Source organism: Myripristis murdjan, chromosome 11, assembly GCF_902150065.1.
Source record: "Myripristis murdjan chromosome 11, fMyrMur1.1, whole genome shotgun sequence".
Lineage (NCBI taxonomy): Eukaryota > Metazoa > Chordata > Actinopteri > Holocentriformes > Holocentridae > Myripristis > Myripristis murdjan.
Window position 1 is genome coordinate 11,749,035 of NC_043990.1, and position 63,495 is coordinate 11,812,529.

At 41.9% G+C, this 63,495-nt stretch overlaps 1 protein-coding gene across 1 annotated transcript; it reads left to right on the forward strand.

The window, feature by feature from the left end:
- Positions 1-1,535: 1,535 nt before the first annotated feature.
- On the forward strand, positions 1,536-59,179 carry angpt1 (angiopoietin 1). The gene is made up of 9 exons (XM_030062857.1): positions 1,536-2,442; positions 26,604-26,759; positions 27,448-27,569; positions 28,891-29,123; positions 36,552-36,679; positions 38,182-38,283; positions 41,860-42,026; positions 53,742-53,872; positions 57,056-59,179. Exons 1-9 carry the CDS (start codon positions 2,011-2,013, stop codon positions 57,217-57,219), a joined length of 1,635 nt encoding a protein of 544 aa, XP_029918717.1. The 5' UTR covers positions 1,536-2,010; the 3' UTR covers positions 57,220-59,179.
- Positions 59,180-63,495: the final 4,316 nt, after the last annotated feature.

Here is a 63,495-nt window from a genome sequence, read left to right on the forward strand (position 1 = left end):
CCATATTTTAGGACCAAAAAGTCTGTCAACCAAAGACAAGCTTTCCGAGAAATGTTTGCACATGTTTTGTGTCTTGGGTAGGCTGGGTTATTCTGGGGTTTTGTTATCTTGGGTCTCCTCCATGCATTAATTCACACCACCCCTCTGCTCCCAGAGGGCCTAACTTTTTGTAGCCCCCTGCTTTCCCTGAATACACACACTTATTGAACAGGACTCAGGATCATGCAGACGTTTATGAGCTTCAGGGCATGCAAAGACAGACACATACCTACACATACACACCTACTGCAGACACATGTTGCTCAATGCACACATCGTGATGCATGCACACACACTGTCACACACAGATTTGGGTATTTTGGAGCAAAGCTGGGCAAAGCTGAAGCTCGGCCGTGAATCACCTATCTCTGTCTCCCTGAATCTGGAATGGACTGTCCCTACCAAAGACTTATCCCCCGACTAAGGGCTTTTCATTGCTGCGGTTCATCGCTCTGCTCCCTCTTCTGGCTGCTGATGAAGAGACATTCCTGCTGTATCTGCTCATTGTTGGATTTCACCTTTGTTTTCCTGAAAACACAACAGCGGAGAGACGTGTGTGGTGTGCGAGTGTGATTTAGAGATCCTGAATACAGATAAAAGAAAAAGTGAGTGTAACAGAGATGTAGTAGACTGAAGAACGAAGGAGACATAAATCTTCCTGTGGGAGCCTTTGCAGAACTACAGATTGTTAGCACTATTTCAGGGCTCGAGTGAGGGGAAATGACAAGAGATCCCATTTGATCAGAGAGTGTGTGAGCACTGGAGGCCACAGAATGAGAAATATTAATTGATTAAGCATAAATCATCAAGTTATTTGGTAGATTTCCTTTAGTTTCTTACCAAATAAGTAACTAAGTAACTGAATGAATGAATGAATGAATGAATAAAAAATTACATTAAATTAAAATTAAAATAATGTCTTTATAAACATCTCTCCTGCCTGCCCTGGTTTCTATTTGAAAACAAGTTCAAAGTGGCACAAAAAAAGAAAATGTAGACAAACTATGAAAACCTTAGAAATAGTTCTCCCTTGTGGCTACTTGTAGTGTAGACCTGAAATAGTTGTGCACAGGTTAGGGCTTTCTGTTTGGCGTGTGCAGATATTCGCACTGTGAAGGAACAGATAAATCATACACACACTCATGTAAGTACACAGATGCAGACAAAAGGGCAGGGCTGCCACACAAGTCTGCGGTCAGAGAGTCTGTAAACTGATCCTCGTAGTCGGAGCACATCCTCTGTGCTGGGGTCCCTTTCTGCCTGGCTTACACACACACACACACACACACACACACACACACACACACACACACACACACACACACACACACACACACATTCTGCTGCAAGCTCTGCAAGGGGCAGGCACAGAGTGTGCTTGAAGTTTGGAGCTGTTCCTCACTGAGCGTCTCTCTCTCTCCCTCTCTCTCCCTCTCTCTCTCTCACACACACATTCTCACTCTCACCAATCGTTCAGCCACAGAGCAGAGGAGGACGCGAAGGAAGGCAGGGACACCAGGGGAGGTCTGACGACACGATCCACACATACTGGGACTTATATTACATGCATAGGCTGACAGATCAATGCGAGCACGCCGTCTGCGCCTGGCTGTGATTTACTGGAGGAACGTCAAGACTTAGAGCCAGGTTGTCACCCTGCAACAGACGTGTGCAACTTTGCCCCGGCAGGAGGTTTGAAAACTTAAAGGAGCTCTGCAGCCAACAGCATGTGCCTATGTGTGATTGTAAGCGAGTGAAGAGAACAAGCTGACTATGCTCTGCAGTAGTTTTCCACACTGGAGGTCCAATGTGAGGATGGATGACACATGTTCCACGTCAACGGTGTTCCTCACCGTCTTCTGATCGTGGTACAAGGGAACCAACTGGCTCAAATACTGCACATACTGATCAACAGAGGAGGGGACACAGCACAAGGACTTTAATCACTTACAGCCTTTCCCCCAGGCTGCTATGATGTTGTGGTGCAAGTTCGGCTGCCACTTGCTCTCGTTGGCAGCCCTTCTGGTTATCGTGAGCTGCGGAGGAGGAGAGCAGAGGAAAGGAGCAGACAGCAGCGCCAGCAGCACAGGACAGGGCAGCACAGGTGGCAGCAGCAGCAGCAGCAGCAGCAGTAGTAGTAGTAGTAATAGCGGAGGAAGCAGTAGCAATTATAGTAGCAGACGTTACCATAAGATCCAGCAAGGCCAGTGCACCTACACGTTCATCTTACCTGAGGGAGAGGGCAGTGGAGGAGGCTCCTGCAGGGATGCAAAAGCCAGCAGCACCCAGTACAATGCCAACGCTCTCCAGAGAGACGCTCCTCCGCTCGAGGTGGACTTCTCCAACCAGAAGATCCAGCAGCTTGAGCACATTATGGAGAATTACACCCAGTGGCTGCAGAAGGTAAGGAGGGGCTTGGTGCAAAGTGGAAAATTGGCTTTACATGATGCAACTTCATGCATTTTAGCTGTTTTGGGGGTTCAGTTGGAGAAACAACCAGAGATTGAAAGAGCGCACTCAGTGGGGTGCAGATTTTCACCAGCCGTATCTCCACTTTTCTATTGGCTACCCTACTTGGGAGAGAGCTCTGTATCTGTATCTGATTCGCTTTATCACACACGCTACACCAGTTGTCTGGAACCTACGGCTTGCGAGTCATTTCTGGCTCTTTGCCAGAAGTCATATTGCTTTCAACAGAAACGGCATTTCAAAAAGAGTACAAATCAAAATAGCAAAATGCCAAATTACTACTAAGGTCTCTCTCTCTCTCTCTCTCTCTCTCTCTCTCTCTCTCTCTCTCTCTCTCTCTCTCTCTCTCTCTCTCTCTCTCTCTCTCTCTCTCTCTCTCTCTCTCTCTCTCTCTCTCTCTCTCTCTCTCTCTTACACCGGCTTGCCATGCCCCATCTCCTCTGTCTCAGTATCTATAGGCAGTTTTCCATCCACATCACCTGGTACGTTTACTCACAGGGACTACTTTTCATGAAACCAAAAGCTTCCTTCAGCCTGTTGTCAGCATTTCCACAGCGGTATATGAAACTGTGATTACAGTTGTAAATCATCAGGTTATTTAACATATTTTAATCCCTGCTCTGACACTTTTTTCAGTGTTTTTCTCCTATGAGTGCTGTCTGTGTTTTATTGACTTTGTTTGTTAGCAGTATGTTTTGTAAACTCGCCCAAAACACAACACACATCAGGGATGTGTCTTCACCTGCGACGATGGACACTATAATATAAAAAATAGACTGAAAGGCTCATGTGAAAGGAGAGAGAGGGAGAGAACAATCAAGGTCGAGCAAGCTTGAGAGTAAATGAAGTGAGGGAGCAGCATATTGTGACCCAGTCGTTTGCGAAGAGAGAGAGAGAGACAGAGACAGAGCAGCAGTGGTCAAGCGAGCTATACAGTGAATGAAGGGAGAGAGCAGAAGCGAGATCAAACGTGTTTCAGAGATTTTGAATCACCACTTCATCATCCAGTCATAAGTGTGCACAAAACAGTTTAGGGCTGACTGACCCAGAATGCCAGATTAGATGCAGACAGACACACACGGCCAAACACACGATCCCCTCCAGGCTGCCGTCTGGCGGAGATAAACATCATGAACTGAGGTCACTTCATCATTAGGAATGTTACATATGTATTTGTTGACAACAGTATCAGTTTTATATGTGACCTGCAACCAAATGGATGAAAGTTTGTGAAGCCAGCTTAGCAGGTGGTCCAGTTAACCAAAGAGGAATGGCCAGCTAAAAACACGGCATATTAAATACATTTGAAAGAAAAGCGGCGAAACACCATGCAAAAGTTTTCAATATGGGAAGCACAAGTTTGTCTGTGTTTGCTGATGAAATGTTCACGGTGGTTTAAAACTGTAGTGTTGTTTGATTGCTGCTGAAAAGCTGGTCTCTGCAGCGTGTCCATAATAACAGCAAGTGACTGGCAGAGTTTCTTTTGAAGTGGTCACACTGGGGTATGTTTACTGGGGTATTTGTCTATTGAGATATTTGTGTTTCCGTGGGTGTGTGGTCTCGGCAGAGCGTGTTGTGGCTTCACTAGATAACTTGTTTAGGTTTCTGAATGGAGCTCTAATACTCCAACGGAGAGAGCGGTGTTTGCTGTTATCTCACAGTCGACACATTGTGTTTGTTGAGGCAAAGTTTATGTGCTTTGTGATTGGAACGGTTTTCTGTGTGATTCTTACTCACCACTTTCGAAATTAAAATCGCCGGCAGAGAACGCTATCGCACAGTTGACATAAACGCCACTGATGGCATGAAAAACAAAAATAATTTGAAACAAATACCATAAAATCTGTTAAATGCAGTGGTATTCAGGGATTTGGATGCTCTCAAACACAGGAATGATGAATAATATGTATCAAAACTGGTTCAAGTGCAAATTTCATACGTCAGATTTTTGCGATTTTCATGTTTTAATTCTCTGTTCCTGTATGGGTTGAGAATATTTTGGTCTTGGGAAATATTTGTTTAACCATATATATATATATATATATATATATATATATGAAGTCAAAAATGCATTGGTGTTTAATCTGAAAAAAGCTCTGTATTCTTTTGAGGCTTTCACCAGACTGCAGCAAAATGCCAATTTGATGATCCAGAGGCCTAAAATACCATCACAATTTATATTAACTTTGCTCTGCTGTTACATAACTGTGTACATGAACTGCACAGAACTGGAAGTTGCTCAGCTGAATCGCTGGACTTCATTTGTATCATGTACACTCAGGCTCTCATCTGTCACGCAGTCACAGCTATTTTTTTTTTTTTTTGTCTTCTTTCTCTCCATTTTTCCCTGAGTAAACTTCCCTTTTTCTCCGAGTCTCTTTACAAATCCAGAGTAAATTCCACAGATGTCCGTTTGAGTTCCACAGACCGTCGGTCATAGAGCACTGGTAGTTATATGTCAGTCACCCCCGGCTCTCCAGTGGGCTGTCTCTTTAATGGCAGGAAGTCAGGGTGAGCCCCCAGAGACAGAGAGAGAAGGAAAAGACACACAGAAACAGAGAAAGCTCCCTTTATTTATTCATGTCAAGGACTGGTGTCTATAACTTTAGAGAACAAATACACATCTTCTCCCATGATCTACTGGCAAAAACGATGATCTACAACCTTTTTGATTCCCCTAAAACATAAAGACGTCCACAGAAAATGTGCAGTTTTTACGGTATTCATGTGAAACCATGAGAGGTTAAAATAACCTATCTCCAATTAAGCCTTTTATTGCCGTCAGTGAATGACGAATTTAAAATTTGTTTATAGAGCCACCGAGGTGTTTAGTGCATTAAAACATGTCTCTACTGCGATGTTAATGACTTGAGAATTGTGAAGCCATCAGTGATAGGACTTGGCAGCCGGATTGCTTTTCTAAGCTTTGAGACTCTGTGTCTCCAAAAAGAGCGAGACTATCTCTCTGAAATGAATACATGAATCAAATAAACAAACCTCTAACTTCGACATAAGCGGCTCTCCTGCTCCTCTGCTTTCCACAATATTGTCCCTCTCAACTTGGATTAGGGTGTCCAATCTGTGATTAATTGCTGAAACATAATGGTTTATTTGTGTCTGCAAAAAATTTAAAAAAAGACAAGTAGAAAAGGAAAGAGTTGGCGTAAGACGGCGCAAATAAATGCACACATAATACCTGATGGATTTGATGGATTACTGTGGAATTGGCGAATTAATTGACCTTAACTTCGTCAATACCCGTTAGCATGCTGAGCTTTCCGTTCATTAGCAATGAGCGTGTCCTTTTAAAACTGTTTTGGCAATGCCGCTGTGTGTGCCTGCTTTTCATTCGCTCTCACACTTTTCCCTCCTCAGGTTGGAGGAAATGCTCATTCCTCATCAATTAACCAGGCGCAGGTCATAGTACATTACAGCGAGATGTTGACTGAGTTGTGTAATTACAGGGGTGATGTGGGAGGCTGCACCACCTGTAAATTCGTCTCACGTTTTAAAACACAGAGCAGGCAAAAATTTGTACGAGCCCGAGTGAAATATTGCACGAGAGAAATTTAGGGCTTTCAGCACAGAATCTGTTTAATATCACCTTATTGGTAGACTGCGTAAAACACTGAGTTTATCTTACCTCAGCAGAGTAATTTATACAGGGCAGAGTTTAAGGTTCAAACTTTAAGAGGTGGTATAAGCTGAAAATTTCCCTCAGTTTTGCAGATTCACCTATACACAGTCGAGATAAGAAGGGGGTGAAAGTAGTGCATGATGGTGTGGAAAATGTGTACACTATTTTTCATTCAGTACCTGATCTATATGCTCGTCTAAATAATGGAATATAAACCTCAAAGTTGTATGAACACCAGCTCAGAATAGACGAGGGCCAGCTCAGTTGGTTTGATTCACCACTTTGAAAACCCTCGTGTTTCTGCACGGCTCCCAAAAGCGATCCATGTGTCAAGAAAGGCCAGGGGTGAAATAACACCGGCTTTATCTTTGCTCAGTGGACCTTATCCGTCTGTGATAGTACAAGTGATACTATGAAAACAGAACGGCAGCATTGGTAGACTGAAGGTTTGACTAATGAGACCTCTAGAATAACTTCTCCTCAGATGTAAAAATGGGAACATGTGAAAGCATCTGCCATCACCACTAATACCATCATGCTTCTTTCCTGACACTCTGGACTTCTCCGCTTGACCGCAGACATTCTTTGTCCGAAAGCAAATAGAATTTTTTTTTTTTTTTTTTTTTTTTAAAAAAAGAAAACCCAGTGACCGCCAGATTTATGTTTCAAAATGTGCGATGAACAGCATGACATTCAGCTTTCCTAATTGGATGCATATCTTTAAAAAGTAACACCACCGACAGCAACAAGTGGATAGATCAGCACTCAAAGGGTATTGGCAAAGGCATTTCAGAGGGGACACAGTGGTAATTCAGCCTAATTGCCGCACATGGGGGGGAACATAAGGAGGCAGTTAACATTTTTCATTGGACAGAAGATTAAGTGTCCGGGCCAGTGTATCTATCTTAATCATGGCAGCTCTTTACTGCTTGTCTAAGGGAAAGCTGTTCCTAATGTTGCCCCAACCAGTCTTGATGAAAGAGATGGACAAAGGATACCAGACCAGATACCACCTCAGTCCCTGGGTCCTCAGACCACTGTGGGGGGTAGAGAGAGAGAGAGAGAGAGAGAGAGAGAGAGAGAGGGAGAGGGAGAGTATATGGGCCCTGATAACATTCCTGACCAGTCAAAGGTGGCTTCTGTTTGTCTAAGAGTTATTTCAACAGCCAGCCTGCAACGAAGAGGACGAGGTTGCGTCAGATTTCGCAGCAGAAAACAAGCTATTTCACACATGCCTTCTCAAAGTGAAACTAGCATCAGCCCCTGTCTGGAAATGTGAGTCTGCAGAGACCTTACTTTAAAAAGATAAGAAAGTGAAACAGTTGAGTGCTTAAGGGAACCCTTCAATCAAAATACAAAAAAAAAAAGATGTAAATTTTACTTCCAAGTCAGTGCTTGTGTAATCTGTCCATCCAGGTTGTTTCTGTGTGATTTGGTGAGGTTTCCAGTCTTTCAGCACTCCATTACAATGGCGCTGGATGGCTATTTCTGTGTGGAGCTAAAATTTTCTTTATATTTAAATGTGAAAATGTGAAAAAGTTTTTCACATTCAAATTTTGACAAGTTGAGCTCCATAAAGCAATACCTATCCAGTCCTGTGGTATTAGGATGAGGGGAGAGAGGGAAGATCATTGCAGACTAGAAACCTCGCCAAATCACACAGACTCTATCTTGGGCTAAGTCAAGGTGAACTGTTCCTATCAATGGTTTTTGGATGGGATACTCGACTTTAACGCCTTGTGACTGTGAGGCATGTACTGTATATCTTGCTATGTGTTTTGAAGATATCATTTGCACCCCTGTAATATTTCAAGGACAATGCAAATTTGGCAACGAGACAAATTCTGCAAGCCAAATTTTGTTTCTGCCCTAGGGAGTGAAAGTCATACATCGTCTCATTTCCCCTCCCAGTGACAGTAGAAAGTGGTTCAGGGCAGCGTTTCTTGAGAAGGAAGGCCTGTGCCAAACTAAGCTGTCGGACAAGGGGAGGGGGGAAAAGCTATCGGCAGTGTCTTATCCCTGTGAAATTCCCATCATTCTGCCTCTCACTGAACAGGACGGCGCTGATCAGAATAAACTCTGGTTTAAAGGACGCACTGACATGTGGACAGTAACTTTTTCCTTACCATAATGGGAAATTCATTTGGAAAAGGATGAATATGTTTCTCTTCTTAATGCTATCAGAGGGCCACACAGCATGCCTAGAGAGCCAAGGAAAGACCAGTCTATTTTAGGGGTGACTTCCTCTATCAGTTTATTTTCACTGATAACGTGGGCCAAAACTAACAACTGGATGATGCAGAGAAGCTAGGAGACGCTCAGAGGAATAAAAACCTCTTCCTCCCTAACCCCAAAACCCGTACAAGGAACCATGGAAACTGCAGAGGGCCAGCGTAATAACGGCCCCCAGAAAAGTTGTCTTTGCCTTACTTGCACTGCCAGTGAAAGTGAAAAGGAAACAGAGCTTTGGGCTAAGCCTGTCAAGGGAGTAGGGGAAAACATTATGGCAATGCCACAGTATTTCCACCTGGATGTGAAAATGGAGCCCAGCAACGTTATTGATTGGCAGGAAAAGGGACATTTAGTAGTTTTGTCACAGTCAACATGGCAAGTCACTTTGTTTTTGAGACCATTTTTTTCCAGAAATCGTATTTTACAGCGGTCATGAGCCCCAATCTTGCTGGAGGTTCTGATATTGGGCAGAAAGGCCCTCCTATAACTAACCGTAAATGTCACAGTGCTTGTGCTCTGTCTAGTTTCTATTATTGAGGGGTATCACACATGCATTTGGCTTCATTTCCTTCGCTCACTTTAGTGAATCCGTCGCCAGTCAGTACAGGATTTATTTAGCTTTAATTGCAAGGTTATTTTTACCTCTGGCTAAATGCTTGAGGCATTTATTACATCCCTCCTGAAAACGCTGTTGCTTGCTTGTAGCTTGGCACCCACCGTTGTATCTGTGGAGTAAAATGAGAATTTCCAGTGATAGATTTGTGTTTCCATGTGCCCCCAAGTATATTCACCACTGTAATGGCTCTAATTTTTCTTCATTTAGTTACCGGGGTTGTAATAAATGTGAACGTTCTGCAGCATGTCACTCAGGTGAAATCAACTGCTTTACCATTCGCCAGTGGAACTGATATTTAGATATTTTAGTCTACTGTGGCGTTCAAACATTTTCTTGTAAAAATGCTGAAACCATACCAATGCTTTTTAAAAGGAAAGAAAGAACATAAATAATATTGTTTTGGGCAGGCGAGTGGAAGTCATTAGCACTGTGTGTGTAACTTACGGCCTGAAGCGTTGCCAAAAGCACAGGGTTCACGGCTGTATCTCTGCCACTGCCTCTCTCTGCTCTGGCTGAGTGATTATGACCAAAATTTAAGATAGTAATAGCTCAGACAAGGTGAAACATTAGACAGTATCGTCAGTCTGATTGCACAGTCAGTGGGCCAGTAAGATGGCGTTATCGCAATCTATTGCAACAAATCATGAGTTTGAAATTATTCGCAGGCAGAACGAGCCGTTATCTTTGTTGTATTTGTGTTTTATAATCACTCTTGATAAGCGGAGCAGTTGATAAATTTAAGTTGCCCTTTTCTGCTGCTATTCTTCCAAATGTCAGATTGGTTTAAGTTTTGCACCATAAACCAAGGTTTAGTGAAGGTCAAGGAGAGCTGAAACATCACTTTCATTGGAGAAAAAAAAACTGAATTTGAGAATCCCACTCCCACAAAATGGATTCCACGGGACTTCTACTGCATGAATTTACATAAACGTGTCGGTCACTCTTTTACAGCTGCTTTCCATCCAAGAACAGATAGCGCTGAGAAAACATGCACGTCTTGCACTGCTGATTCTGGCAAGGAGTGGGACCGAGAGAAAAGAGGAATACATTGTTAAGTTTTTATATCCTCTGTGATTTTATGTTAACAAGCTCTTCAAGTTGAAATTGCTGTTTGATTCCCGCAAATTCTGTTGGAGAACTCTTGCATCTGACAAGTATTAATCCCAAAGTTGAAGCGTGACTCTGTGAAGTGGAGGGAAATTCTTGAGGCATCCTCACATTTTGCCTCAGAGTCCTCTCCTCTCCCCACTGTGTCTCTCCAGCTCTCCCCGACAGATGTTGCGCTGTGAGTGGATGCCTTTGTCTATCAACGCTGGAGAGCTTTCTGGAGGTTCCAGAGGACACAACCGTTTCACCTTATCTGGAGCTCGGCCTCTTTTTTTTTCTTGGGCTCACGGAGTGTTCCCATGATTGCAAATCGAAGAAACAACAGAATCACAATCAGATGGCTGAAAGAGATGCAGGGAATCAAAGAATAATGGGCTGGCAAAATGTGGAAAACCGATCAGAGGAGGGAAATGAAAGCGAACAGAAAGAAAGGGAGAGACGGGGAGACAGAGAGCGAGATACTGGGTGAAAGATAAACAGTTTAACTCCCTCACAGCGTGGGTTAGATAGATCTTGAAATGACTAATGGTTCGCTTCATTGTTTTTGTTTTGTTCTCGTGGTGGTGATGGGATATGAGCCACTTGTGCTTTAAGCCTCCGTGTCACATCCAGGAATTACCTCACTTATTTATTTAGTCCTTTTTCCCCCCCTCTTTGGTGTGGGTGAGAGCTGAGAGAGTAGGGTTGCTGGGTGAAACATTAGTTTTTTTGAAGGCCATATCTTGTGATGCATTAACTTGCAATTTCAGACACACATTTTTTTTTATGGCAGACAGTCTGGAGCTGTGCAGAATGACAGGCCAATTGCAGCCTTTCCCTGTGCAGTGGGTGGTTTGTGCTCTAGTGCAATGTGTTACGGGTCCTGGTTTGGTGGTTTAGCGCTGTGATGCGATGTGTGACACCTCGTTTAGCCACATGCACAGTTCAGACATAAACCCACAGACACACATGCTCGCACACACGCGGCCACAAATGTTCACATATGCCTTAAAAACACACAGACACACTCGCGACCCTGTTCGGAGCTGTGTTTGCTTCGTCTGGGACCCGCGCCAGGCTTCTCACATTCCACACAATACCAGGGCAAGAGCTGGCACTGCCGACTGCAGATGCGATGGTGGAGACATAGATACATTAGAGTGGCTGACCCCCTGCCATGCCTCTCCCTCTGTTTGTCAGAAAACATCACGCCACTACATACAGTACAGGTCAAAAGTCCACATTAGTCCACACAGTAATCCATATAACCCATCTCTGTCACCACACAGAACTGCTGATCATCACTTTGGCCCCGGTTACATTTATAGCGGAGCCACTGAGGGAACTAAAATGTTTCTTTCTAATGATTTATTTTTACCAACTGCACATTCTTATTTTTTAGCAACAACCTCAGGGAGTAGGAGCCCCCCCCCTCCTCTGGATTTTGGACCCTTATGCTGACGGTGCAACAAGGTTGTCATTGCCAATATTTCCAGTAATCACTACATAGACAGAGGAGTGAAGTTTTAGGCCTTCACTTAATCCCTGAAGAATCCCAAACCGCTCACCAAGGCAAACTTTGGTAAGACGACGGAGGCTGTACATACTTTCAGCCCTGGTTTGCTTGAGTTATGGTGCACATCAGCTTTAAGATTATTACTTGATTATTGTTTAGGTACAGATACATCCCCAACACTACCAAAATTTTTGCTGCAACATAGGACTTTGAAGAAAACACCGAAAATGAATTTGATCGGTGTGATTTTTGGTGCAGTTGTTTTGGTCCATATCCAGGTTCCCATCATTCATACTAAATATATGAATGCACCCATAAACCCATTCATATGGCATGTTTTGATGAAGATTATTCTGGCCAAAGTAAATGTAAAAACTGCATAACACTTAAGTTTTCTTGCCCGTTCTTAATGTTCCTCTTTAACTCTATGGGCTGCTGCTCTGTGGAAAAATGTAGCTGCAGCCGTTATGGAGAACCACCTTATGCTGCGTCTGCATCAAAGTTTTCCAAGTATTTCCTCTTGGGATCTGAGCGTCTTACTGTTAACACGCTTCAATAACTTAAGCATTGGGACTTTTATGATGAGTGCATCATTATGAGGCATTGAATTATGTTGTCATTATTTCCATTATTCATATTACAGTCCTCTGCTGTAAAAATGATGAACATAAATGGTATTTTTTTTCATAATAATAACTGCACCTACTTTGTTGGAGCACCTGGATGCCATGACAATGGATTGTTCTTGCTGTCATGTCTTCCCAAAAGTTAAAGAGTGCATCCCAGTGGGCGTCACACTGATCCTAGCATACAGAGACCTAACAGGAACTCCCTCATAGATCTGTTGAATGAATGTGCTTTTTGGTTTAGGTTTACAACCAAAATATAAATGGCCACAAATGGCTCCTAATGTTTGTTTAAATGGACATGTTTGCAGTGATGCAGAGATAGAGAGGGTAATCCTCTAGAAGCCTGAGCGTGTGCATGTGTGGTTTGAGCCTGTATCTTATGCACATTCATTCGTGCATATGTGTGCGCATGAGTGTGTTTGACGTACACAAGTCCATTACATGGGTCTGTGTTTGTCTGTGTTTGGATGAGAGGACCTTCAGGTTAACTGATGGTCTGTAAGGGATCCAGAGGGATATGCCTCTCTGGACCTGCACTGTCATAAGGTGAAGCCGAGACATAATGCAAGCTGCCAGAGCACTCACATTTTCTCAATAACTGTCAAACAGCGCTCCCATGATGACCAGCCATTATGAATGATCATGTACACATCTTGAGGACATTAGTGATATGCTATTATGTGTCCTATGTCCATTTTCTGGCCTTGACATTCCAGAGGCCCTAGGAATACTATATTATGCATGAGCCATGTTTCTTGAATTTTTTTCAAAGAGAGATGAATTTCAAACCAAATTTTGCAGTAATAACCTTTGATGTTAAATTTACTACCATATGGCACAGTTTCCACGGACCATAAAGATTAAAATATACAGTGTAACTGGAACAAAAAAGAAAAACAGAGGGCTAAAAAAAAAAAAAAAAAAAAAACATGCAGTATGTCAAAAAAAAATTCAAAAGAAGGTGCTCTTTGGTTTGGAGTGTGCAGCTGAATGGAAAAAACAGGGAGCTCTTCTTTGAAAAAACACTTGTCCAAGCCTTTATTTTCCAGGCTCATGTAGAGATATTTAAAAACAGTTACAATGCTCCAGCGTAGTTCAGCATTGGCCTTCAAATAATTCAGCTTCAAATAATTCATGTTCATGTCAGGGGCGGACTTAATGATTTTGGGGCCTAAGGCACACACAGGCATGGGGCCCTCCACATCTTTTTTGTCTCCCCCTTGTCAATCCTTATTTATCTAAACAGACCAAGACCTATTTGTAACTTCTTTTCCTCAGCAGTCCTTATACGGTTGATATGAAAAGTACAGCAATGATGCTCAGCACTCATTGTGCCAGATTTACAAAAAGAGACCTCAGAGGCCTCTTTGACCTGGATTTTGTGTCGCCTGTGGGTGCTGCCAATTTAGCACTCTCTACTAAGAACTGGTATGAAAATGAACATCGCCAAAAATAACCATGTGAATGGCAGTATGTAAATGCCCACTACTTATATTTTGAAACACATGCATAATTTTCAGCCGGTTCGATCAGTTGAACATGTGTACATCCCCTGCTTCATGACGAGGAAACTGACAGGATAAATACAATAAACAAAATTTTACAGCGCCATGGAGAGTAAAAACTGTGTTCTCGTTGATGAATGTTTAATATGTTTATGCCAATGATAGATCTGATGCCAAAACAGGTAGATGGCTCATGCACAAAGCTGTGAGGACTTCCCTTTTTTGATTGTGAGCCATCAAACTGTTTTGACTCTAATCTGACACCCCCATGATTCAGTGCAGTCAGTCCACTCCCCAGGATTTTTGCAGCTAGATCCCGTTCAAATGCTTGTTAAATAAGATGTGCTTGACGTGGTGGTTGTCCAGGTCCAGGCGACAGAGGCTTTCTGAGAGTGGGCGGTGGTGGTTGAACTGGTGATGGTTGTGTTGTACAGAAAATAATAGATCTTTGTAATATATTGATCAATTGAAAGTGAGGGGTTCAAACTGAATTTGAGTGGGCAGCTTTTGCACCGTGGTGGGGCCGCCTGAAACGACTGCTTATTTATAACATTACGAGGTGTTGGTAACTGGGGGCCTAAGGCAGTTGCAGACCTTTGCCTAATGGTGAAGTCCACATGTGGTTCATGTTCATGTTCGGTTCATGTTGAACATAAATTACGTGAAGCTCCCTGATAACAGCTAATGCCAAAATGCACTGGAGTATTCTAAGTGTTTTTAAATATCTCTACATGAGCCCATAAAATGAAGGCTTTTTACAATTGTTTTGCAAAAAAAAAGGTTAAATGTGTCAGTTATTGCATATCTGACACATGAGCACAAACTTTTTAGTAAGAATAACCCAGTGGCAGTGAAATAACTACTTCCCACAGAGATGAGGCCATGTTTTTTTTTTTACTCTGAGAAACACAGGACCCAAACAAAACAAGATTGTAGGATTGTTTGTGTTTGGTCCTCATAAGACAGGAGTACTAATGTGTGTTTTAGAAATATGGGTCATATTGTATGATTCTAACTTTGCAGAAATGCCTCCTCGGAGTTCGATGATATTTCCCTGCGCTGTCTGGGCACAGTGATCCTGCTTTGGTTGCAATAGTTTTGATCATTTGATCCCTCTTCTGCTTGTCACTGTGTGTATACACACTTCTTGTGCACTCCAGCTTGAGAAAAGCAAAAATAAACAGAGACCCGGGCACATGAAAGGCCACGGTTTGTACACTTAGTGCACTGTGTATCGTCCATGTATACATGCTCTTCCTCTTCTTCTTCCTCTTCTTCTCCTTCCTCTTTTTCTCCTCTGTCTTAATTGCAGTGGTGTGGATGACAACTGAGAAAAACAAAAAGTAATTTAATTCCAATCTCTGTTGTACCTCTGATATGAGCCTATCCTGCTCAAAGAGTAAGCCAAGAGCCTCTTAAACTATCCAAGTTGGGAGGCAAAATGAGTCACAGACATGTTTTGATTCCTGTGTAAGAAATATTGTTTTAATAACATGTTTTGATGTCGAGAAAACTCTTAAGATTCAAACCCAGCTTGTTGTATCCTTGCAGATTCAGAAGCAACAGAAATATAGCCTGTTGCTAATTATCCGATAAAGAAAGCAGTGTGCAATCTTGATGAATTGTGGTGTCAGATTGCCATGCTTACTTGCAACTTGCATTTTATCAATGTAATATTACTACTTATCTGTCTGGTAGCTACTTCACTGAACCATACTGAAACACACAGAGACCAGAGGCAGCCATGAATGTGTTTTTATTGCACCTTTTCCAAAAAGAGCTGTAAGGCAGCAAGCAACAGGCAATAAAGGCAATGAAAGATGCGCATTATCAGCATTGTCATCCATCTTCAACCGAAGGGCTGAACAGCAGCATGTTTCCAGTGTAGCAGCAATACAATAACAGTTATGGATGAGGTGCATGTTATCATTAACAGGCTGATGCAGCTAGAAATTGAAACTTTTCATCCTGCTGATCTCTTCTGTTTTGGACACCGGTTCAGAATTAGTCAGTGGAAATGCGGGTACATACACATATACAGATACACACCCAGCACAAACACACATGCACCTACACCTACACACAAACAGAAACACAGAGCATCGCGTTCTGCTGGAGATGTGTGCTCCAGCTCACTGCTTTCAGCATCTTTCTTCACCGCAACCACAGGCCCTAGACAAAGAAACAGAATTGGACGCACATGACTGTTACCACATGAGCCCTGTATGATGATTTTGGGGTAGTCTGCAGGCACCCTCATCTGAAACCATTTCATTTGATGGGAAATAGACAATGCAAAAACACACTCTGTGGGGGTTGAATATTGTTCTACAGTATAACATTAGCTCTTTTGGGTCAACTGAATAACATTACCGGATTGAAAAAAAAAAAAAAAAAACATTTGACTAAAATAAATTTCTTGTAGCTGTTTATAGCACATGAACATGTGGATAGTATAGCCTGAGACAGACCTTTAGCTGCCAGTGAAATTAAATAACTTCATGTATTAAAGGTGCCATGTGCAGGATAGACGGGATAGATTAATGTGGAATAACCGCAAAATTTAATGAGTAAGTCTCCATGGTTCTTATCATTGGTGTGATAATGACAACCCTTAAGACTTAACCACCATAAAAACCCATGCAGTAAGCACAATCTATATGGTTTGTATTGTTTTTGCCTGATTTTTGCCTGATTCACTGATACATTGCCTGTTTATTCCATGTTTTTTGTCAGTTGACTTTCATTGGTCTTTACCCCAACTGACCCTCAGTTTTGCATTGTGAACCTTTAGATAATCATTTCAATATGTTGAATTAATGTGTGAACTTACCCCTTCGTTGTTGCTGTGAGCTGTGCACACCACAAAAGGGACAAATCCACCTGCGAATGCCCAGAGGTCTGCTATGTGACAGCGGAGGTGCCAATAAAGTTACTCATTTGGTTCCCTGAGGACGGCTGCCAGTATGAGTCCATTAACAACAGTAGAATCCTTTATACAATGCAGATTCTACTTCATTGTATTTCTATGGCCCTAAAGTGCTCTGACAACCGCTGTCAGCACCGCAAGTGCCCCACCCAACAAGAGAAATATCCTGGATGATACATCGCCCAGTGTGTGTCAGCCACAAGCAGCAGTCGGAGAGTGGGAGATGAGACGCGAGGTTGGACGTAATATAATCTGGACCTCATGTAACAGCCTCGGTCTGTCTTTGATGAGATATCCAGAGCAAAGGTTGTCTGAAGGAAGAGAGTGAGGGAGAGGGGGGGGGGGAGTGAAAGCGAAAGAGAAAAAGAGAGAGAGAGAGAGAGATTAGGAGAAACAGTGATAGAGAAATGAAAGGCCTGGGTCGGGGTTGACTGTGGACATTTCTGCGTGGTGAGTGTAACCCTGGATGGCTGCAGGGAAGGTTTATAAACTCTGGAGTCCTCGCTTAATGGGATGTTAGGATGAAAGATAAACACGAACATGACGTTGAAGGAAACGACCCCTGTCATTAAATGCCCATTCATTTTGATTAGAAGAGGCACCCGGCGTGATAGATAGTGGTGCTGGCACATACGGTGGAACGCTGGATGTAGTGCTTTATGTCAAAGAGGATTCAATTTTCCCCTTTGCCTGGTTAGGAGGCTTAGCATGGAGCGCATGCACCAGTGTTCCTGCAATGGCCCGAATTGAAGCAAACCACGTCTTTTTTCATTTATTCCTGCAGCTTTTTGCAGAGGAAACCCCTGCTAAGCTACTTAGATGATACCCACGAATGCCATGTGAAATATTTGAAGCAGGGTTTGTGGTGTTCCTGTGAGCTTCAGGAATAGGGCAGACCGACACAGCTTGGGCCAGTGACATAAGTTAGTCATCATCAGACGCATTCCTGCCTGGATGTATCCCTGAGGAAACATTCCCGCGTTGGAAAAACGTGCGTCACAACAACTTGGTCTGATTCCCTGTCAGGCTGCCCCTCTGCTGGTGTGCACGGCGAGGCTCAGAGGTCAGGGTGAACAAGCAGGTCTGAGTTTGTTTGGTTGTTTGGGTTTTGTTCCGCATTCCCATGTCTTGGGTGAATGCGAGTACTTCCTCTCCCATACGTCCAGATACGCATAATTAATTGGAGTAATTTTAGGGCCCACTTTGACATTAAAGAGCCCCATTGTAACTGGAGGATTTGTGAAAATATACACTCATACACAATCTCTTCTGCGCTCTATTTATTTTCACTTATCATAGATAGTAATCACGTGACTGATGTGCGATAGTGATCTGTGCATCTGCTTGAGGCATGAGTCAAACAGAGGAAAGGAAACAGGACAGAGGAGAAATGTGGCTGTCATTATAATGTCTTATGCTTCACGCTTCTGCTTTGTCTGAACCATCTGCCATTTCGTTTTCATTTTCACTTTCTTCCCTTTACTCTAAAGAGGAAAAACGTCTCTAAAAACCATGTTAACAATGATTTGAGGTAGGTACGCTGCCACTGGAGTCTTGTCTTATAACCAAATTATCCTTGTCTCGACCAACTCGGAAAATTCATTTCCAGAATGAGTTTTGATTGTAATAACAAGCAAACGTCCTCATCACTGTACCCTTACCAATAAAAGAAAAGCAAACATTTCTGTTGGATGGGCTCAAGGCTTCTTCAGAGAACTAAAGAGCTGAAGTTCAAGGCAAAGGCTTTTCTTCATCGCGTTTTTTTTTTTTTTTTTTAAAGCGGAGTTCATGTTTTTCAAAGCACAGTGTCAAATGTTAGTTTCCCCTTTTCTTTCCTGAACTAGATCTGACTGAAAAGATGAATTGGCTTTCATGTTACATATTACAGACATGCCGAAGACGTTGTCCAATTCATCTTGGTGTGCTGTAAATAGAGGCTCTCAGTTAATCGTGGAGGACATGTCTTGTAGACATAACACTGTCACAGTCCTTGATTTAAAAAGTCTTCTCCAGCTATACATAGCTTGATAATTTCGTCAGTGGTAGTACATTAGTGTAGATAAAAGGGAAAGCCAAAGGTAGGTGAAATTAGAGTCTGAAAAAATGTGCGTTTTTTTTTTTTTTTTTTTTTTTTTTTTTTTTTTGTCATGTTAATGCATGTGAGATACTGCATGAGGATGATTTTCCCAAAAGAAAGTAAGAGCATTCTGGCAGCGGTACACCCAGTCACCATCTCCGCTCTGTTCTCAGGGATTTTATATTTTTGGATTCTTGACCTTGTCCTAATAAACTTTTAAATCCCAAATTTGACTCAAGCTGAGCCACATCTCTGCCAACTTGTGCATTTCAAAAAATATGATTTAGTGCCAATTTCATATTATTATAAAATATTTTTTTTGGTTGGCTCAGACATTTTTTGAAAATGAAGCATAGCTGTTTTTATAGTGGTTTTCCTTTTTGCAACATTAAGTTAATAATCCATAGTAAACTTATTAGTCATTTTGACAATGTCACAAATCAAATTTTTACATATTTTCCACATTGTTTCCACATGTTCCTGCAAATTGTCACTTATTTGTATAATGCCTTTCTTTGCATTTCACAATGACATAGATGGCACTGAAGTATGCTTGACAAAAATGAATATGGAAATCAGTTTGGCATTAGAAAGCAATAGAAAGTGAGAGAGATAATGTTTACTCTAATATTTTCGGATTGTTTCATTCAAAGCACTGTTGTCAAAATGTTATGATAGAAAACCTTTGACGGATGAAAAGTGGCCTGCCTCTGGTCCCGCCAAATGACTTTGGGCACCTCACGCTGACCGCTACGATTTAGCCAAAGGATTTATACTGAGAGATGGCCGGTTTGGTTTCAAGCTGTGTGCACGAGGTTCATTTTGTCCTTGGAAATGCTAAACTAAATCGTAATTGAAATCAACACAATAGCATCCTGACAGAGACACAAAGGGGAGAGAAAAGAGAGAGGCAGAGAAGAAGGAGTGAGGAGAAAGTGCATGCAACAAGAGACAGGAGAAAGAGAGAGAGAGAGAGAAATAGGGAGCAGTGGATGCTGGCAGCAGAGGGGCTGTTTGTAGGATGGCAGTCAGTCTCTGTGGCCGAGTGGAGCCTTGGAATCAACAGCATTCAGCTTCAGACTAACAGCGATGAGGCAGGCAGAGTCCCAGTCTGGACCACCCACATCACCCCAGACCCCTGTTCCAACCACCTATTGCTCCTATTGATCAATCCCCCATTTCAGAGTCGGATCTAAGCTGGTATTTTTATTCACTAAGGCACGCGGGGGGTCTGTTTGTCTCTGTTTTTCTCAGTCACACAGAATTATTCAGTCTGTCCCTGTGCCAGTTTCTCCGTCTCTTTCTCGCTCTCAGACTCTCTCTCTCTTTCTGATGACATTGTATGTAAGGAGAGAGAGAGAAAAAAAAATGTGGCAGCGATTGAGTAAACGCCTGGATGTTGTCCACGAGGGCCAAAGGTCACGGAGGTCACATGTGAGTTCAGAGAGAGTTGTTACTCACCTAATCTTGACAGAGTTTAAGGCGGAGAGTCTTAAAACTGTTTCAAGGTAGATCTCAGTGTAAACACGCCGGTGGCTGCTCGAGGCGGCCTTCTGAGATGCAGAGGTTGCTAGAGGTGTAAACGATTCATTCATTGCATCGATAATAAACTCTGCCAAGTCAGCTGCATCAATCTGTAAGAACAAAAAAAGAAAAAATTGCTCTGATTTTGGCCTGAATTGATATGAAATACTTTAAATAGATCCATCTGTAATTCTAAAAAAAAAATCTTTTGTCTGATTTTTCTCTCCACATCTCATAAGACAAAGGATAGTCTTACATTACTGCACGTTTGTTTTGTTTATTTTACATGCTTATTTTGATGGATGGATGGATATTTCAGTGGATGGAAGATTTGGCAAAAAGTGCTGAATTCAATCATTTTTTCAAAAGTGAAAATCTCTCTTAAATTGATTTGTCAACCAGTGAACTGGGAAACTAATTGAATTCCTAGGCCAAAGATTCACACCCTTAGAGGCTGGCCGTCTACAACGCACCAGGCTGGGGAGAGACAGCGCAGTGAATCACGGCAGCACCTCTTAGTCTTGAAACGCCAGCAGAGTGAATTATAGGCCAGGTTTCAGAGAAGTGTATCAAAGTCACCCCTCACTGTCAGTCGGCGATAAGGAGGCGTAAGTATATTCACTGGCATCGGTCCCAAGGTGGCCTGTGATTATATAGGGAGGTGCTGATGGGGCGTGGGGGAGGGGGAGGGTGACAGCCCCTCTGCTGTTGTCCATTAAAGTGGTCTGAAATGATTCCAGGCCTGAGCGCAAGGATAAGCATCCCAGAAACCAGACCACCCCCCCACCATCACCACCATCACCATCACTCCCCCTCCGCACACACACACACACACACACATATAACCAGAGATAAGCAGAGATGTGACAGGGCTCCTGTAGTAAGTGTTTTATACAGACCAGGCCCAGTGTTTTGTAACTCTCCCAGTGTCTCTCAGCACCACCGCTGCTGCTGTTTAGAAAAGATCAAGACCCCCTTTTGGGATGGAAGTTGCTCTAAATGGGAAATGTCAGAAAAGTGGTAAACACGTGTAGTAATCTGTAACAATAATAGCAGGGAGTATCATCTTGAGGGATTATCCTGTTCTTGGCTCTCAAGCGTTGGCAATTTAGCAGCTCTGCCACGAAAGTGTATAGAATATGTTTGTCAGGGATCTGCGCTGATGGATTTCATACCTTTATTGTTGTGATACTTTCATGAAAATATGCACACATGGGTCATTTAGCGATCGAAACGCTTTCGCTTTTAAAGTGATAAACAGTCGCTTTGCTCTTGGAGCTGCAGCTACATCCTTTATGTGGAGCCACTTCAGTCGGTTTTGTCCTAGACAGCCCAAAGCGGGTTTTACATTTAACAGCTGATTGTAACTCACTAGGTAGCACCCATAAACCGTCCGAAACAGACAAGCCTGCACATGCCGTGATGGTGACATTCACAGGGTGCATTTAACATAGCTGGGGGATCAGGATGTCAGACAGCATCATTAGCAGAAGCACAGGCCGTCTGCGTGAAGCCAGGCTGTGCCAAACACAGCACCTTAAACCTTTATGCCTCGGTGTAAAATAGCAGTTAGGGAAACATAAAGTTCTGTTTATGTGAGTCTCACTTAGCAAATGGTGATTATGTAAAACCAGAGGTAAGATTTAGTAGTTCTTAAAGCAGAGCCTAGTGTTACTGCACCTTGTGGTAAATCTATTTTGTCACCTCTAAAATCCAGAGTAATTTTGGATTTTCACGGAAAGTGGTGTCACGTTTGAATTCTTGTCTATTTTCAAACTATGACACAAGGCTCTCTTTTTGCTAAGGGGTTTAGTGACATTGACTGAAGACATAAATCAGTGTTTGCTGTTGTCATAATGAACTTGTACCACCCATGTCCCAAAACTATACTTAAAGATGCAGTTTAAAGATAATGTGACATGTTAACATCTGAAATCCTGTTCTGAGTTATCTGTATAATCTGTGTAATATGCCACGTAGTTAGGAGGTCAAGCTCAACTCTATAGTCAAAGGTGACCTTCACTTATTTAGTTGACCCCTAGTCGGTGGGCTCAGCATGGACACTGACCAAACACTACAGCTCCTACTAAGCCAAGCTGTCCAAATGCCTTCCCGTCCAAATTCCTGTCCGTGAGGGGAATTTAATATCTATCAGACAAAATTAGCCCTTGGTTCAGTCATTTCATTGGCTCAAAGCTTTTTGTCTGTATCTTTCGACAAAAAAAAAAGGCAGTACCACCTACTAAGATTTCATTTGTTGCAGTCTTACTAAAAATGGATAGGCCGTATTCCTCAGTCTGGTCAAATGTCAGAGAAAATCAGTCTCTGGCGTAAGTGCCTCAAATCTGAGAGGAAAAAAAAAGAAAAGAGCACCACAACCTTTGCATGCACATTATGCACTCATATTTATTTCACCATCTCAATCTCATTCCCAAATGACACAAATGCCTAACCATTTGCATTTCAATACTGGCAGGGAAAGACACTGTTGCTTTCTCTGCCTGCAGTAGTTCTGTTGGTGCTCACTGACTGGAAAAGCCCAGCATTTAAGTGGAGTGGAGGTTTAGAAACCATTTAAATAACCTGACACCCACATAGACCTATTTTACTGCTTCCCAAGTGGTGCTTTTACATGATTGGGCGTGTTTGTGTAATCTTGTTTCTCCTTGGTACTTTCCGTTTATGACCCCCACCAGATCCAGGCATGAGTCAGCCACATTCCCTGGGAGACGAGCCATGAAGTGAGCACTGGGCTTAAGTTTCGGTCCGCCATCTGTCCCTTCATTACTTTTTTTTTTTTTTTCTCAAGGTGACTTACAAGGTGCAAAGCATATCAAAGTCCTTGCAGAGTGCACGAGTTAGTCCCTAGCAGATTAGCCAACTGTAGAGCGAGATTGTTAGCTGCACTGAAAAAGCGGGCAGAGACTAATGTAAAGTTTGATTTACAAAGCAGTCACCATCAGTCCTGACATATAAATTAAAAATTTGAACCCAGACCTAAAAGAAGATGTTAAAAAACATTAAACCATTTACTGAACACTGAGATTTTGCATTTCTACATGAACTGAAAACCATTTCCAAACACAGTCATATTCTATGGTTCATTATCAGCAGGGGTAATCCATCATTGCTTGGGCTTTGTGGACTCCAGACTCCCTGTTTTCTCTCCAATTTCTTGGGACGGACCATTGGAGATTTTGTGGAAAGAGACACTTATATCAGCCTGATGTAGTCCACAGTTAGGGGAAACTGTATTATATCTGAAATCCGGCCCAAAAAAATGTTATATTTCACTTTAATATCAATGCCAAGAAAGGATATTACATTGAAAAGCTAATTCAACTTGGCAGACTTGTGCTAATGGCTGAGAGCTGGCTGTTTCAGCTGAAGAGAAAAAGGTTCCATCTCTGCTTTGACTGTTTTATTATCTATCCAGCCCTGGTTTGATTGAAATGTTGAAATCCGGCCATTCTTTATACAGGCAAGCAATGGCCTATGGCAATTCCCTTTTCGCTGCAAGTGCATGCTTTACCATAAATATTACAAAGATTTCACTCCGCCAGCGATTCCCAGATTGCTGCATCAACTGTTGCGATCTCAGCAATGCATATAGATTTTGCCATTAATTTTAGATCCTATGTTCTCACTACTTTTGATAGAAAGCAAGCATCTTTTTTGTCCTTTTTATTATGATATTTTGCTTTGCCAAGCACTTAGTTTGCTTTTACAGTATATGAACCATACACTCCGTATAAATCTCTCTCTGTGCGCTTTCTCTTAACTGTTCACTGCATAAAACTTGACCTGGAAGTGTTCCAATAATACAATTTCTCAATGGAATATTGAACATATTTACTACATTATGGTCTTGGTTATCCTACCAACCCATTGCTCCCCTGTGTAATGCATCACAAGGTATAGCAGGACCATAAAAACCTAGTTGTGACCTATATGTGATATAAGAGCAGTATTGTGTGGGAGTATGTGTGTTTGCTTTAATGTCAGCGTAGTCTGTGTGTATGCATGCATGTGCGTTATCTTCAGTCGGGCCTGAGGTCGTCCATATGCAAGTCAAACAGTCACAGCTCAAGCCAAAACCCACAGGAATACACATGCGAAGGTCCCTTTGTCTGTGCTGTCAAGCCGGGTATTGCCGGACTTTAGGCCTAACGCGATAATGGGAACAATCTGTACCTTCAGAAGTGAGATACTTGTGTTGTCACCAATTGCTTGCACTCTAAGTGTCTTTGACTCACTGCAAAATATTTTCCTTCACAGACCAGTGAGTGCAGTGTAGCTTGGCTTTCTTCAGTGGGTGAGCAGCTTGATTTGTTCCACAGTCAGAGAATGGGACCATTAAATGGTTACTGAGAAAGGACATCAGGACAGCTGAGTCTTTTGACACCAATCTGTTGTGACTGATGCATTCCTAAAAAAAAAAAAAAAAAAAAAGATCTGCTGGTGAGCCAAAGTAAATTAGAGCAAACAGAGAGAAACAAAGTGGTTAAGCCCCCCCACTAGCTGAGCATCAAATCCCCTTACCAAGCAACACAATCAACAAATCACTTCAACTCCACTCTTTTCCAGTGGAAACTTGGCAAATGCGCAGGCAGTCAGTCAAGTTTTTCGACTGAGAAAGAGGGCAGAAACAGATTTTTTTTTTTTTTTTTTTTTTTTTTGCCATCATTAGCCATCAGCAGTCAATGCAATTCACATGTTTCCTTTTTTTTTTCTACAAATGGCGTTTTGTTTCATGAACAATAGATCCGTCTGGCAAATGGAAAATAGGCAAGACATCGATTGCACTCATTCATAGCTTCAGAGTTTTCTAGAATTTTAATATAAAAGACTGCAGGAGTAGAAAAAACATGAACAACACTGGAGTTTAATGGTTGACTCAGAGCTCATTTAATTTAAATGCCACTTAATTAGCTTGTAACATCTAATTTTAACTTGTTCACATAAAAACTAAGCAAAGAATACTTTATTTGCCTGTTCGAAAGTGTGTGGCTCTCTCCCTCTCTATTTTTATACCTGTCCAAATCATTAAAAATACCAGAGGTTACAGGACTGTCCACTCTCTTTTGAGAGGAATGAAAAACTCCTATGTTAAGGTCATGTACAGTGTGAAATAAATTAAGAGAACATCACAAGGCACTCCAAACACAATACATTCTGGTCCACACAGTTAATCCATATGAACAATCTTATCTAACTTGTCCTTTGTCTTGTCATTTATTTGGGTTTGGAGATAAAGATGAAAGACTTCTTTCAAGACTAGCTTCAGTGAATATCTGTTCATCTCTGCTTCCTCCGTCCCCAGCTAACCACCTACATCTGGCCTGGCCAAAAGCGACTATAAAGTCATTCTTCACTCGGGTCAAATATATTTGACCCTATTTTTGGATGTAAGGAACTCTTTGAAACGTGTGAGATGTTGATTAAAGAAACTGATCAGAGAATGTGGCCTATTAATCAGGGTATATGTCCTTAGTTTTTGATGTCCTGCAGGGCTCATTTTGTGTTTGAAAGGTGTACCGTCTTCATGGGAAATGTGCATTATGCTGTTAAATAATGTCATGCACTGCCCAGATTTTGTATTGTCTTTACTATGCCTGTGGAATTTGCAAAGTCTGTGAATCCTATGCTTACTTCCCCCAGTTTTGAATGGGGACACATCCATTTCCACTTAATGACTGCACATGACAGTGAGGGACAAGATTTGTGACTGGGAAGATTTAAATCAATGGAGACAGTGAGGGCTATGAGATTTGCATGTTATTATCATCAGTGTCCTCAGTCCATATATTTCTTAAAAGGAGAAAGCCATTCAATTTTAAAATATGTCTTTCTGCACCTTTTGGGGAGTGCTGTAATGATAGGCAAAAATTTTGACTCGGTTCCAGAGCCAGAATTGCCAGGCTCAGCTGGGACAGGTGGCATGAACAGCTTACATACCTTGAATACTAATTCTGAATGCCTCCTTTTCAGTGCAATGTCATGTCAATGGCAGTTTGAATCAAAGACATGCACTTGGCACTTGAAAGCAAACCGAGAGTTTATTTTAGTGTCTCCATCTGAAGGAGCCAAATAATTATGGAGCACTATTGTCTTGTAAACGAAACATAAACATGCAATTGTGTCTCACAAAGATCCACAAATATTTTCTGCTTTGTGAGCATTTTCAATTTAAATTAGACATCACTGGGGTACAAATGTCCACATGGGCTGTTTATAGACCGTGACATGGCAACTCTTTGATACCCTCATTACCCTTCTTTCTTGTTTGCACTTTTGCAAATGTCTGTCTCCATCTGAGTGTCATCCCTCTTTGTTTTGGGCAGATTGAGAACTACATCAAAGAGAGTATGAAAACAGAAATGGTTCAGCTGCAGCAGAGTGCCGTCCACAACCACACGGCAGCCATGCTGGAAATGGGCACCAACCTCCTCTCTCAGACAGCTGAGCAGACGCGCAAGCTGACCGACGTTGAGACGCAGGTAACAACACACTCATCATACTCAAATAGACACACACACACTCATGCAGGCTTTCTGCCTCTCTCTCACTTTCTCTTTCTCACACGCAAAAACACACACAGATTCTCATGCACAGCCACACTGAGTGGATGCAGCTCATGCACCATTAACACCGCTATCCCACTTCCACAATGGTTTCAGGGAACTGGCCAAAGACAATATGGATGCTGTAAAATAGCCTCTTTAAACGATGTGGCTTTGGTTTCCTCTTTTGTTTATGGAAGAGTTTGAGAAGGAGGTGCGGGAGGTGAAGTTAGTGGAGGGCAACTTTCGCTTATGCACTACAAAGAGAACTGTTTGCAAAGACAAAATGATTCCCTACCATAACACAGCTGAATGTCCTCTAAGTATTACCATGTGTTGAGGGAATACTCACAGAGTGAAAACATTATCTTCTGAGGCTGATGGTTTCTATGTATCCCAGGATGTTTTGCTGTAACACCTTTACGCACACATGATGCCTTTAAGAAAGCCTAATTCCACTCTGTGACAGGTGTTGATGCAGATGTGTGTGACGTTATTCGACATTATCACAGCCAGCGCAGTGTGTTTGAAGGCAGATTGGCCTTATTGTGTAACAATGGCGTACTTAACCATATGATCCTTGTATTCTGTAACTGTATATCTGTGTATTTGTTCCTTGGAACAGGTTCTAAATCAGACATCCCGGCTTGAGATCCAACTGCTGGAAAACTCTCTCTCCACAAACAAGTTGGAGAAACAGCTAATGATCCAGACCAATGAGATCAGCAAGCTCCATGACAAGAACGGGTAAACAGTGCAAGCAAACAAAACCACACAAGGCAGCTACCATCTATACTGCAAAAAAAAAAAAATGGATTAAGATTGACTATAGGAAATAATAATAACACAGCCACCGGGACTTTTTTGGTCTGTGCACAAGATCGTATCCCTCCAGCTACTACTTGGAGGGAATGGGTAAATAAAAACATAAGCAGGCTACTAGCACTGATTTCCACACAGTCTGTCCATCTTCCAGAAAACTATTCCACTGTATACACAACTTCATAATAAGAGGTTCATATCCTCTGTCATGCAAATAGGTCTGGAGCACATGAGGCCATGATTTCCAAGCTGGGCTGTTACACTTTAAGCATAGTTGCAAAACAAGGAATTACAATGTGGCTTTTGGATGTATTCTCATGCCTCCTAATCTTGTTCTTTAGAGTGATTGGTCCGGTGGGATTGTCTCAGATGATGTTGTGTTTAAAAGGGCTTGGGCCACATTGCTCACTGCAGGCCATTGCATCCATAGAGACTCCTTGCAATCACTATGAAAAAAATGAACAGTATTTGAGTAAGTAGTCTCTGGTGAATCTGACTTTCGAGTTATTCTTGAGGCTTATAGAGAAAGATTGCTATGGGCAATTGCCTTAAAGCTTGAGCAATTATGAAATTATTCATATCCCATTTGTACATGTTGTTTTGTTTTTTCTTTTTCCTTTACCAGAGCTCTGACAGAAGGGAAGATTTTATTAGTTAATGAATTTGATGTCAGCCTGTATCACCTTTCAGATATTAGACTGTACAAACCGTAAAACATGGATACTGTGAGAGCTTTTTATTCAAACCATGGATGAATCTGATGAATCTGTAAAGTATATGTTGAAGCGTGTGTTTATTTTGTGTGCAAAACGCATAGCAACCAGCACTTCTGACATAATTATTTGCATTTCTATCCTGTAGACTTCAGTTCCTGTGTTTGTGTTCCCATATTACTCACTAGGATAGAAACAGTTTTACAAATGAAGGAAGCACATCTCCACAGTTTGTAATTATTTGCACTATCCTTCACAAAATAACTGCAGGAGGCTAATGTCAAGGGTGGAGGATTTTATTAATTATTCTTTTATCCACTGTTCATTATGGATATAATGTAGGAGGAAGTTTACATAATCAAACATTCATCGCTAACATCATTTTAAAATTGTAAAACAATATCTCGTCCATTCAAATCCCATGAAAACAGTCTGCAACCTCACTCCTGAGGTTTCAGAGGCCCTGAAGGATAATAATAATTACTCACCATTCTCCATAACAAGCGTTTCCTGACCTTTGTCCTCTCCCTCAGCCTCCTGGAGCAGAAGATGTTGGAGATGGAGGTGCGACACCGTGAGGAGCTGGAGACACTGAAGCAGGAGAAGGGGAGCCTCCAGGCCCTGGTGGGGCGGCAGAGCGGGGTGATCAGGGAGCTCGAAGCCCAGCTGAGCCGGGCCACAGGGAACAGCACGGCCCTGCAAAGACAGCAGCAGGAGATGATGGATACTGTCCACAACCTGCTCAACCTCTGCTCCAAAGATGGAGGTTGGTTAACCACAATCAAAGCCATGATATCTAAAAATGTTGAGAGGTTTTAAACTTTTTCAGGCTCCACAAAATCTCCATAGTTTTATGTGCAACAAAACAAAAAGGGCTATTCTTTGGGATGCAAAGTCAAATCAAATCAAATTTTATTGGTAACGTACAATATCATACACAGTACAACATACAGTGACATACTTGTTGTATCCATCTCCGATATAGTGCAAAATGACATTAAAGTAAGAAAAGTGTCAACTGTGACATAAATTTAATCAAATTATGTGCAAGTGGAATTATGTTTAATTCATCTGTGCAAACTGTATGCAATGAAAATGTCCACGAATGACATTATTGCAGCAGCTGAGTGTGAAGAGCTACTGTCAATATTAACAGTATTATTGCCATCAATAAGAATGAGATGATTAAATGTCCCAACGTGACATAATTGCAACTAAGGTCTTAAACAGTAGCCATTACTCAAGAGCACAGTCCGGCCATGTGCACAGTGCTCCAGAGATGAAAAGAGGAAGAATCAGTTACAAGTTGAATGTATAACTAAGTGTTAAGCCAATTCTACAGGGCAGCACATCACCAAAAAAATAATCTCTGGAAGACTCATTTCATCTCATCTGATTTTATAGTTACAATCGCATCTATTTTACCGTCCTTGAGAAACTGCTTTCCTCCATGCTGAGAGAAACAGGGATGCTCACGGCCTCTGTTTCATTGTTTAACCTCTGTTTCATTGAGGACAGCATAAAGAAAGAAATGTGTTTCCTATTGTAACCCGGCGCAGTGCTCCTCATTGAGAAATTTGGTCCGTCTTATAACCCAGAAGGGCTCTCTTTCAACAGTAATTGCTTATCAACCAATAAAAGTCTGTGCTTACTACATCACCAAAATGTAAAACAGCCACGATTTCCGAGTAATAGACTCTTTATTGCTCTGTGTCTCCCCAGTCTGATCATATGAGACTAGGGATTTCCCTTTTGGCCCTACGTTTGACCCAGGCAGCAATGCGACCCTCCAATTCGGTCAAATGCAGTGAACTCATTACCCCCGCCTCGGCAGCTTAAACCCCATAACACCCCAAACCCACTTGATCCCAACGTTGCCCTCAAATCCCGTTGGTCACAGGAGATTTCACAGTAATGTCTGCATTGGGGATTGGTTGCTTGGATAGCGCTGGAGGAACTTTAGCTACCCCATTTTCATGCGCAGCATTTCCTGCAGGGACGCCGCCAGACCCCACATTGCTTCCTGAGGTTCCTCACCGTCAGACAGGAAACAACAAGGGGCATGAACGCATATGACACACATGAGTGGATAAGTGCTGCACATGATTAACACATGCTTTGAATTAATCGTGCCTTTCCCTTTGTAATTTCAATGTGCCGTGCAAAAAAGGCCGCAGGCAGTCTGTTTTAGAAGTCCATCCCTGTCATTAGTATTTGCGAGCGTACAGTGCAATTCATTTCCAGAGGTCTTTGGAGACTGTTGAGTTTCAAGTGTGTCCCCATGCGAAACTTTTGGCCAGCTGTTTTATTGGATTTGTAGTCTGTCGTGGTTGATTTTCCTCGCTGCAAATAAAGCCTTTAGGGCCGTTACCCACTTTTCATTTTGTCGCCTTGTCAGCCGTGTTATCTCCCTGCCATTTCCGGTGTCAGTGGGGTCAGTGGAGCAGGGCATCACAGCCGGTCCGCCTGCCTGTGATTGGTGGCGGCCTTAACGAGAGGTGCTCGCAATGAAACGTGGCCGCTGCTGCTCCGTGGTTGGTCTCTTCCCCCTCCACGGTGGCACTGAGGGTCGAGCCGGGCGTGCAGGTCAGAGGTCTCCCCTTTCCTCACCCCAGCCCGAATAAGTCAAACTGTAATAGGTCTTCGGGGATGCCCTGTCCAAAGGAGGTGAAGAAGTAGGTAGATCTCACCAATCATCTGAAGCATTGCCCCAATTCTCAACAACATGCAAAACAGAGAAGCTCCGGAGCTAAGTTTACTATTTGTTATTCAGGGGAGGGGTTTCTCTTTTTTTTTTGTTTTGTTTGTTTCTGTGAGAAATGGATTTGTGTTTTCATTTGAGGGAAGGGTTAGTGTTTCGTGCCATCGAGTGGCGTCTGCTTGTGTTAGGCTTTGTTTTGAAAACTGAGCCCCAGCATTTCCTTTAACCCTCCTGTTATCCTCAAATCCACTAAGTTTTTTTTTTTTTTTTTTTTTTTTTTTTTTTTTTGGTCTTTGGGGTTAATTTCACCCCAGCAATTTAAACCCCCAGAAAATGATTATACTGTTACTAAAATTGTAACCCCACACACAGACACACACACTCACAAACACACACACACACAAACTCCTTATACATCACATTTCTTGTGGGAATTATATTGCCCCCTCCCCAGTGTCATGTGAACCATCTTTCATTCTCACACTCCTACAGGCTACAGGTTATGTTAGGTTAGGACCCTGAAGCAGAGGGAAGTTTCTGGATTATAAATTATAAACTGCATTATATTTCCCTCATTATCATCCAAAACAGCCAAAACAAGTGTGTGTAAAATGTTGATATTTCTGATGTGTTATACAGCTAAAGGAGCCTTGGGTCAAACAGACTGAAAACATATCACCATGTTAATTTTATGTTTACCGACTTGTCCCCATGAAATTAGGAAAAGTTAAATATGAAGTGAAGCAAAAAAGAAAAAAAAAAAAAAAAAAAAAAAAAGATGTCATTTAAATATTGAATAAGGTCGAACTGGAACAAGGATTACATGGAATAATTAATGAAGAGTAAACAGGATATATGCTATGCATGGAAGGATTATTCATAATATCATTACATTGATACTGTCTGGATATTATTAACTACAACTATCTTATTCCAGATGAAAGATCTGTGACTTGACTTTTAAATGGCTTTTGACACAGTTGAGCATGGTTTTCTGTTCAGTAATAGAATTTGTTGGGCTTGGCAACAATTTTTTGAACGCAGTCTGTCTGGTGGTTTCTAGATGATGAATTAATACAACAAGGAGAACCAAGTTTTTCTCAAGTTGAGCTGTTCCACAAGGAATGACATTAACGGATTGTGACTGAACAAGTGTAATCGGGCGTATTTGGTCATAACAGTTTAAAAGTTGCGAAATTCACCCACAGAACCAATGAGTTGTTTAACAAAGACAAGATCATGACTAAAAAGAATATGTGTAAAAATTAATTTCCCTTTACATGTTACATACTTGTTATTCCAAACTGTGCGAGTAAGTGTGGAGAGAAATCACTTAATTTTCACTTAAGATCACTTAAGATTTCACAGAATCACTTAAGATTCCAAATTTGAAGCAATTGTCTGTGAAAAGACTTGGATTGGAATTTCCCAACATCAAAAAATGGCACTGAAGTTGAAATTCTGTGAATCTTTTCATGTGTTTATTTTGGCGGCATCAGTGTAAATTAGCCGTATGTGAACATAAACCAGGCATCCCCATTCATCCGGGACGTATTACTTTAGAGATCGGTCATGGTCTGTTGGGGAATGGCAATTTTTGCATCATAATTTTCATTTTCACTGAACAAAAATATTGAGTTGGTGCTTTAAAATGTTTAATCACCTGTGTTGCTGTATTGGGGAGACAGATACTTAGAAAAGGGAGTTTAAACACTAAATCTCTAAAAAAAAAAAAAACATTCAGTATTGTACAGTATAAAGGCCCGCAAATGCCTTCTCGTCTAATTAAGGTCTGAAATGTCATTTCCACCACTGCAGAGCAAACTGAGAGGCCCACAGAGTCATTTTTGCGGTGGCCAGATGCAGCTATGGAGCTCTTGTTTAGGCTGTCGTCATTACCTAAACCTTATTTGAGCGCAATGAGCCACAGCACTTATTAGCAGCAATTGACCTCAGCTTTGGAGCACAAAATTTCTGGCTGCTAAATATGATTTTCTTTTACAGTGTTCTATTATCCCACTAAATGAATGGCATCCATCATTTTTACAGCTGGCATAGTCGAGGGTCTGAAGGGAATGGGATTATTTCAGAGTTCCTTTCAAAACCTCAAAAAGGAATTTAGTGCAGCGTGTCCTGCCCCCAACAATACTGCATTGTAAAAGCCTTTGCTAAAAGTCACTTTATGATCCAAAAACAATCAGCTTTTTAAGCCTGTCATGCTCAATTTTTTATGCTTCACTGACTGGCAGAAGGATTTGACACCTAATGTTGCAAAGACACTGCGCAGTGTGTTTCTGCATGTTGTTATTGCCAGCCATCTCAATGGCCTTTTGCCAAAATCTAGTCTATATCTCTCACCTCGCGCTTCACAGAGGGAACAAGACTATTATGTATGCAACGGTTCAGAGTACTGTAAAATGTGTTTTAGTGAGGGAAAACAAAATTTGCATACTTGCAGACCCTTTGTTGGTTGTGGGAGCAAACATTTGCTTTCAAATGTCAAAGGTAGATTTGATTTTGAGCTTTTTTTTTATAGCTGTCCTGAGATGGCATCACTACAGAAACAAGGAAAACAGAATCATCATTCTGTTTAACCACACGTCACTCCTCTATACATATGCAACATGAAACTTGCAAGAATCATCTTTGAAATCGTCTGCTCTTCACTGAGCCGTGTCTATTTTAAGATTTGAAGGGTTATTTTATTGTGTGAATATAACATGAATCTTGTGCTATGACTTGTCACACATCAGCTGCAAACTTTCACACAGCTCCCACCGTCCTCTTCACATATTTAGCAACGTCAACATGTTGCTGCCATATATCCGCCATGGGATGAATTTGTATTGTTTCAAGGCGCTTTACATTTGTCATATGAATAGACCACAGCAAGTCATTGGTCCCTGTAGGCAGTCACTTCAATCCTTAGTGGTATTTTCTGACTGAATATGTTCACATGGGAGTAGTGAGCTCTTTGACAGCCCGTTTGACTCCATTTCTCAGTCTGCTTAGGTCTAGAATCTGGGCTCATTTGGCAAGGGTACTGATTTATGCAAACACCCCAGCCCTATTGGTCTTTTCACATGAACCCCCTACTGAATACGAGTCCCAACTGAACCACCAAATATTTGTCTGTAAATAAATATTAGGACATAAATAATATTTGTAGAGCTAGGCAGCAAGCTGTTCAAGGGAGCCACTCCTATATTGGAGCATCCAAATCTCCAGGCAGATAGTCTTCAATGGGAGATTTCCACGGTGATTGTGAAATAATTGCTCATACAGTAAAAGATCGATTACGAGACAGTTCCCCATTGACCCTGATCTCCCTGGCCTTTACAATATGCCCCGCTCTCTGCCTGCTTGAGGTAAATTACCGCTTGAAAGAACTGTCCTTTGTTGTGTTAGAGTCCGCGGCGCGAGGGCCCACTCTGTCAACCTGTCACAGCGGGAGATTCTTGTCACTGACACTCAATACTTTGTCAAAATGGCCGAAGACAGCACACCCAAACGAGCGCTGTTTCCACTGAAAAGTGCTAGAATCAGCGGGGAGGATATCAAAGCGAGAGCTAAGCGCCGCTGACACATTTCTCTTTTTCATTGACATCTTCTTCGCCTCAACCATCCCTACAATAAAAACAACGGTGTGAAAACTGAGATGAACTCCTCGTATGAGAGCAGAGAGGGAAAGAGTGAGAGGAGAGGGGGGAAAAAAAGGAAAATCGGAAGGAATTTCCACCGATATAACAAGGGCTTGGTGGGTAAATATAAACCACTTGTTATAACAGGAACTTGAAATTTATAGCTTGTAGTATTTTGTCCTTAGCCCCTTGCTTGGTTTCAAAATAGTGCCGCCATAATTATCTACAGATGGAAATGAGCACAGCTGCCTCTTTGAAAAGCTCTGTCAGAGTCTGAGGCCTTCTCCCAGAGTGAAAGATCATCCAGTTGATGAACTGCTGTTCTCTTACTAATAAGTTAGTCACCCTCAGATTTTATCTAGCAGTTACGGGATATCCACAGTGAGACCTCGCCGATCAGCTTCTGCCTCAGTTTCCTAGCACATTTTCTCCTCTGAGACATGAAGATCTGAGTTTCAACAAATGGACTTGTAAGAGATTTGATATTGGAAAAAAAACATCTACCAAAAAAAAAAAAGGTACAGTTCATGATTTCATACGATACTGTGAAATATGATTCCCCTCTGTCGAACTGACACGAGAGGGTGTGGCAAGTCTAACAGTTTCTAACGTCATAAAGTTTGTCTATTCTTGTAATCACAAACAACAAAACTCTTAGTTTGACTTGATAGAGATACACTCATCTCGTGGTCCATTTTCTCTTTGTGCTCCTCACAAAAGGACAAAATGTACTTATGGAGATTCATAGGTGATAAAATTAAAGCGACACCTGTTGTGCATTATATTTTTGTGCCTCATTAGCGCTTGCCACTCAGTCGATTGTCATAGTTTTAACAACATATCACGGTTTACACATCATGTACATCTACCAGACGGTATGTCAACTCTGGTCTTAAAGGAGCAAACTGCTCGTTTTCACGTTTCCTCACCAGTCTTGATCATATCTGTCCTTCATAAATAATAGTTTCATAAGTGTGTGGAGAATATGCTTTGGTAGCTTAGAAGTCAAGGCTAACCCTCACTTCAAAAAAACTCAAAAATTGCACTGTGAAACTTGAAAGCCGCTGCACCAAGGTAATTCCTCCATGGCATGTGAATACGTTTTGAGCACATATTTTTTGCTGAAACACTGTAACTCAAACTAAAATGTGTGCTCTTGAAAGGAGTTCATTTAATTTCATAGACTTTTACCCTTTATGTCTATTTTTCTCACCAGTTTAAGCCAATAAAGTTCAGTTTTGATTCACTCCAGCATTAGGCACACATAATGCACAATCAAGCATGTCCTTTCTCCCCACCCTCATGCCTTCCTGGCCTCGCCCAAAGATGATGGATAGAAAGGAGCTGAGGCTCTGACCTGTCCAATCAAGCCTACGTCAATGTGTTTGTTCAAACTTGTTACTGAGCCCAGTGAAGTGACTAACTCCGTAGGTCTTACGTGGTCATGAGTAACAAGTGGATCCAAAAACCTCTTCCAGCCTTCAATACTGTGTGAATGAATTTTAAGTGGTTATAATGAAGCATAACTATTATTATGGTAAAAATACATGCTGGCCAAGCATTCATTAAATTAAATTACATATGTGTAGGAAGTTTCACAAAGCAGTTTTTCCATACTTTTTGAAAACGAAGTGGCAGTGAACTGGGGTATAAGTTAGCCTTGATGTCCAACAGACCTCTGCAACCCAGATCTCAAATGACAGATACAATCATGATGGTTTCTTGATTGTTGACTAGAAGTAAAAATAGGCCAGTTCTGGACCCGTAACCTCTCTTATAAATAGCAGCTTTCACAGTATGTACTCTAAAGAATAAATAAACCTCATGTCCATCATTTGTTGTGTGCCCACAGTGGTGCCAAACAGTACAAAGACGGCGGATGAAGAAAAGAAGTTTCGCGATTGTGCCGACCTCTACCAGGCTGGCCTCCGCAAGAACGGCGTCTACACCATCCACATCAGCCCCCAGGAGACCAAAAAGGTGGGAAGCCGCAACGTTTTGCAGCCAGCAGCTCACCACAATGTGAAAATATCTGCCTTTTCATCACTTCTAGGCAGCTCTTTGATGGCCGGTTTATAGGGTTTAGCTTGTTTTCTTTGAGATGGAGCGAGACCTCAACTCTGTCCAGCGAAGCCGAAGACACCGAGCCACCAGTGGACGTCAGCCAGGGAAGGTTGTGAACGATGAGTACTGGCTGCTTCAGGAATAATGAAAGCTGAAAATACACTTGGCAGCTTGGCAGCCAGCTGAGTGCAGGAGTTTATAGGCGGGAGAGGAGGGGGGTGAAACAGGTGTTCACTACCTCAACAGGGAGCCGAGCGGGATGGTGACGTGGGTGCATCCATATGTGTGTATGTGTGTGTGTATGTTCTTAACCTCTACACAAGTTCTGACTGAGGGGAGTGACAATTTTATATGGGAGGAGGATGGCTGCGGGGTTTGCGGGTGTCTCTGTGTGTGTGTCTGTTCACTAGGGGTATATGAGTTCACGCTTTTCACAGTTTGATTTGCACTTTGGTTTTTAGGCCTCGCTCAGTTTGGTTCGGTTTTCAACACATAGCAGCAATTCAACACTAAAAATGTTGAATGGGGACTTTTCCACAAGCCCTTATATGCGGCTTATGGAAAAGTCGTTTTTTAGGCTTCACTTTATCATGAATTCATTGGGAAGCTGTTTGCTACCCTCTCTTTTTATTTTGCATTCTGCTAAAAAAAAAAAAAAATCATGACATACAAGAACTATTGCCGTAAAAAAGAAAAAAAAAATCACTGTTCACTACACTGTTGATCAACTGAGGATGCAGAATTTTGGTGCATTACTGTGATATCCCCAGTTTTTTTCCACACAAATAGTGTCCACCGAGTCCTCAAACTTAGGAAACAGTGAAACAGTCTAATTTCTGGTTGAGACAGAGAAAGTGGTTCTGTCAGGGTACTTCCTTAATTACACTCAGGCTGTGTTGCTGTGTGTTCAGCTGCGTGGGCCGGCTGAGGTGAGAGACCCTCTCGGCTCCACCCCGGGGTCTCCTCCTCAAAACAAAGAGCAGCACCGCAGACAGAGCCGCGGTCCTCCGTTATCAGCTTACACACACCGAGGTCCAAGGTTAAGGGCCACGTTACACCCAGGTGTCCGCTGGTATTCGACCGGCCGGGGGACCCCTCCTCCCCCTCTTTGATGTGCAGAGACGAGGCGCTCTGATGAGGAACATCTCCGGGGAGTTGGTGAGGGATAAGGAGACACTGATTAAGTTTGAGGAGGAAGCAGATACTTCACATTCCCGACGATGATTCATCACGAGGGCTGGGAAGAAGGAGTGTTCTGGAGCTGAGCTGTGTCTGACTTGCCGACCCATTGTTTGTCAATACAACTGAGAATCATCCTGAATGTTGAACTGATCGTTTCACCCTAGGGTAAATTACGCCTTCTAAATTATATGTCCCACTTTCTCTCTCTTTCTCTCTCTGTCTTTCTCATGTTGTAGGTCTACTGCAACATGGAAACAGCCGGCGGTGGGTGGACAGTCATCCAACGCAGAGAAGACGGCAGCGTCGACTTCCAGAGAACGTGGAAGGAGTACAAGATGGTGAGCCGTGAGAAATACACAACCGCCAGTGCACATATGCACACCCAGACTCCCACCCAACATGCAGACACGGATCTGTATCCATTAAACACAAGATGATAACGATGGCCCTTCAAACACCAGACAATGAGACGAGACACACACACAAAAAAAAAACGAGAGCAAAACACTCATCCATATCCATTAAATGCAAATTACGAAACCATGCGATGAGAAAAACATCCTGTTACAAAAATACACTTCCACAGTTGGATTGTGACAAATAGGGTGCGCTTTCTGGCCTAGATTTAACAGGCTGCGAACAGAGAGGCAGGATTTGCTGCTCCAAGACCATTTGGAACACTTTGACCAGATGTCATTCCTCCCCGGCTATAGCTTCCCCATCGTTTCGCATTAGCAACGCTAGCCAGCTTGTCTGGGACTTGCACCCTTCCTCAGCCAAGGCCACAGTTTCGTAGTGTTGTTTTTCCTCTTTTCCAACAGGAAGTCATTACCTAAATCTGAAAACAACATATTTGTTTAGTCTCTAGTGCTGCGCCAGGTGTTGGAGAGAACATCATCTGTTTGTCATCAAGCAGAAATCTGTGCGTATTTGCACTGGGGGTCTTAACGTATTCTACCAAAGCCCTGTTTATAGAGCGAATTGGATTTATTAGTGCTTGCTTTTTGCATTGCTGCCGCTGGATGAATGAACTGTGTGTGATTTTCACTAAATGTGTTGTTTTCAGATGAACTGTGTACAATCCAAACCCTCTAATCTGGTTTCTATTGCAAATTGCAGCATTTTTCCTTTCGTCTGCTTTATGGAAAAGGATTTCAAACACTTTGTGACAAATAAAACCAGGGAATTCCCAAGCGGGATCAAAAGGAAGCAAATAACTACTGGTGATGTTGACTTTTCATTATTGCTTTTTGCTGTTTAAAACATGTCATCAAATGATTTAACTGCTTTATATGAATTCAGTAATAGGCGATGTTAGAAACATATTATGCATTATCATTAGGAGGCTTGAACCTGACAAGTTATTGCAACCAATACAGCAACTGTTTCTTAAAACATATTAAAGAAAATAGCCCTTCGTCATCAATGGAAAAAAAGGTGAAAAAAGCAGTGGTTTTTTTTCACCAAACTGAACACTGGAGAAGGGGAGATATGCCTGGCAATGATCTGAACTCTACTGAGTGTACGCTTCTAGTTGTCCGTCTTTTTATTTCTTGTGTCTTTGTAGCTTGAGTATAGTATTAATTTACTGTTATATATTCTTTAGTGCTTTTAGTTACGAGAGTTAACCTGGTGATTTGTTGTGATACCATTTAAGGTTTACTGTGGAAGCAGACAAAGGGGTTTATCTCTCATCTTCAACTTCTAACGTCTTTACAGAATTGATTAGCAGCCCTGATTGTAAAACACCTGGTTATTATAGCACTTTGACGGTTGGCTTTGTTATTGAAACTCATCTGTTCTCATGTCAAAGCCTAGACAGGGGTCAGACTCTGGTCGGTTCAGCTGATCAGTATCTCATTGTAAAAGGACGCTCATTATCTACTGGTGCAAAGCTTTGAGAGGCTGAAAGTGTAGTGAGAGTATAGGAGGATAAAACAGAGGAAGAAAAAGACAGCAGAAGAGGAAGCAAAATAGAGTGAAACCCAAACAGGTAACACCACTGAGACAAACATGGAAACCTTTCAGCTTCAGGCGGCTGGACCGAATACAGAGCACAGGCCGGGCTATTCGGGGAAAGGGTGCCCTCACGGATTGGCAGACGTTGCTGATAAAACAACCGAGTATTACCGTTCCTGCACCACCTCTTCCCCTGACTGGAATTGATTGATAGTGTTTTATTGTGTTATTAATTTCCATGCAGTTGGTCTCCACGGGCTTGTGCTCACAGATTTAATACTCTTGAAGGATTTGTAAATCTTTCAGTCAAAGCTGCGCAGCCTATGGAGCTGTTGGTTTTTTTGTGGGAGGATGGAGAGTATTTTGGCAGCAGAAGCATACTCCACATATTAAATTGCGATTCTATATGGCCATCCAGCGTTCATAATTACATTACCAGGGCTGAATTCTGTGCCACAGGAGACACCATGCAAATGATATTCGCAATCCACCACTCCATCGTGCGCTTTGTGTTGTGAAAATAAAGCTCATATTAAACCTTAGCTGTAAATTCCCGTGTATCTTTGTAGGTGCAAGACATCGTGTGATTTATAGTGCCATGCAAAGGGTGAACACCTAAAAATGTTCAACATACAAAAAAAAAAAAAGATATTGAGCAACTGTTACTGAAATACAAACCGTGCGTTCTGTCCAACAATATGACTACCCATCTCATCGTCTTTTCTGAGCTGAGAGATGTAAGATGGGGTTTGCGTGCGAGGGAACGCAGCGTACCAGAACGGCACAAAGGGAAACCGCTGACGGAGTTTGACTCCGGGCCTGTTCTCCAGCTAGGGTGGTTGGGGTGAGCCCCGGTCACAGGAGGAGGCGTTGGACAGAGCAGAGAGGCGGTATAGAAGGGAATATCTCGTCAGGACTGAGATCAATTTAGTGACCGAGAACGAACGAGAGGGAAAGAAAGATTGCTGTAATGGGCCCCAGTCACTTTCTCTTCCACCCACACAGCAGGACATGCCTCAGGCCAGAGGAATGCCCCATATTTACTTTCCCCCCTTCCCTTTTTTTTAATCACCACACACACCACACAGCAAATACTGCCTTGTCCCTCACTTTGCCTCCTTAGCTCCCTCCTCCTCCTCCTCCCTTCTTTCCCAACTCGTCAATCTTTAATGGAGAGGTCCAGACTATCCCGTCAGAGCTGTAATGTCATCCTGCTTCATGATATTCCCCTCTGCAATCCACCACTCTTGCCGCTGTCAGAAGCAGTTTGCCTGTGACCAGCGGCCACTCCGATCAAATACATACGTTGCAATTATTCGAATGATGCAAGTGGGCATGTGCGCTATTGTGTGAGTGTGCATGCATGCGGTCTTTATTCTGGAATGAGTCTTATATGTAGTAATAATAATGAGCTTAACATGTGTGACATGGGTAGAAGAGGGGAATGGAAAAGGTGTGTGTGTGTGTGTCTATTTCAGCTGGTACCAATTTACGCGTTTTTATAAATAGGTAAGAATATCCATGTGCAGCATTAAGCCAAAAGTGTGCTCAACCTGCATAATATGCTTTAATGTATAACGTGTCATTTGATTAATGTGGCTTTTTCACTACAGTCTGGAGAAACAGAAAAAAAAAAGGTCTTACGAATAGACAAACCAAACGATCTATGCAGGGACATGTCTCGCGGTGGGTAATCATAATCACATTTTTCACCATCAACAGCTTTTGTGATCTCCATAGTCATATAAAATGGATTCATCATCATCGACGAAAACAAATTTATTAGAAAATTCCTTCGTCCATTCCAGAGACCTCTCGTGTTGAGATTTAATCTTTCCAGGAAACAAGAGGAGATAGTGAGGAATGATCTTCTATCCTGTGATTTACAAACTGGATTCTCAGTGGTATTTCAGCGCTGATTACTCTGGCTTTGTGTTTTTGTTCTTTCACCACAGGGCTTTGGGACCGTGTCGGCAGAGCATTGGTTAGGGAATGAGTACGTCTACCTGTTGACCAGCCAGAGGCAGTACGCCCTGCGTGTAGAGCTGACCGACTGGGATGGACACCAGGCCTTCTCACTCTACGACCGCTTCCATATCGGCAGTGAGAAACACAACTACAGGTAACACAAATGACGAGAACGACTAGACAAAGGGGCAGAAAATGGCTTTTCGTGCCAAGGATTATTTCCCATGCAAAGACCTCACACAATGGTGAAATAAAAAAAAATCATTTCAATGTGTTCTTCATGACAGTTTTGCACAGTGGCTGGGAAGAACAAGAAAGAAACCTTGAGGACTGGATCAGTTTTTGCAGAATTCATCCAAAGTTTGAACTGTAGTCAGCCACATATTTGCGCCACGTGTTGATATTGCGCTAATGTAAAATGTATTTCAGGCTTAAAGAAGAATACATGAATGAATTTGCTTTTTTTTTTTTAAATCTTTTTTTCTTACCAATCACGAGGATATCAGCAGACAGATTTGTGTGAGGAAGGAAGGACGAAGGAGAGAAAGAAAAAGTTACAGTGAAATAATGGCTCTGACACGTTGACCATTACAACATTTGCATTGAGAAACAACAAAAATTGGAAAGTCTCCGCGTGAAGAAATGAATATGTCAGTGGAAGGGCAGGAAAGCAAATTTCAAAAACTGTTCAGCTTTCGAACATGGCCAGCCACTGCGAGCGTTCCAGACACTTCAGTCCTGTTATGTAAATCCGTGGCAAGATTTCCTCTCATTGCGAATTCCTTCCAACCCAAACGTATCGCTTGTCATCGTCTCGTCTCCGCAAACTTTCCTCTGACTGACACTTTGTCCTCGCATGTAGAAGGGGTGAAGTTTTCTGTTTTCTTTTCGAGGGGGTTAATGATAACAGGCCTCAAACTATGGCAGATGCTTGGAGTCCTCAGATGTGGAAAACTACTGGAAATTCCAGCGAGTTCCAAGCAATCACTGGCTTGAGAAGGAGATGGCCTGACAACTCCAATTTCGCAGTTTTCGCAGGATTTCCAGTCCCCTCTGATAAGAAGTCCCTTTAGTCTCGAAATGCCCTCTTTTAAACTTTCAGTGATGGAATGAGAGGAAGGGAGGCTACGGCTTAAAAGCCTTTGCCTCAATCTGCCCATCCTTTGGACCCGGTTTCTGGAAAAGATACTGGTGTCAAGTGTTTTCCTAAAGCGGGGGGCTCTTATGCCTGTTGTCATATCTAATTTGCAGCATCGTCATGCGGCGACGGGACTTTACATTACTTTACGAGGTTTCCGACATTAAGAGTTAGTACCTGGTGCGGGCTCGGCGGTTTTCTCTGTGGACTAGAAAAATGGATTTCACGGCAAAATGTAACGGAAGAGATCAAGACGTTTCTTTGTTTTGAATTTCACACGGACGAAGTTGAGGTTTTGTGTGTGGGACCGAGTGTAACTCCATCTCTTGTTACCTCCTAGTATTTGATTCTGGCTCTGGTGTGAATGCACAGGCACTGACTTCATGCTTCTCAACTTGGCGCAGAAATTTTTAAGTGCACAGGGCCATATATGTGATTTTTTTTTTTTTTTTAATGGGAGATATTTTGGTTATGTTTATTTACTGTATCTAAGAGAGGAAAGCTTATCTAAAGTACATTCTGCCTCATAGAAATCCAACTCTCCCTCTCTCTTTCTGTATGAATCACAAATGCATGGACACACTCAGCAACTTTTCCTTCTTTTCTTGTCTGCATCTTTTTCTCACACACTTTTATCATCCCACACACTTGGTGACCTTGCGTCCTTTTGCATTAACAGTAGTTGTTTTCGTCCTGCTGGGGCAGAGAAAGGGCCATTGTACAAGATTTTAGACCTCAGCTTGTATGTTTTAGGAGTCTAATCAACATGCTGATCTCTATAAATAGATTTGTTCTCGCAAATAGTTGTGGTATGATAATCACACATTGCTTCTCAGAAACATTGGCCAAAACAAACCAGATGGCCGGGCCCCAAACAAACCAAGGCTGCCATGTTCTCCCTGCTCTGGCACCTCCCTGCTTTTAAATGTCAAACAATCTGCAACAAGTTCTCCAGCTTGCATTTATTGTTCTTAAACATGAGAGATAGTAGTAAGTGATAAGGTCTGACTTTTGGTTTGTTTTGGATTGGTTTCTGTCATTTGCGTTGGTTTACTGGAATACAGCCTGTGTCAGCCTGAGTCAGGCAAACATTTATAAAGACCTCATACGGTACAAAGTATGGCCACATAGGCTGTCTCTCCCTCTCTCTAACTCAGACACACACACACACACACACACACACACACACACACACACACACACACGCACACACAAAAGTGCATAAACAAGGCCGCAGACTGACAAGCAACCGTTGGAAACCACACAGGATAATTTAATAGTCTGAGTCCAACAATGCACAAGACTCGCCATCTATCATAAACAATATGGAGTATTACCAGCAAGGAAATGTTTGTCTTACTGCCAGTTCCTTGGTTTCATCTAAATGTACAGTGAAACGGAAATGACTTAGCTTGGACAGAAAGAGCGAGCGAGAGACAGAGAGAGAGAGAGCGAGAGACAGCGAGAGAGAGAGAGAGAGAGAGAGAGAGAGAGCAGCGCATTTTTTTTTTTTTTTTTTTTTTACTCAGTGAAATATAGAATTCTAATCCCTTACAAATGAAATCATGTACATGGAATAAATGTCACATTTATTACCGTTTTTCTAAATGGCCTCCAAACCACATGTTCCCACAAATTCATCTTTATTCAGTATTATTATTTTTGATGGCTTTCTGTGTTCAGGATAATGAAACAATAATTTTTAATAAGTTTATTAGAATTGTCTTTAATATTGTTTTCAAATTGAAGCCAATAATTTTATGATTGCCCAGACATTCCATTTGCTTGACTTTTCCATTGAAATTGTAACAATGGGAAAACATAGGGGACTGTGGGACTATAAACAGTAGGGTTTTAGGGTTTGGTGGATACAGCGTGACCCCACCCTGCTTTATTTCAATGGCAGTCATAGGCGGGTGTGCACTGCTCGTCCCAGGAAAAGAGGTGAGCGCACTCGCTATACCCTTGTACACCCATGACGACATTTACAGGGACGAAAGTCAACATTACTCTTAGAGAGGATTAGTAACAATGACTGCATCCTTGGGGTTAGTCTCCTGGGTTGGAGGCTGTTTTCAAATAGTTTGCTCCCATAAATCAAAACTGATAAGCTGACAGCTCATTATAGCTTGTTAAGACTACTCAAAGCTACAGTATTTGAAAAGCTGGATTCTAAAATGCATTATATTTATTTGTAGAGAAAAAAATCATTATGTGCAATTCATCACTGAATGTTAAAATGTAGATCCAGGGTGTAGTCACATGAGGACTGGAGCTCCAGAAATTGTTTTTTAATCTCACGCTGACAACCGTTTATTAAGAGTAGGTGTTTCTTAGGGTATGGCGCTCACCAAAATAATTGCCCTCACAAGTGGAGCATTAGTGCAGAAGCAGATCATCAGCGGTGCAACAACACTGCCGCCGCCAAATCAAAGGAGAAAAATGCAAAGGCAACATCTGCACAGTGTAAGCTGACAGCGACTGTGTTGTTTTAATATTTAATGCACGAATGCTGTTGACAGTGCTTTGAGAGGTACATTTGGGTCAACCAAAACTAAAGTTCTCACTGAACCACAACCACATAATATTGTGAAATGGGCTTTTTTTTTTCCCCTCGGCTCCATTGTGATTCAGGTTACCATAATTGCTGAGGTTACTGTCTTTTCAAACAATAGAAAATAGCACACCATCATTATGGCTAAGTGGTTTGCTTTGATACAGTGTGGGTTGCAAAAATATGAATAATAATAAAATAAAATGCAATTTGATGATTTGTAAATATTGTTGTAACGATAGCCATCAGATCAACACATTTAGTTAATTACCCCCATTTGTCAGGGTTTTTTGTCACCAAAATGAGGCTCTTTGCTGTAAATCAGTATGAAACAGGAGGGGGAAGAAAATAAGTAGGCCCAAATGACATATAAAAAGCCAAATGGCAAAGAGACCCCCCAGAAAGAGTTAAGGAGCTAATTAAGGACAATACAGAGTGGATAAAAGACAAAGTCAAATAGAGAGGCAGTGCATGGGGAAAATTAAATTACAGAATAAAGAAAATTGCACATTACGCTGGCCATATCATGTTTTATTTCTAGAGTGCAGCGCAAAATTGTGGAACTCACCATTCAAGTTACACAAGTACAGAGAAATCCATCTGGTTGCACATCTGTTTGTGCCATATAGATGTTAATACATGTGATTCAGAGGAAAGTAAACTGATGACAGCTCAACGGCGTTCAGCTGAAATGATCATTGTTGTTTCAAGTGATCAGCCCAGTCACGTCAGGCTGGCTGCCTTCCTGTGTATTATTTACTGTGACTGGACCTGAGGCCCGCTGAATCTGCCAGCTTATGAACAGGGGATCATTTTCCCAATAAATGTGTGTAATCAAGTTTTAATAGCGGACTTCAGGAGGTCAAAGAGGGGAAAGAAAACTATAGTGGCTTTTAGCATAATCATTCATGTAAAGAATGATGCTTTTAGTTGTTGAGAGAGTTTGACATGAACTAAAACATTCGAATTTTTTTTTTTTTTTTTCCAGCATAGAGGAAACAAAACCCAAGGGGCTCATATTAAAACATTTCTTTTCAGGGTCAAGTCGCAGTGAGGCATTAGGTCTTGTCACATTACAGCCCGCAGAAGAGCTGTGAACTATTTAATGTCAGCTTTTCATAGAGATACTGCATGCACTGTAGTTCTAATTCAGATATACACCAGTATCCAAAAAAAAGCATTTCACGCACAATGCCTTCTGAACTTGATGATGGCTTTGCATGGCCAAAATCGTGTCAGCATGTCGCTCATGTGTCCACAATTTTCTGTAAATATGGGATAAAAATCAAGAAATCAGAAAAAGAGGAAGGTTTTTTAGACAACCTTTCTGACACATTCAAAGCCATCCTGCTTTAGTTTGAGCACCCAAATTTTTGGGGGTTTTCTTTTGTCAAGCGTAAGTTTCTCCCTCTACCAACTCACTGATTCATTGGATAAAAATGTTTTGCAGAAGTTGTATATAGAAATAATTCAAGGGATTATTTTATTATGCTATTTTATTATTTTATTATTATTTTAGCCCTTGTGGCATGCCAAATGGGATGTGTTTATATCATCAGGACAGTGTAAACAGTGTTAGGAAGTAAATAAGTAAATTAACTTTCTTTTTACTGTCTGAACTCTTATTGTGCTGCCCAGTGAGGCGCATACCACTAACTTTTCCCCCCATGAAACGAATCAGATGTTTTTAAAGACACTCTTGCATAAACACATTTGCACAAAATTTACCCAAAGCTGGGCCATGTCTTTATAGCTTCCATTTCTCAGGGAATTTCTTGTTTCATTCAGTCACCTCGGAGGAGGGCTGTGTGGCTCAGCGAGTGTGTGAGTCTGACTACAGCATGCTTTAATTCATCTTGAAGCACTGAGGTGCATGTGAAGAATCAGAGTCGTACCCTAGGCACCGAACAGAACCATCTCTTCTAAAATCGCTTGAGACAGAAACACGCACGGACCTGCAGGGGAGTCAAATGTATGCACAGACACAAGTTGAGGTTTACAGTGAAAAATGTTTCGGATGTACGCTCAAAGCTTCTCAGCTGAAAAAAAAAAGACCTATATGTTTATTTTTTGCCTGGCCATTACATCTTTATTCAATATCCCTTCTTGTTCGGACAGCCACATTTTTAAATCCAGGGATTTCTCCATATGGTAATGGCCAGATCTCCCTATGGAATCAGATAGAGATGTTTTTGAAGTTGGAGTTTAGGAGAGAAATTGGCAGAGAGTTGGGTTCCACAAGGCTGTGGCCCCTCTCTTTTCCTAGGCTCACGCTGAGATGGGTTTAGATACCTCAGATTAAGGCTCCTTGAACCCTAACTCTGCAGGCTTTAGGTGTCCTAAGTTTCTGCTGCTGTGGAGAGGAGGCATCAAGGCTCCATGGCTCCAAGGCCGTGTTGGAGACAGTCGGATCAGCAGCTGTATAGCTAGAAACAACATGTTATGTATTTTAATTTTATTTGTAAGAAAAACAATAATCCACACATTTTTTTTTTCACATAAATAAATGTCCATTTGCCACTCTTTACTGCCAATGGATAAGATGCAAATTGGTAATGATTCAACCCAAAAGGCAAATTGTGACAACTTTAACTGAGCTCAATATTTGATAAAAAGTTTGAAAGGAGATTACTGCATTATTCATAAAATGAGTTGGGTCTACGATATGAACCATAGACTCAACCATCAACTTTATTTCCATCGATTCTAGGCAGTTTTGCACAGTGCACCTCTAAAAGCAAGTCATTTTTTGGTATTGCATTGTCCGCTGTCCAAATGTTTATATAGTCTTTATCTTTTATGCATTTTTATATTTTAGTAATGTTGCTTATTATTGTTTTATTGTATGTGCAGCCCATGGAGACATACTTTGTCATATTGGGCTATAATACATTTTAACTTGACTTGTCTTTTTGATCGGCCTTGAACTTTTCATTTTTGTTAATGATTCATGGCCACTGACTAAAATGCAGCTATTAGTGTTTGTGAAAGTGAGACAGAGAGAGAGAATGTCTGCCCACCTGTACGTCTGTGTGTCTCTATACTGCAGGGGGGGTTGTATGTCTCCTGTTTTGTGACACCCAGCGTCTAGAAAGCACCCGAATGGGCCTCAGCCGGCCAAACGTCTCTGTGGCCTTGCAGTAGGAAGTGATCCATTGGGCAGGGTGATTAACCTCTGCTATGGGCCAATCAGACCTCAGTTCAGGAGGCTAATGACTGCCAGGTGTCTAACAGCACGCGCTGGACCCTCAGTCAGCTTGCTTATCGACCTCACACACTGCGATGAAAGGAAACTGAGCAGTGTCAGGCAAACGATGAGAGGTGCCACATTTAAAAGACAGAGCTTTTTGCATACGTGTTGCATGGCTCCAACACAGCTGCAGCAAAAACATAACACATACATCATACTGCTAATTCTTATTAATTTATTTTCACTGTTTTAATCCCTATTGAAATTGATGTCATAGTCCTCCAGCAAATCACTTGAACTTTGTACAGGCCAACACACGTTTCATCAGACACGCATGATTTTAAGACTCGACCAAGCATCTCCAGAGGAATTTCTTTCATAAAGTTACTGTATGACAGCAATATCCTCCGTTCGGGGTAACATTGGATTTTGTGAAATGGGACATGGCAGATAAAAGAGTGACGGCAAACAGGGGATGTGTTAGCAGATCTGGGGCCCCACTCCAGTCCCAGTCTGCTCAGCTGCAGTCCAGCACATCTCCTCTGCAGGGAGTTGGGACACATTAGATTTTCTCTATTTTTTTTTTTTTTTTTTTTTTTTTAGTTTGGGGAGGAATGCTGGCTGTGGCCTATAGGAGTCCCTTATGAATTCCCACCTAAATCCCCTGATGAGTCTTGAAATTTAATTATAAGAACCGAATCTGAGTGCTGAATTTTTACCTCAAACTAGTTTGAAATAAAAAAAAAAAAAATTTAAAGTCAAGCTGTCACATGCAAAATGACGGGTTGATTGAAATGAGGGCTGGTTAAACTCGAAACACTTCAGTCAAGCCTAGGCAGTTCTTCATACTGCACCTCTAAAAGCAGTGATAACTAAATTCAAAGCATTCCTTCGAGTTTCAAATATGGCAAAACAAAGTCATGTTCTGAAAGGCAGGTTCCCCTAACAGTTTGAAAAACTTTGAAAACATGATTGCTGCTTGAAGCCTCATAATTCAGCACACTGCTAAGAACACTGAGCCAAATGCCGGAAGCAATGTACAAACAAATTTCTTCTCATTTTTGTTTGGATCCACGATTTGTTCTTATTTTGTTAGTACCCATTGCTTTTGGGATTCTCAAATATTTTCTTTTTTTTTTTTTTTCTTTTCTCTTAAGTAGGAGAAAACGTTACAAGTAGTCGAGAACAGTCTTACAAAGATAAGAACAAATTTTCTCATTGTCACAGTCCAACACATAACCACATGCATTTTGAAGAACAGAAGAACATTAAAAAATGCATTCTTGTGCCCGTGCCATAGTATTTTGCACACAGCACAACAGCTGCCCTAATGTAACGTTTAGGGGGCATTACCTTATGTTAACGACACATGCTTAGACACACACCTCCAGTTTGTAAACAGGTGGGATTTGTCATTCAGCACACCTGGGTAAGAGCAGATTTGGATGATTAAGAACATTTACTGCACCTTGACTTTACATTTCTTCTTGTTGTTTTAAACAAAAAAGGGGGAATTTAAGAGTAATTTAAAGTAATGTAAATGCAGTTACTTTGAAATGTTTTATGAGGGTGCAACAGTGATGTTTTTTTAAGAGGTTTTCTAGAAATCATTGTGAAAGAGTTTTACTTGAAAATGGTCACGTACTAACATCACAGTCATCATCACTTGACCCTGATGCATGAAATTTCTCACGTACCGTATTTAGCTGTAATCCTCCAGGGCCTAGAGTCATTATGACTGAAACTGAATCTGTAAGAAGGTTGTAATGATGACGCTCACTCTCTCTACACTCACTACTTTGATTTGATTCTGAATATCGCACATCCGGTGCTGGAAGATCACAAACAAGCCAGCATCCCTGCTGGATATTAGAGGAATAAGATGGCAGGACACCAAACTCCCTCTCTAGAGGTGTCATTGAGAAAGCCCAAAGCATTCGCTTCACAGCTCAACCTTTTGGTTATTAATGAGCCCTGGCCAATCTAATTCACTCAGTTATTTTAACAGAGACGATCAGATCGGCGCTGGGTGCCTGTTAGGCTCCCTTGACAATGAAACAAATGAAACATGCCATTTCATTAGCATGGATTACTACGTCTTATCTCTCCCTCTCCCTTCTCTCTCTCTCTCTCTCTCGCTCTCTCTCTCTCTCTCTCTCTCGCTCTCTCTCTCTCTCTCTCTCTCCCTCGCTCTCCCCCTGTCCTCTGTCTGCTGGGAAACTGCCCTCAGGAAAAGCATCTCTTCCTCTTGAGTTTATTATTCGGTCCATCTTTGGATTGCCCCACTTATCACTGGACTACATAATGGATCCTGACAGGAAAAACTGCAGATGTCAGTCGAGGTGGGGATTGTTGGTCTGGTAAATATGCAGCACACCCAGTAAACACAGCCGCAGAATATTTAAGGGGGCCTGTCAAAGTGTCATGCTGAAAATCCCTCTTGATGATGTGTCTTGGCGATGCCTCAATGCGAGCGAGATCGTGAGGGCTTTGGCAAATGGATTGTAAATGTGCAGCAAAGTCTGGTCTTTATCAGCGCAGTAGCAGACCTCATCCTTGACGTCGTGCCTGTTATATTCCTCAGAATCGGGAATTCGCAGATGCAAAGTCGTGCTGCCCGTACGTGAGGCAGTGTTTTGGGATGTGTTTACTCTTCAACTGTACAGTATCTGCAAAGACATCTGTTGCCTTGTAGACACAGGATAAAACTTCAGCACATGTCACGGACGAAGTTACTATGCAAACACATAGAAACATGTTCACTTACACAGAAACACACGCACATGTTCATAATACGCTCACGTGCTCTCACCCAAACATGCCATGTCCAACATTTTGTGCCACTGATTAGACAAATGGCTCATGCGTACATTTTACTCTCACAGATATTGGTTTAGTGGCTTTGTGAATTCCCCACTGTGCCCTGCAGTCACACTTTTTACTCCACTGTACAAATTAACCATTTACACAGCTGTCTAAATACAGGAGCCTTTCACGTTAAAGGCTTTCTTTCCTGAGGAATCCACCCCCGTCTCTCTCTTTGTGATGTCTAAACTGAGATGTCACAGCCACAAGTATCCTGACATCATGTGCGCACGCTTCAACATGGTTAGAGGTGCCTATGCATAGTTTAACATCTCCGAAAAACATAAAATATCATTTATTATATTTGTTACTTTCTCATCGGAAAAACTTGAACATGGTGTGAGGCCCTAATGCTCCCCTGTTGACGCGAGGGGAACTCAGGAAATGACTTTCGTTGAGAGTGAACCACGCTTCATAGCAAAGACTCCACTGGCATGGTGCTACAATGCTGTTTCTTGGCTCCTCGAGATCTTCTTTGGGGAGAGAGCGAAACTGAGAGCGTGAGAGAGACGAAGACAGACCGAGGGAGAGAGAGAGAGAGAGGCAAGTGTGTGATAAAGCAGGTTAGCGGAGGGCAAGCCGCAGAGCGAATTCTCACCCTTAATGATGGACGTCGCCGTGGGATATCGGCGGAGGACACGATGGACTCACCGCCGAGCAGTTCCCGCTCTCACCAAGAGTGATTTCACCCTGGGACACACCTTTGAAAAATATGTTTACAGACACTCATTAGTTTTCAATGAGTTCCTTGAGTGTGTGAAGGGTGTGGATCTAGTTTGACATTAAAGGCTTGTTACCAATCTGATAGACATGCATTCATGCAATAGGATGAGATAATCCCACTTGCTTCCAATGCAGTTTCAGTTGTTTTTCTGGGAACAAGTACAAATTTGCTGAAAGGCAGAATAAGCAGACCAGCTCCCTTGTACGGAGAAAATTAAGACCGAATATGAGACTACGTGACTTATTATGCTCGTTCTGTTGATGGTCGCTTGGTCCTTGACTTGCTGTTTCACATCACATTTATCTTGCAAACTGTGTGCTTTTCTGACCTGTTACAGTTAATTCTATACTTCACTTTTGCAAACAATCCACAAGCCTCATTCCTCTACCTTAACCTACCCAGCCACAGTATCCCAGATGTGGACTCCTCGGTGCCAGTCAGCCCATTTCCCCCTCCATTTTCTGCCCTGCAACCCTGATCTCCGCGTCTCTCACCAGTGCTGTTGGAGTTCAGTGATTTACACATCCCACATTTTCACTTTGGGCTACCGAGCCCCTGACTGTGCAGACTGTACAGCACTTACTGTATGCTTACTGTGCGTCTTCAGCTTTCTAGCATGCATTTTCAAGCTGTAATAAACACAATGAGGCCCTTTTTAGGATGGACGTTCTGGCTCCCTGAGGCCTGATGTACAGTTTTCCTACATTAGTCTACAAATGTCTTTGGCTTCATAGTGTTCTACGGCGTCTTTGTAATAGCCAAATATGGCAGAAAGGCATGTGGCATTATGAACAGAGGAAGGACAGTAGGAAGTGTGTACATAAACCTAAGACAAGGAGAATCATTGTGCACTTGGACACTATAGGCCCATTGGGAGTGTACATAGCATATCCAGCTGTGGATGGATATGAAGTTATACAGGTTGCACACGGCTGGTAGCTTATATCTCTTTACTGTGTTTCGCTGTTACAGGTCAGCATTTAATGACTTAGTGTCTGTAGTCTGTGCTCTTGCCGTGGTGTAAATTGACACACTGCGGCCCTGCAGACGGAAATATGCCTCCCAGACATTCCTTACTTCCTCCGCTCTCTGTCTCTCGCACCATCCCTCTATATGTTTCTTTCATATGCAGTCTCTCTTTCATTCTTTATTTTATTCATTGTGTGTTCGGTTAATGTTGTTCCAGGTGTCGAGACTGTGTGCAGAGCAGATGTAGTCAATCACAGCCAAAAAAATATATCTCTCAGGAGACGTTTCTTACAGCGTGTTATGTCTTCTTTTCTGTCTTTATTACTTACATTGCTCACACCGCCGTACTCTCTTCTTGCCTCTCATTCCCCTTGTCTTGTTTTTGTGTCTTGCCCCCCCCCCACTTCTTTTCCTCCTCTGCTCTCCCAGGCTGTTCCTGAAGAGCCACAGTGGGACTGCAGGCAGACAGAGCAGTCTGGTAATCCATGGAGCAGACTTCAGCACCAAGGACATGGACAACGACAACTGCATGTGCAAGTGTGCCCTCATGCTCACTGGGGGTAAGTACAGAAGTACTGCAGAATGTAGTAATGATAATCATAGGGCCCTTTTCCGCTGCACAACATGACAGAAGAGCTAGACCAAATGGGAGCAAACAAGAGCTTGGGGAGCACTGGGGAGATAAAACAGAATTGGTTTTATGAGTAAACACCACCATGATGTGACTGTTTTATCTACCATTACAAAACATTTTCCTCTCATTGGCAGCATGGCCAACCCCACATTGTTCATTGCCCATCTATTAGTTTAGGTTGTTATGAGCACAACATACTCCTCATAAGAATTGCAATGGGCTAAACATGGACAATTACAGACCTATCTATATCCATTAGGCTATATTCTGCAACAGATCTCAGTTGCAGTGCACTGTGGATGGAAATGAGCACACTATAAACATCCCTGGGCAAGGCACCAAGTGTCAGGGAGATTTAAAGTGACTCTAATTCTCCTGCTGTGTAAGTGGAGCCCAGTGACCCGAGCTGTCAGTGTACAGCAGCCCTATGGATTTGGAGTCCTGACTTGGTACTAATCAAACATCTCCAAATGCAAGTGCAGATTTAAGATCAGAGTTACCTCTTAGGTCACTGAGAATGCAGTGGGTCTAAGGAAACTGGCACCTGACCATAGATCAGCCCTCCTGCACTGAAAGGCTTGATAAATATGAATTGGGCTTGATTCATAGCTATGGTCAGGGGCACCAGGAGAGGCATGACAACATGAACCCTGAGTCACGACCTGCTCTTTTAGGCCAGCAATCATCTGAGAGATTACTGCTGTGTGCAAAGTATACACACACACACACACACACACACATTGACAGTAAATGTGGTGGAGGAAAACACATTCCTGTTACTTTTATGATCACTGCTGGTGCATGTCATGTTAGAGATATGGAGGCCTGTGAGACTGTCAAATTCATATAAAGGTATTTATATATATAATTGCAACTGACACATGCGCTGTATACATTCACTTTAGCACCAGAACATAGGGATGAGACAGCAGCAGTAGGGAAGCTTTTTTTTTTTTTTTAACTGTTTTTAAAAGATAGTAAAAATCTCTGGCTTGGAAACAGAAAGGATACTTGTCATAAATCCTAATGGGTTGCTGCTGTGTGTGTTGTCAGTGTATGCATAGGACACTGTGTGAGTGTGTGCGTGCATGTGTGTGTGGTTGTGGGATTTGTAGCCTATTGCAGCTTAATATGATAGAATGGGATTAAGGGTGGACTTACAATTTTGCTGCTTTTTTGCAAAAATAAAAGACAACATACTGTCTCGCCTCATTTTGTGCTGATAATGTAAGAAATCAAGTCGAGCAACACACACTTTGTTTCGACAGTAGGATGATTACCAGGAGCAGCTACTACTGTCAACAAACCTTCCCAGGCCCAGCTCTCAGACACGTACCAGAAACATGCACAACAAGGCCAGTGGGCTTCCGTCACAGTAACATCTACTACTACTGGTGGTTTTTACATTTTCTGCCAGTGGTTGTTAGTGAACCCCCCACTCTTTTTAATGATTTGCCAGATCACTAAGAAGAGGTGCACGTCATATTGAAAATTTCTCAGAGAGCAACTGTGAACACGTCTTTGATCCCCTCCGTCCTGTAACTACATGCATTTGTGTTTCTACAAGGGACACAGACATGCTATGTGATGTATGGGCACATGTGTACACGCCTGCGATGATCAGGCAATCAGCGTGACATTTCTATCTGTGTGACCCATGCCAACAACAAGGACAAAACACGGGTCCATATTGCTGAGCTGTCTCGTGAAATGTCATTGGCCACAGTGGTATTCAGGTCTGAGAGAGAGGAGAAGCTGTGGCACTACCATCTGTCACTGGATGATTGATACATGCCATGCGTGGCATATGTGCTATCTCCATTTGTACATGTGTGCGTGTCTATGTGTGTGTGTGTGTGTGTGTGTGTGTGTGTGTGTACAAGAAGAAATAGAAGACTTTCGTGTAGTGTGGTGCTGACACTGACATTTAGTAAGTGGATTCTGTCACCATCAGTATAAAATAATTGTCCTCTCAGACTTCCACTGCTAATGTACACAGTCCCATTAGAGTCCATGCAGATATACCTTTCCTCTAAATACCGGATGTGGCTTAAGGAAACTTGGAAATGTATCTCCTTGGGAATAAGATAAAAGCCCCCCGTGCCATTTGCCACTCTAATGTCCCACTGGAGTCCCTGCACATGTACCCTTTCTTTAAATAGGGTGAGGTTCCTAAAGTGGTTAGCAGCAGGTATTGGCACGCCAGTAATCCCAGTGACAGTAACACAGTGAGCAGATAGCAAAGCAGAAATGGTGTCTGAATCGCTGCCATTGCCCTCTGGGAAGCAAATAGGAAACTTTCCAAATTTACCACTCCTAAAAAAAGAAGCTTAAACAACTTATGGGGGAGGTTAGTCTCAGTCCTTTCCAATGCCATGGCAGGGCAACAGCGCTTTGACAAAGCCATGTGTATTTCTGGCTGAAAGTTTGGTCAAAGAGACAGAGAGAAAGGCAAACCACAACCGCTTACTGCAATGAGACAAAGCAAGAGTGCAGTGTGGTCTTTTGGCCATCAGGGGGTGCTGCTGAGCATTTTTGCTAAACATTGGAATAAATGGAGTTCATGTGGAGTTCAAATATCCACAAGTAACTGGACTATTACTGTCACTGAATGCATAATTATAAGCCAACATGCAGACAGTGGTTTTAAAATGATGATACTTGATGATATGATGATAGATTTCCAGCAGCATTGAGGAAATGTGATGTAAATTGGCTGCATAATAACAAGAAAGAAAAAAAAAAACATTTTTTCCCTAAATGGTTCCAGATTACATTAATTTAAGCACATAGGAATGTGTATAAACTTGGCCATTTTCTGCCAGTTTTCTCCATTTCAGAACAAGAAAATTATCTCTTAAATTAAATTATCAAATTATTTTTTATATAGTTGATTTTATTCATTTTGCTCTGCTTAGCTCAGATTTGGCGCTCAAAGTCGCCTCCTGGAGTTGGCTTCAGATTCTCTTGTCAGTGGATTGTCTTTCTTTTCAGGCCATCTCTGGTTTGGTTTTCTACAAAATAATATTATTTTATAATATTATTTAAAATAATATTGGTTAATGACAAAATAATATTTTATTTTTCCTGTCCTTTATCTTCTGTTCAGGTTGGTGGTTCGATGCCTGTGGCCCGTCCAACCTCAATGGCATGTACTTCACCCAAGGGCAACACGTGGGGAAGCTGAACGGTATCAAGTGGCACTACTTCAAGGGCCCCAGCTACTCGCTACGAGCCACGGCCATGATGATCCGCCCACTGGACTTCTCCTAGGCCTCTGAACTTCCCAACTTTAAATTTCCAAAAGGCTACGTAACACTTTGGAGGGCCGCTTCCCGCTTCATACTGTCGTCTCATCTCATTTCACAGACCATGGGAATCATCTGATAAATCTTTTAGTCAACTTATCTCTGACCCAGAGCAACTGTTACCATTACCCTCAGATCCAAGCTGTGACTCTTAACATGCTGCTGTTGCTAAGTAACCTTTTTGCCTGACTGTACTGAAAAGCAGCTTTGGGGATGAAGAGAGAGCAAGGTATGATTCAAATGAACTGACTGCTGCACCAAATACACAACATATTTAAGGACATTTGAACTGAAGTGTCTTGCCAATGAAGTCGAAATGTTTCACTCTGTCGTGTCAGAGGGATAAAGATCGTCAACGTTGTATGAAGTTGTACGAAGGCGCAAAAAGTCAAGCCGCTATTTTTCCATTTCCCCTGCGACCCATGTTCTGCAGGACTTGAACCTCTCTGTTCCCGTCTGAATGGAAAGCAGCTATCACAGGGCAGCACAGACTCTTTAAAACTGCAAGACTCTGTATGAACTTGTTCTATGAAGAGGAGTGGGAGATGTGGCTTTTTGCATTAAAATGTTTTTCTCCACATGCAAAACGTAAACCTGTTGATTGTATAATATATTTTGTATTTGTATTATTTTTGTTATTCCCATTGTATACAATACTCGTAGTGGGTGAAATTCTATACATTAAAGTGTCTTTTGTATATATTTCTGTCTGCATAATGTATTAAACACATGCTCAGCTGTAAGGTGACCTACTAAAGTAAGAGTTGAAATGGAGTTTGCAATCCGTCTAGTCATAGTTTCGAGGGTCACTTGAAGTATTTGTTGGCACTTACATACTTGCTGTCTTGCCAGAGTGTGATTATTTTCAAAGTTCAAGATGCAGCATTATTACTGGATTAGATCCTGCAGTGGGATTTATCTGCGTTTGTTATTGGCTGATAAATTGCTAATACCTGCCAAGGTCTAAATTTTCAGCGATCACCTTACGTCTTGTAGATATGAAAAATGAGAACAATAATACAAATGCATGTAATCATAGTCAGCTGTGTGTACGAGTGAAACTGAGAATGCACATTTTTGTGTATTCAATACCAGCTGCAAGAAACACAAATCATGAAAAATACACAGCACTTCACCCTGGGAGTGAAGAGATTTAATCCTGAGTGAAATGATGAAGTAATTCCTCCACAGTATCAGTGAGATATAAATATATTTGTCTTGTGCCGATGTTCCACGTGTACAAAATTTTGACAGATTGAGACTATTTCATTTCTGGTTCTAGAGCACATTATGGAGTCAAGTCAATCATTTTTTGTATTATTATTATTTTCTAACCTCCGACCAAAAGGCAAGAGCGGATCATTAAGATGAGTTATGTCCAATTATTGTCTCATTGTGTATAGACAACCACATCACATACCCTAAAAATCCAGTTGGTTTCTGTGTCTCATCAATGCAGCTTAGAAAAAAAAGGAGCTGGAGTTGGAGATGAAGCATGAAGCATGAAATTAATGATTACACCAAGTGATCCATGGATATTGCATAACTCACAGCTTCTAAAAAAAGCAAAGACTGTACTGGGGAATAATTACTAAAGGTCTATGTGGCGTGAGTACAAAGTGTATATGGAACTTGTAAAACTAAAAAATGACATGTTTATTAGCATACTAAAATTGTATAATTTAATGTGTGTACATTTAAAACAGCTTTCCTGAGGAAAGCTGTTCTTTTTTTTCTGTTTTGTATTTCAGCAGAACTACAACGGTGTTTTGAAGTTGAGCATAAAATATAGAAGTACAGATAATAACCCTGAAGAAATGTGCCTTTGATAACTCTGCTTTTACCTCATTCAATTTTAGATTTGCAGATTTATTTAAACGTCTTTTGTAACATGTGGTCAATGTTGTGTTGTTAGATTAAATAAAAGAGCATGTGATGCACTAATGTTTTCAATCTGGATTTAGACTGGACTCATTTTTTTCTCCCAATTGATGTGATGATAGACATGTTTTTTGAGTCAGGATTCAATACTTTGGCCTTTGTAAAATCATTCTCTATGCAGACATACTTAACTCTACGAAACTCCTTTTCATGATAATATCTTCAACATCAGGTCATATCCTTCTAGGCAAATGGTGTATGTAATGCTCAGAAAGATGAGAGATAAATTTGGCACAAAAGATGACAGATAAATCAAAGAGATAGACAGACATGCTCTCTCTCCCTCTTTCAGAACCAAGCCAGATGGTGCAAAGATTAGTCTCTTTCTCTGCCCGGGCAGTGGAGGGACTATTGTGTCCTGTGGCGACTCACTTGTTTGCTGGTGGCAATGACAGATTGCCAAAGTGTCAAACGATGCTGTCGGGACTTGCAGTGTCTCCTCATAGTTGACATTCCTGGGCCTAATCAGAGGTTAAACAAATTACTGCTGCTTGCAAACCACTACTTATCCTTCAGCGCCTGCACTGACCCGACACCCTCACTGGAATGTGTTTTATACCGAGTCTGGAGCAGCGGAGAGTGAAGAGGGTCCACACACTTGCACACAATGAAGAGGTGCATCAGGGTCGGTTAGCAACAGTGGCAAACTTTACACCTATGTGGGTCTTGTGCTATGTCCTGTGTGGGTGTGAGAACAAGAGGAGACGAGAACCACTTCCAACTAGTGAGAAGGTTAGTCTCCAGCATCCATGTGAGTCTGTCGTCACATGGGCGTGCACCATATTTGGAAAAGTGAAGTCTGACTTTGACCTAGCACCTGACTGATACTGGGTTTGTGGGGCCGATACTGACATTTGGGAGTAAAAAAAAAAAAAAAAGCCAATTATAATATACTGAACAATAATATATTTTGTAAAAATACATGCTGGAGGCTGTATATTTTACAACAGAACAATATCATTCTGAACTTTTTAAAGGAACAGTCCACCTAAGGTGTTTTCATTTACCCCTAGTGCAAGCTATAGTTAGGAATTATTTCCACCCACAGTGGCAAACAGTATATATTTGCCTGTAATTTGCACTTGCTGGGGGTGGATAGATAGAGTTTGTCTGCGTTTTTTGTCAGGAAATAGCTTCTGAAGAAACCCTTTGTCCCAAGGCCTGTGGATTACATTTGGTATCTGTGTCCTTTTTTGCTGTTGAGTAAATTTTTAACAGTTTGAGCTCTGCCAAATAATACACATTGTATTGGGACGAAGGCAGACAAGATGGGGCAAAGTGAAAACCTCACCAAATCAACCAGAAACTATCTGAATGGACTTGAGGGTAAGTAGGAAAATATCCACACCACCATTTGCTCAACCCCAACCCTGCCAACAGATGTGCACACCATTTTTCAGCTTATACACCGATACCTACTGGCTCATAACAGTCAGTACATTGTCTGATATTTTATATCTCAATATCGGCGGGCCAATATGTCAGTAAGGTTCTTCTTGGAAGCACTAGGCACGCCCACAAATACACATACATACACACACACACTTAAAAAGACAGCACCAACATGTCCACCACAACCTCCACGGTCAGTTGGCTGTGCTGAAAACATATCATATCCTGTTTGCTGAGGGCTGAATGGAGGGGGGGCGGTGGAATAGAGGTGGGATGATGGGTCTCCCAGTGGGAGGTTTGGCCCGGCCTGCAGACGGACACTATTGAGCCGTGGCCAGATCAGATATGACCGAATACAGTACCTGCAGTGTGAACAGCCAGGGCCATCATATCCCCCCCAAGAGACCACCTACTTGCACAGAGAATATGAAAAACCTGGAGGAGCAATAGAGAAAGGAAGAAGGCTTTGTTTGTGGAGATAAAACATCTCTTTAGCCTGTGCAAACCCCCAAAGTCCTCCTTACATCTGATTTAGTCATAAAATGTAAGAGGAAAAAGGAACAGAAAACAGAGGAAATACCTCAAAGACATTGTGAGCAGAAAGATTTGCACCAGTATAAAACATCAGTAAGTGTCACCTGAGACTACTGGACATCAGGTTTACAAAACTGTGACTTTCTCAACCGTTTCACATCTCCTTTCCCACCTGTCACGGCAGAGTCAGTGAAAAGACCCCTTTGGCGACCAGAGTCCTCCATCAGCACCTGAGGCAGGAGAGGGCAGGGAGGAGGAGTCAGACACGCTCGACCAGAGTGATAGAGTGGCTCCTAAATAATCCCCAGACCCTTCAAGCTTAAGGCTAGTCTGCGAAATTCACATGCTCGCCAGTTAGACTTGATATCTAAATGCCTCTACATATTAAAGGTGTTGATGAAATGATCAGGTGCATGGTCAGCTGCATGTGGGCTTGTTCAGCCACAAGACACAAACATCCAAAGGCAGTTGCACTGTTGTACTTCTGATTTTGCAGATATACTCTAATTTAGTTACATGAGTAGATTAAATCGCGTAAGCAAAAGCAGCTGTATGCCACTGGAAAAGAAAACAGGGGGAACGCTCACATGTGAAATATTAGCCTGTTACTGTGCATACATTAAGTCAGAAGAGATCCTTTCAACAGCACAGGAGGAAAAGGTGCTTGCTGCGTATTGCATGAGCCAGATTGTCAAATACATTATTTTCCAACACATGACGCTGTGCAGGATTTGGTCCTCAGGTCGTAAGTAGGAGAACATGAAAAACATAGTATTGCTGCATCTAAATCTGACGGATCTCTCAGATCTTTATCCAGAATGGGGGAATATTAAATATATTCTGAATTCATTCTGAGTCCTCAATGCAAAAAAAAAAATAATAAAAATAAAAAAAAATCAGTTGGCCCAATCTGGGGTTAAATAGGATGTAGATTGATCTCAAAAGACTAGTTTGACGTCTTTAACTAGTTCAGAAGTCACTTGTTGCCCTCCCTAGTATCAAGAGTTTTAACAATCAACCTTAAAATGAAATAAGTTCCAGCTCTATATTTTGGCAGGGCAATCATTTTGCTTGTGCTGCTATTAGTGGCTGGGGTTTTACAGTACTCTTTTAAAGTTGCAGGGTAATTACCGAGGCCAACAACTAAAAAGTCAGCTGTTTAACCACAAAACTGGCCTTGAATCAGCCACTGATTAAGCAAAACATTTTTCAAAAAAAAGCTGCCGCAATACAGAGTGGTTTAAAGGGTACTGGGGAATGAAGTCGTAAATTCATCACATGCAAGTCAACCTGAAATCATTACATTGAATATTGACATCAAGGCACACAATTCCAAGTCATTCCCTTGTTCGCTGCAGTGCAGTCTGAAATCCAAAACCAACCATGTAGTCTCTGCAGAATTATTAAGATTAGGTGCTAGGTCATGCACTGCGTTTGTAGAAAAAGAATCATTGTTTTCCTCCAAACGTGCAGAACTTTTCTTTTTTAATATCTGAAACGTTATCCATATCAGTATGCTGGATTTTTCTGAATCTACAGCAACCTGCTGGATCGGGACCATGCAGGAGAAATAAATCTGCGATTCTCATGAAACCCACAGTGTGTTTTTTAAATCCAAGTTACTGTTGCAACACCAAAGGCTGCAAATCTCTCAAGACAACCAAAGGTCAACTATTCTCTGTACTTACTTCTTGACTTTTGTTATAAAAATGGTTGCTATTGGCACACCAAAGTGGTCATCAAAGTAATAGATATTCTGTCTGGGGAAAGCACCATGAGAGCACTCCACCAGCCGTTATAGGGAAATCCTGGATTCTACAGCGACGGTTTTGAGCAAAAACTCCTGTTGTTTAGCAAAATAAATGGAAAAGCATAAGAGTATAAACGTGACTTGAGGTGAGGGACTCCCTCTCCTCGAAAATCTCAATAGGAGCTCAATATGACAGATGGTTTAAGGTAGTGAGAATGACAGTTGGTTTAGAGAGAGCGCGTGAAGCAAAGAAAAGGCTGTGAGCCCCTGCAGTAGCCGTTCAGACTCATAATATAATGGTCTCTTAGCTGGATAAATTACCAAGCAGCTTAAGCATCCGCAGTTAATTTAATGTCTCTTTTGAATGCTGGTAAAAGCTGAATCTGCCCTTTAGAAGCCCAGAGAGGCCTTAAATTATGTTTATCCTGCTTAGTTTAAGTTTAATTCTTGGAGTGTAGTCTTCTTTTTAAATTTATGCCTCTGACTTGAGGTAAGGAAAATTTAAACATTATGGTAGGATGGACAGGGCCTATTTTGGGAGGCTTATCTCAGGTCTTTATGTTCTCAGTATCTTGATATGCTGAGTAAGGAGTGTGTGGCTATAATGAGTGACAAAAGCAAGTA

Bases quoted from the DNA above. Each gene is read 5' to 3' on its own strand.
- angpt1 (XM_030062857.1), top strand. From the start codon at position 2,011: ATGATGTTGTGGTGCAAGTTCGGCTGCCACTTGCTCTCGTTGGCAGCC. The intron at 2,443-26,603 runs GTAAGGAGGGGC...TGTTTTGGGCAG, and splicing joins ACACCCAGTGGCTGCAGAAG to ATTGAGAACTACATCAAAGA. The intron at 36,680-38,181 runs GTGGGAAGCCGC...CTCATGTTGTAG, and splicing joins GCCCCCAGGAGACCAAAAAG to GTCTACTGCAACATGGAAAC.